Source organism: Oreochromis niloticus, linkage group LG19 (assembly GCF_001858045.2).
Source record: "Oreochromis niloticus isolate F11D_XX linkage group LG19, O_niloticus_UMD_NMBU, whole genome shotgun sequence".
Lineage (NCBI taxonomy): Eukaryota > Metazoa > Chordata > Actinopteri > Cichliformes > Cichlidae > Oreochromis > Oreochromis niloticus.
In genome coordinates this window covers 15,632,358-15,704,446 of record NC_031983.2, presented here as the reverse complement: position 1 = coordinate 15,704,446, position 72,089 = coordinate 15,632,358, and the positions used below count along the sequence as shown (strand labels likewise).

The window sequence follows — 72,089 nt, the reverse complement described above, 5'->3', positions numbered from 1 at the left end:
GTGTGACTGTGATTTAAAAAAAATAGATACCAAGATTACGATAGCAAAGCGAACAATAAATGAAGAAGCAATTCATGCCTTCAATTTCGATTTAGCACAACAAGATTGGAGTTCGGTGTATGAAGAGTCAGATGTGAACAAGGCTTATGACAATTTCCTAGATATTTTCACTATGTTGTACAATAAACATTGTCCTGTAAACGAACACAAGATAAAGAAAAAAAAGATAAAAAGTCCTTGGCTCACAAAAGGAATTATCAATGCTTGCAAAAAGAAAAACAATCTGTATAAACAGTTCATCAAAGTAAAAACAAAAGAAGTGGAACAAAGATATAAAGCATATAGAAATAAATTGACTGATATTATAAGAACGAGTAAACAACTTTATTATAGAAGAAGATTATATGAAAATAAAAACAATATAAAAGGAACTTGGGATGTGTTAAATAACTTAATCAAACAAGGATCTTCTGGAACATCATATCCTGAATGTTTCATTGATGCAAATGGTGAAAATCACAACATGAGTAACATTGTTGATGGGTTCAATAAATTATTTATAAATGTTGGCCCTGAACTAGCAGCGGACATCCCGTGTCAAAAAATGAAAATATCAGTAATATAAAATCAAATCCCTTTTCACTGTTCCTCTCAGCTACAAATGAGCAAGAAGTAATAAATATCACATTAAAATGTAAAAGTAAGTCTTCAATGGATTATCATGACATAAATGTGTCTGTAGTTAAACAGGTTATTCTGAATATTGCTAGTCCCTTAACATATGTCTGTAATTTATCATTTCAGTCCGGTTGTTTTCCAAAAAAAATGAAAATTGCGAAAGTAATACCACTATACAAAAGTAATGACAAACACAGCTTTACCAATTATAGGCCTATTTCTCTACTGCCTCAATTCTCAAAAATTTTAGAAAAACTTTTTAATTCAAGATTAGAAAATTCCTTGAAAAACATCAAATAATAAATGTTGGTCAGTATGGTTTCAGAACGCCAAGAACCACTTCTATGGCGATAATTGAGGCAGTAGAAGAAATTACTAAAGCACTGGATAAAAATAAATATGCAGTTGGTATTTTTGTTGATCTCAAAAAGGCCTTCGACACAATCAATCACTCAATTTTATTGGATAAATTGGAAAGATATGGTGTTCGAGGGAAAGCTGGTAACTGGTTAAAAAGTTACCTAACGGGTCGGGAACAATATGTTAGCATAGGGCATTACCATTCAGAGAAACTTGGTATTACATGTGGTGTTCCCCGAGGGTCAGTGTTGGGACCAAAACTTTTCAATGTATACATAAATGATATTTTGATGTTTCTCAAGTACTTAAATTCATACTGTTCGCAGATGACACCAACATATTTTTCAGTAGCGATGATTATACTGATCTTGTAATGACCGTAAACAGGGAGCTAAAATTAATTAAAAAAATGGATGGATATAAATAAATTATCATTAAATATAAATAAAACTAAAGCAATGTTTTTGGTAATTTAAAATATAATATAGAATTACCAATTATCATTGAAGGTGTACCAATTGATAATGTGAGTGAAAACAAATTTTTGGGAGTCGTAATTGATAACAAAATTTCATGGAAACCCCACGTCAGACACATAAAAACCAAAATTTCCAGAAGCCTCGCAGTTTTGAACAAAGTGAAACCATACCTTGATAAAGATGCACTTCGTACTCTGTACTGTACCCTGGTTCTTCCATATTTTACATATTGTGTGGAAGTGTGGGGAAACATATAAAAATACAACTAATCCATTAGTCACAGTACAGAAACGAGCACTGCATATTATTCACAAGGCTGGTTATCTAGATCATACTCACAAACTCTTTCTTCAGGCAAAGTTACTTAAATTCCAGGATCTGGTTAATTACAATACATCCATAATTTTATACAAAGCCTTTAATAAACTTCTACCTGCAAATTTACAAACTATATTTGAAATTTGAGAAAGGGTTTATAATGTGAGAGGCTTCGGGGAATTCAAATTACCCAGAACTCGAACAATCCGTCAAGGTTTTTGTGTGTCTGTATGTGGTGTGAAAATCTGGAACAGTCTGAGTTACAACTGAAACAATGCAAAAATATTCATAGATTTAAATTCCTCTACAAACAGTTGGTCTGGTCACAGTATAATCAATGATGGTTTTAGTGTGCTCTGTAATGTCTGTTCTCTTACCATTGCTGGTATGGATTCCAAAAAAAAAAAAAAAAGTGTGTGCGTATGTATGTACATGTATGTACATGTGTGTGTAGATATATATGTATGTATGTATGTATGTATAATGTATGTGTGTTTCTTACTATGTAATTATTATTGCCTGTTACCTAATGCAATTTGTAATTAATATATTCTTTATTCTGTTATGAAGGTTCTATTTGTTGTTTGCGAGCTGCAGTTGAGATGCTTGCAGGTGCCCGGGGCTGTTGATGGGTTTGTTTGGTTTGCAACGATGGGCGTAGCTGCGGGAAGCTTATTGTTTTTTTTATTGATGAGTGAGTATAGGGGTGAGATTTAATAAGTTTTTTTTGTCCCACTCCTTTTCAGGTAATTTTTGTTTTTTGTTTTGTGCACTTTATGTTCAATATATGTATTTTGTTGTGCCTGAAATGAACAAATTAAAAACAAAAAAACAAAACAGATGTTTCTCCTGAAATTCCTTCTGAAAATTTTGAAAACGACGTGTCCCATCAAACTTCAATTAGTGAAAAAATCCAAACTAAATTTCCTCCGAATGGTTTGTCGATAACCTCACTCTCAATAACGCTCTCAGAAATGGAGTTTGCACAGCAAGGTAAATACCTAGAAAAGAAACCTGCAGAAAACCTAAACAGTGGTAAGAGAAGCAGCCTGAGTGAAACTACTGACTGAGTAACATAATCTATTGAAGGATGATGAGGGCAGTGCTGAGAAAGGCTGTAGTTCTCATGGAGCTTCATTTTTATGAATACATACAAGTACACTGTTTGTGTATCACTCACATGGGATTTACAAAAAACCAAAAGTTTGACAAAAGTATTGATATTGGTGATGTTTTTCCAATGGGACTGACTCACAGATGTATAAACTTGCAGGTGACAATCTTGCTTTGATATTTTTTGATACCAAACTAATATGGAAGTAAATGAAAGCTACCAACTGATGCACACCGAATACTTCAACCACACCTGTGAAAAATCTGGAGTGGCTGGTTCTGCCTATCTGCAGAACAGCCATAGGCATGTTTGCTTGGAACATTCGGAGTTCTTCCTTGCCAACATTTGGCTGTGGTAAGAACATGCTGTTCTTGTTAACAACTAGTGGTGTACCCTGCTCACATATCAAAGAGCAGACATTGAACTGTGGTTTGTATGAACACTGAAACTGTGTTCATACAGTAAATGGGCGGGTTCTGATATTACACGTTTCTACTCTCCCAGATTACTCAAAGTGCTCTGTATAACATGCCACACTCACACATTTTCTCTAAACTGGGTGCTTTCTAACTACATTCTTTACATGCAGACTGGAGCAGCCAGGGATCGAACCGCTAACCTTCCAATCAGTAGGTGATCTGCTCTACGGCCTGAGCTACAGCCACTCACTGGCAAGGATATGTAAACCGTCACTAGCTCAAGTGAGCCTGTACACTTGATAAAGTGCACACTCACAAACCTGTCAAACCTGCAATTGAAACATTGGCTACTATAGTGGATTTTCACAGTGCGTTATTGCCGTGTCATCAAACCAGAAGTCGCCATATTGGAGATACTGGACGTAAACAAAGCACACGCACTTAAATAGATTTCAAATGTCGAACGAAAGGAAATGGTGAATTATTGCCGTGTTTTCGGCTGTACCAATCGGTCAGACCGTGAAAAACATTTGCAGCTTTATAGACTGTCACAAGTTATTACAAATCAGGGAGAACAATGCCGAAAGTTATCAGAGGAAAGGAGTGTGTGGTTGTTGTTGTGGTTAGCGAAACTGAAGCAGGATCTACAAGGCAAAAAACTGGACAACATCCAAATTTGTTTGGCTTATTTCTTATCAGGTAGTGTAATGATAATATAATTCATATCAAGCTTTTGACTTGTATTACAGGTAAAAGGTCTGAACTTTACCAAAATGATGACCCAGATTGGTTGCCATCTGTTGGAATGACAGGTCAGCAAAGAAACACAGACATCACGCTACAAACGTCGTTTGAATAGAACCCAACAGAGACTGAAGGATGAAGCTGCTGCTGCTGCTCCTGCTGCTGGGACTGACGATAACCCTTTGACAAGTGATTACATCAGCAGTAATTTGTGCAATATAGGGACTCAAATTGATATGACTGGTGATTTCATTGAGACTAAGTGAACTTCAAAGTCTTAGAACTGAAAACATTCATTTGCAAATTCATTTACAAATACATAACCGAAAAATGTGGCTTTTTGGACAACATAGTTCCTGGTGATCTTGTTCCTGCTGATTGTTGCTTTAATATTCAGGCCACTTTAGGTTGTAGAATGGCTCATGTAAAAATTCCAGCCTTCGCTTCATCAGAACAGATTTATTAAAGGAAACCCGCACAGTTATCAGAACACTTAGCTTATAAACTATACAGTACTATAAATTATGGTATATACTATAGTACAATTAAATAACTGTGTCAAGAGATGTATTCTAAAGCACTTCTTCAGTTGAGAATCAGAGAGGAGAAACACACAGTTTTTAACTTGCAGCAAGGGCAGCCACAGAGTACTCGCACAGAAGTGAGGGCTCTGAGACTCGCGCTCTGAGACTGCCCTGCCCAGATAGCAAGGAAACATTGAAACAATGTTGAGTCAATATCAGGCAACGCCATTGAAGCAACGTTGAAGTGTGACGTTGACCCAACGTCACTCTTGCACCCATTTTTAACGTTGAAACAACGTCAGGTTTTGATGTTGAATCAATGTTGAAACCTGACATTGATTCGACGTTATATTTTCTAACACTGTTGACATTGAAACAATGTCAGATTCTGATATTGAAACACTGTTGAGCTATGGTATTGATTTTACACCTCTTTCGCACAGTTGCTTTTTATTGAAAAAAAACAAAAAAACAAAAAAAGGTCAATAGACATGTATCATTTGCAAAATACTTTATTAAAAGACAAAGTTTCCTATTTACATTTCTATGTTTCACATCACTTTTTATTATTTACTCCGGGATGGGGATGGATGATGTGCGTCCTGTGCGCCACCCGTACGATCTGGAGCATATCTGAGCCATTTCTGGACTGCTTGAGCAAAGACCAACTCAGACATAGAGTTCGCCCCTACCTGCTGCAAAAAACAAAGACAAAAAAAAAGGGAATTAGAGCACATGAATAAGCTCTTGTTAATTGTCTTCAGCAGGGAGAAAGTATGTAAACTCCTAGGCTGATAAACATGAAAGTCACCAGGCGGAAATCAGCAAACTGCCGCATTTGATTCCCAAAGAGCTATAAGCTGAAAATGTGATATGTCTTAGCATGGTGTGCCGTGTATCCTTTAAAAAAAAAAAGAAAAAAGAAAACATGGGGTCCTCGGGCTGTACAAAGTGTACAACCCGAGGACAAAACAAGCCAAAGACCAAAGACTCCATCTCCAGATTAACCGGACTTGAAAGTCTTGTTATTAAGAAAGACAAAGTAATATAGCAAAAACCAGACATAGGAAATGTGAAACGCACCCAGCACATCAATTGATCCCTTTATTGTTCACTTTAGGCTCATAAAACTACAATAAATGTTAAAACTTACCAAATATGCATCTGCACAGCGCTGTCTCTTTAAATGCCCTTTTTTGCTTTGTCTGGTCCTTGGTTTTTTTTTACCCTGCCCAGTTGAGTACAGAGGCCAGCTCCTTTGCAGTGTTGGGCAAGTTACTTTCAAATAGTAATTCAATTATAGTTACTAGTTACTTCTTCAAAAAAGTAACTGAGTTAGTAACTGAGTTACAATATTCTAAAAGTAATTAATTACTTGGAAAAGTAACTATTGCGTTACTTAAAAAAAAAAAACAAAGAACGTTTAACCCTCTGGCGTCCAGGGTATAACTGGCCATTTTTTTACTACTCTTGATTTTCTCTCCACATTTTACCTTTAAAAACTATTTGCTTTGCCTTGTTTGGTATCATTCTTTTTAGCGCAACCTCACGTGCCTGAATTTACAGTTATGTTCTCATTTTGTCATACTGTATAACCAGAATTGATCTAAAATCAGACAAAAAACATAAAATCAGAGTAGAAAAAGTTATATTTTTACTGTAACAACCATAAACATGTTTAATGAATCATATTTTATAACTTCAAATGCAAATATTAATTGTCAATTTTAAAATCCTATGCACAAGTTTTGCAAACAACAAAGTTATTTGCAGCCATTTACCTTTTACCCTTTTTTTAAATAACCATTTCAAACTATTTACAGAACAATCAGCTGTTCTTCAATAAGATGCCACAAATTATTTGTGCCACTCCAAAAAAATCATTTCTGTCCACTATAAAGGAGAACATCACAGCCTGATACCTGCAGGTCTGACAGCAGCAGGTGTATCACTGCTGTTTCTACCTGGAGACAGCAGTCGCCTCATTGTTCTAACACACAACACAAGACTATCCACAACACTCCACACTAACTACACAAGACAACACATTAACTACACACTCCAAACATGCTAAACGTCACAAATCTCACATCTCAAAACTCGCTCTCTCTTTCTCTCTCTCTCTTTTCCTGCTCTCTCTCCCTCTCTCTTTCTCTCTCCCTCTTTCTCTCTCTCCCTCTCTCTTTCTCTCTCCGTCACTCCTAAAACTTCCCCTGTTTTGTTTTGTTTTTTTGCTCATAAGCAGAGAGTGCTTGCTAGCGCTAACGTGGCGAAACTATTGAGGAAAAAACGCCGCGTATATATCGTTTATCATGACTCTGGTTTTACGTGGCCTATCGACACAATTTATAAACTAGCACCTTGTTGCTTTGTCTTTAAGTGGTCATGTGATCGGCTTACCACGACTACTTTATTCTTCCTCAGTCAAACAGGGATCCAGGCTGGATCCAGGCAACTAACCACTCTTACTAGATTGTATGATGTCATCGCAACAAGAACAAATTACGTTGCTGAATTTCATGTAGATGCTACATGATTCAATTACATTCACCATAGAAACATGGAATTATTTAGTTCATATTACAAGTTTGGATCTTGTGCATGTAACAACCACCCAATTTCATTTTTTTGAGTGTATCAAAAATAAAAAGGCCTCGTTAAGTCATGACACACGCTCCTCATCTCAGGAGGGTAAATCATACCATTAGCATGATTTATCAAACCATCATACTAATTGGCAGGCTCAACTTCACAACAAAAGAAAAATCATCAGCTAGATAAACTCCAAACCAACCATCAGCCACACAACATACAACATAAGCCTCATGTCTTATTAGCTATGAATTTAATCTGTAATTTTTACTCATTTAGGCCACAGATTTTATTTAGTTTTCCTTTTTCCCCTTCATCATAAAACATGTGACATGTCATCAGGTATTTCACAAAAAACGTTTGTTCTTATGTATTCAGAGGTGTGTATCTGGGTGCAGGATTCACTCACACATCACAACAGGAAACTCAGTGTTTTAGAGTCTCCACTCTAACAAACTCCAACACATCCCATTCACTCATGCTAGAATTCAGTCACCTTTCATTAATCTAAGAACGATCAACTACTTTGCATATCAGCTATTAACCCACTAAGTTGACAGGACAACAGAAATGCATGTTCAAAATATTATCACAAAAATAGAATTTCCACATGCACACTCACTCACGTGCACTCACATAGACACGCGGATACGCGCACACACAGGCACTCACGTGCTCGTGCATACACACAGAGACAGAGTTTGGAGCACACCATGGGGGTTTTATGATGCGGCCGCTTCTATAAAGCCGGCTGTGACTAACAAAGGGGTGAAGATTGTTTCAGAGGGACACCGGCCTCGTCTTCCCTTCTAGAAGTGCATGCTTAAATGAAGATGAATAAAGATTTTGTAAAAATAACTACTGAGTTCCGGTGCCGTCTCTGGATCCCTCGACGAATAAAAGAACCGGGGCAAAACTGATTTCGCAACAGTTTTGGTGCCGAAACCCTGGGATTTGCTCGAGGCCCAGAGAGGATGAATTGGCAGAGCTGAGATTGTGAAACGAGAGCAGAGAGCTAGCTCATGATTAAAAGGTAAGCACGACCTGTTTATTTTCGAACCGTGCATATTGTTTAAAGCCTAAATTATCTGTTCGCTAAGTTCAGCGTGTCTCAGTGTAAATTCACTCAGTATGTTAAAGAAACGGTGTTTGATCCGTCTTAGTTAGTAATTAATAGAATCGGTGTTTCATCCGTGGCGGTGTGTGATCCGTCTTAGTTATTAGGAAAAAAGTGGCGGTGTTGTGATCCGTCCCCGTGCGTTAAAGCAGGAAACGTGTGTTACTATTAGTTAGAAAGCGGGGCTGAAAGGCCTCGTCACCGGTGAGGGCCGTGTGTGTCACGGGTTTGGTTACCCCACCTAGTCTCGGACGCGGGCTAGGACCTGTGAGGGCAGGAGATCCAGGGTGGTGACCTGGGGATTCGTGGCTCCTCAAATAACTAAGTCGGGGAGAGGTCCCTGTCACAGTCTGAAGTATGCATAAAACCAGGATCGGTTGCTTTTGCTGGTTAGATTCCGAGCTGAGTTGAACCAGTGCCTGATGCAGAAGGAGGGCTGTGTAGTGTGTTTGAAAGCGCAGTTCTGTGTCTCGTCTGAAGTACGGGAGTCAACTAAAGTAACAAAAAGAATTTGGGTCTAAAAGTGTGTGTTTGTGGTGTGCAGAAATCGCGGCAGGAGGCCGTGTCACGAATTGTTGCAAACTGTGAAGTCAATTGGGGGGTTTAATTTGGTTTTATTTTTTATGGGGAAGAGAAACTGCAGTATCCAGTCCGTGTCGCAGTTTGAATAATTCGTGAGGCAAATGTGGCGCGATCTGAAGATCGTGAGCCTAATTGTCCTAGTTAGGTTGAGGTGTATAAGAGCGGACGGCACGCGCTCTTTGTGCTGATCAGGGCGTTGTCCTGAATCAGCAGAGAAGGTGTCTCGCAGAAAGTTTGAATAGGACTGTGAGAAGCATGAGGTGTGTGTGAGCCAGCCTCAGGGGGCGGGTTCACAGGTGGAACAAAGGAGGAGTAAAATGTGTGTGTGTGTGTGAGTGAGAGAGAAAGAAAGGTGGGGGCGAGTGACCAGCCTGTGAGTGTGTGTGAATTCCTTGATGACAAAAAGGGAGAAAAAGTACATTAGTTTATTTCCTGTGAAATAATGATAGTTAAGAAATCAAAGTGATCAAATAGGAGAAAATGAACTAAAGTAACTAAAGAAAAACTAAACAGTGGATTAAGTTAAGTTAAGGATAAATAAATTGATAAAATTAATAGTGACATTTAAAGGTGACCAAGTACTCAAGGATGAATGGAGAATTTGTTTGCTGACTGTATGAGAGCTGTTGGGGTGAAAGGAAAATGAGCTTGGAGGAGTGAGTTAACAGGTTTATGTGTGGGTGTTAAAAAAAAAAGAGAGAGAGAAAGAAAATAATGAAAACAAAGAAAATAAAAAGTGTGGAAGTGTGAGTGGGAAATTGTCTCCAACTGGGGAAAGCAGTGACACTACAGGTCATCTTCTTCCCCTGCTGGACACAAAAGAAAACATAATTTGCAGTATTGTGGGTGAAAATAATTAACAACAACATCAAGAAGATTTTTTGTGTTTGCGGTTAAGAACAAATAAAAAATTTTATTTTCGGGTTTAAAGTCAGAGTTTAAAACAAAATAAGTGGAGATGTGTTGCTTTAGGAGTGATGAAAACATATGCAGTCACAGTGAATAATGAAAGTCTCTCAGTCTGTCGATTACAGGTGGGGAACGGACCTGGATCAATTCTCTACGGGCAGCAGTCGGAAGAAAATTATAGGTTAAGATCATTAGAAACAAAAAATAGAAACACCCAGCCAGAATTTTTGGCTGAATTGTTTTGCAGCTTCCCGTCCTCATCCTGAAAAAGCAAGCTCCAAGGAAGCTTATCTCTCCCTGAAGACACAGAGTGCAGTTCCAGAAGCACAAGCATGAACATCAACAGTGGACAGCAGTCCAAGAGACAATACCAGAGACCTGAGCAGTGAGGTCCAGCAGCACTATGGGCAAACGGCATCAGAAAGAGAAGATCCATCATCTTGATTGGATGAATGGAGATGCGTTTCCAGCAAGCTGCGAGTTCACTGTGTGTGAAGGACTTTTGAGAGGATTGTTGGAGTTTGACACTTGCCGTGTTTGGAGCAAGATGGCAATGAAAGAGACAGTGGGAGCATACACCGGACAAAGCTGATGGGAACTGACTGCCATTGGACTGCAAAGTGGAAGAAGAGACCAAAGTGAAAGAAGAGGAATGCTGCTGTTTTAGTGTGGGGAATCAAATTGGGTTAAGGAATCTGAGGAGACAAACGACTGCCTTGAAGTGGAGGATTGACAAAGTGTCCAGACCACCACAAAAGGGGAAGGAAGACAAGCACTGAGGTATGCAAGAGTACTGTTAGAGAAAATAGAAAGACAACACCACACATGCACATGATATGCACTACAGAGAATACAAAATCATACATAAAGTGTTACAGATCAAAAGAGGATATTTGTAGAAGGGGTTAATAACACACAGCGTGGTTGCCAATGGTAACCTGCAAGCACTTGGGGTTTAGCTGTGTCTGACTATGACAGAGATTTTCATTTAGATGTTTCTGAAACAAAACTTGGAGTGAACGGAGTTTTGTTTCAGAAAAAAGGGGGAAGGTACATAAAAGAACGCACAGAAATAGTAAATGTATTAACCCGACTAACACACACACACACACACACACACACACACACACACACACACACACACACACACACACACACACACACACACAATGTGTTTTCACCTATTAGAAAAAGAATATTCTGGGACAAGTCCTAGGACCGGGCTTCTGTATTTTTATTTACTTTTGTTTTTACTTTTGTTTTTCAGTTTTATCTGTTATTTTTATTTTATTTTATTTTTTGTTTTTGAACAAGTGTACTGACTTGTGTTTGTGAATTTCTTTTCTTTAAGCAGATCTGCACGAGGGGAATTAAAAGCACTATACAACATGTCGAGAAAACCGTTGCAAGTGAGTTTCTCCAAAAATTACAATGGGCTCAGGAGAAAGCTGCTTATTTGGGACAATTAGAAAATGAGAGTCCCTACCCAAAAAGGATTCAGCGAGATAATCCGATCTAAAGTTCTTCTTTTCTTTTTTTTGAAATGACGTCATTTTGCTGTGGGTGGAAATGAAAATGCGACGATAGTTTCCACTACCAGCAAAGAAAGAATGGATGAATGAATGAATGAGTGAAAGAGAAAAAACTGACTGACTGGTAAAAGCTGACAAAAGCTGACAAGACTTGACCACTACTCAAGGTTAACCTCCACCTAGACAGGACAAAAGGGTGGATGAATTTATGTGTGTTTCTTTTTACAGGAGCAGGGAGATGACAGCAGCATAGGTTGCGTGACGATTTAACCTTTGAAATGCCACTTTCTGTGTTTATGAATCTATCAGGGGTGTGTTATTCACTATTATTACAAATTATGGTAATAATAGTGATTTGATGATTTGAGAAAACCTGCACATGATGCTTGTCTCTTATGCTGAATACTTTATTATTCTTATGATCTATAGTTGGTTGAAAATGTGAAGTTTGATTTAACAGACGTTGTCTTCCAGGATACAGGCTCCAGGTGGAGCTGGGAGTTAAATAAGCTAAACATGTAACTGCCGACTAATGTTTTTACACAGGGTTACAGGCTGGAGTATGGCTGCTCCAACTGGGAAACCCTGGAGATTGTTTTAGAGGGACGGTGCAACATTCTTGTACATGTCTCATTGGGGAGTTGACACATGGTGAAAGCCATGTGGCACAAGAGGAGTGTTATTTTTTAATCTGTAGATGTCGTGAGGTGCCATGACGAGAAGCAGTGACTGAGAGGATCGTCCACAAGATGGGAGCTGAGGCCAGGAGAGAGTCTTCAGGAGCGGACATCGCGCAGGAGATCGTCATGAGGAGACTCTGCACAGCAAAATCTTAAATAAAATAAAAGAGTGTCGACGTTGACGTTGAGGAAGACAACTAAGGTGTACGACGTCCTCTGCCTTAAAATCTTCAGCAGCGTTGGAACGTGAGAATCGAGGGATGGAGAGAGCGTGCCAAGCTCCAAAAGTGACAGCGCAGAGGAAGTCCAGCGATGGAATTGTGATTCTGTGAACAGCACAAATGATTTGATGCACTGCAGAGAAGCTTTCTGGGTGGGAGAAGATGTAAACAGACAAGCCTTTCATCTACATTTACATCAGGTCAACTTCTCTAGGCTGGTTGAGGGGGAATTGGAGAGAAACGGTAGTGTTAGGTGTGATAACTGTTGCTATTGTAACTGTGATTTTTCTTCTAAGTGAGTTGCCCATAGACAGACCCGAATCCACTCCGGCGACTCCACCATCACAGGCCACGGCGAAGCGAACCAAACGTAGTGAAACAGGTAAATCAGATGAGTGTTTTGATTATTATGGCGGTATAGAGTTGGACCACGTTAAAGGGTCTACAGTCTCGTATACATTTGATTTTCGTGCTGTCATTAAATGTAAGGGCTTAAACAGTTCATGGCGGGGATATGATGTCTGGGTAGGTTACAATCCAATGATAGATATAGAGGGTAATAATCAGACGCTTGGCTACCCCTATCACACTTATTGGAAGGGCCCGTGTGACTATTGGTTTGCCATAGTGGAGTATTCTGGCACGTGGCGCCCCTAAAAGGACACCACGTGGCAAAGTAGTATACTAGTAAACTGCCAGTATATTTCTATCAGTGTACTTGGAGAATAGAAGTATACTTGGGGAAATATACTTTTCTATAATTAAGCGTACTTAATAAAATATACTTGAAGTATGCTACTTTTTGGTAAGGGATGATATCATACAGTTAAGGTTTGGTTGATTAAAGATGTTATTGCATTGCTTACTTTGGCATTCACAACACATCTGTCGCTGATGACTTGATACTGCATCTCTCTCACCCATCCACACACCATCTGGTTATAGGCCTCCAAACTTTTAAAAGATTTAAGGTCCTCCGCTGTGTATGGGCTTGGCGAGAAAACCAGGTAGTTGACGATATCAGGATGTGCAATAGACACAAGACTCTCCGGGTTGTCATTGATCCAAGACGAAGGAGCCAACTCGTATGGATCTGCACCACCAATAAACCTTAACTTTTCCAAATATCGTGGCCTTTCCTGTGGACCAAGTCCTTCCCTGTATGTCTTTGCGTCTATAACGCATTTTGAGGAGCTTTTCTGTGGTTTCAGACATTGATCCATTGCAGTGTTTACCTTCGAGTGCCTCCAATATGGCCGCTCATCCAGGTTACTGCCCAGAACATGACGTAGGTGAAAACCCTCTATAGCAGTATAGTATTGCAACATGGCATTTGGGTCTTCTAACTAAAATAGGAAAATAGGAACATAAACAGTGCCATCATTACCAGACCTGGCCCACATCTGGTTGACATACACTCTGCCATGACACCAGTCAGTCAGAAGTGCCAGCTTGATGCCGGATCCAGGCTAGACCTGTTTTCTATGAGCCTGGGCCACATAAACCAAACCACAATCGAGCTAGATATGGTACGCCATCACATAAACAGTGCCATCTATGCCAGGCCTGGTCCATGTCTGGATGGCATACGTCTTATCATGCCAGAACTCAGGCAGCAGTGCCGGCTTGATACCAGATCGGGGCCAGACCTGCTTGCTATGTGGGTGGTCACATCTGTATTGGTGGTGATGTCATGAGCTGCTAACCTGTTAAGCTGATGTTTGCAGACTGCGGTCCAAATCCTCCTGCGCCTCTAAACTGAGTTTTAAGGCAGTACTGTCAGTTTATTATTGCTCATCACGACACAAAAACACTCCTCTGCAATCAAAGTATTTTTATTTGATTTGTTATACTGTGAATTATCAGACAGGGCTCAGGTGTGAGAGGGAGGCACACACACTTCCCGTGCTTTTCACAAATGGAAGAACATTAGAACATGTTCTGTTATTAGTGTGAATGCAGGTGAGCGTGTGACTTTAAAATGTCTTATTCCTCTGCCATGGGCAGATAAATATTTTCTGTATTTAACATTTACTAAAAACAGTCCCATAACAGACGTTTTTCCTCAGTTCCTGGTCTTTGTCTTAGTCGCCTCCTCTTGGGTTTATGTGTTCAGGGTGTTTTTCACACCTGTGCTGTTTAATCTGTTTAAGCGTGATCAAACACACACATCCACACATGTGCAATAACACTAATGTGCAATAATGTGCAATAATCTTTTCTGGCATCGTTGTATTTTTACTCAGTTGTATAAAGCATTTGTATTTTATTTTTATCTTATTGTATATTTTATTCTATTTTATTCTACTGTATATAGTATTGTATTTTATTTTATTCTATTCTGTACAGTTGTGTACTGTATTTATTCTTATTTTATTTTATTCTAATTTTTGCTTCATAACTTTTGCACTGTCCACTTCCTGCTGTGACAAAACAAATTTCCCACGTGTGGGACTAATAAAGGTTATCTTATCTTATCTTATCTTAAATCAAACTCCAATTCATTTTCGACAGTTCATTTACAGACCTGCAGTAACTGCAGTGAGACTCTTTGGAGAAGGTGGTTTTTGTCAAGCTCCAAATGAACTCCAGAGCAGTTTGTTTTGTAGTCACAACCATTGAATGTACCAGTAAATCCTCCATGTTATCCACTGATCCTGAATATGGCACTGTACTAATGTTGCTGCTGCCACAAACACATGTGACCAATAATAGGACTGAATGTGTCTCTGTGTCGAAACAAACCAAAACATTGAAAAAGCTCCAAGTTTATGAACTCATTAGCTGATTCAGTCCAGAGTAAATAAACTGCAGGTGTAAAAAGATGCATCAGCAGGTCGACTCTAAACTTTCACCTGGTCTCTTTCTCATTTTGTCTCAGCACCTGGTACAAAAATCACAAAATGTCCTCAGGTTCCCAGCATGCCTCAGGGATGGAGATGTATGTGGGGGCAGAGTCTGTCCTGCTGCCCTGTGAGGTGCTCAGTATTCCCTGTGAAACCACAGCAGCAATGTGGGACCACAATAACCTCAGCATCCAAACAGTACCCGCGCATCTACGGAGCAGTGACAGATTTGAAGATCAGAACATTTATTACGCTAACTGAACATCAATGAGAGCCGATGCTCTGCAGACTGGAAACCTCAGCCTCACTCTCAGAGGTGACAGCTGGAATAGAGTCCAGCCGCACTGTGATTCGTAACTGGATGGATGGATCAACTGAGTCATGTCTTCAGGAACATCAGCTGCTGAGAACGACTCACTGACTTACCTGAGCTCTGCTGCTGTTTCTGCTTCTACATGTTTCTGAGGACAGGAAGTGGAAGCAGCAGTCGTCACCTCCACCTTTAACTCTGTAACATCACACAGAACACTGAGCAACCTTTAAGCTCCATGTCATCATAAAATCACCCCAAACAAAGCCTGTATTTTATCCTGTGTCTTGGTCTCGTCTTTCGCACTGTAGTGTGTGCGGACTTGGACCATGTGGGCTTCTCGGAGCTGACGTATATTTCCCAGTGGATCAGCCCGTCAGGCCCCAAGCTTTACAGGGTTGAGGCTGATCGTTTCAATCGCAGCCCTGACGACTTTATTTTTGTCAGTGTATGTGATGACAGGGATAGTCTTATTGCTACCAGAGGGCTTGAAAACTGGAAGTTAAGACTGCATGTGTCTGTTCTCTGTCAACTTTCCTCATAAAAATGAAAGTGGTGCTAAAACATAATAACAGTAATAAGCTTAATATGTCAAAGAGATTTGACTCAGGGCACAGGTGGGCAGGCCCGCATTAATCCTGTTCAAAGGGCAACTCCCTCATAAATCCTCTTCTCTTTCAAATGATGTTTTCTGTGAGACCAATGTCAGGCAGAGACAGATATTTCTCTTTCTATCTGTCCTCCTGTGTCATAGAACAGTGGGTGAGAGAGGCAGAGACCCAGCTATCCACTCAACAGCAATGTTAAATCAAAAGAAAAGGGCTTCTGCCTTTTGGGTGACTGGTGATGCCGAGCTCCCATCATGGAGTAGCAGTAATGAAGCATTTTCACTGAGGCTGTGGCAGCGTCAGGGGGTGGTGGAGTCCCCAGGATTGCATTAAGACTCTCTGTTCCCTGTCACACTTGGAACACTATTTACCATCCCAAGTGACTGGAGGTGGAAAAGGAAAGCTTAATGCAGAAGTGGATTATTATTTTTTTCTACTTCTGTGTCCTAACAAACAGCAGGAACACTAAATGACTCAGTGAGAAAGCTTTCAATTATGACTATGACTTGATGTTAAATTACCAAAAGGAATTTTATTGACGGTGCACATCATCAGTTATCTACAATGTGTCAATTTTTGCGGGGTTGTTAACACTATTCCATTAAGAGCGATTCTGCTTACAGGGCTTATCATCTTGTTTAATCAAGCTGCACTGTGCGCTCCTCATCAGAGGATATTAGCTGGATTGATAACCATCTGTAATGAACAGCATCATTAGAGTGCATGTTTGTGGGGTGTTTGTGTGTGAGAAACAAGTGGCAACCTTCAGAACTGAAAAAATAAAGCCAAGTCCTAAAAACTGCAGTTCCTCAAAAAGCCACTTAATGATGGCTCCAAAGGCAAATCCCACAGTTTCCATGTTTAAGACCAAATTTTACAACAGAAGTAGTTCTATTACTTGGCGATTTGACGGTCTCAAAGATTGGTTGGTTTTTAGTTTTGGTTCCCATTTTGATTTTAATATTTTTGTTGTCCCAGTTTTTTCTTTTGCGTTTCATTTGTCTTGTTTTTTGTCTAAATGTTTTTGCTTTCATCTCCCTGCTTTATCTTGGTAAATACCTATCTTAGTGTGCCTCTTGTGCGTTTACTTTATTGGTTTTCCTCTGATTGTTTTTATTTGCTCTTAATTGTTTCCTGCTGTGCTCTGCCCTCACCTGTGTCCTGTTCTGTAATTAGTGTTTCCATAGTTGTCATGTGGCTGTGTGATGCAGAAAGGTTTAGGGCCCAAAATGCAGGGCTCTCAAGCAGGACTAAACCCAAAGACAGCTTTATTGCAGAATTTAAACATAACTTTAATTTAACATAACTAAACTAGTAAGGCACTAGGAATCTAAATTGGGGAAATATGAAGCAGGCACACAAGGGATGAGGGAGATCGCTGCTGTCCTCTACTGACAGAAAGAGACTCAGACAATACATACACAAGAGGGAATCAGGGCAGAGAGGAAACACCTTGGGAACACAGCTGGACATAATCTAACTGACTAGACAAGGGAACCAAAACTGAACATGATGCACACAGAAGAAGTGACTATCCGAATAAAACAGAAAGTACGTGAAACACACTGTAACTCTGACTAAATACAGACAGAGAGGGCGAGGGGCACAGAGAGACCACATAGGCACAATGGGGGAAAACAAACATGGAGACAAGACTGACTTCACAGGGGGACACAAATAACTAACACAGGAAACTAGACACAAGAGGATGGGGAACACAGAGGAAGGAATGATAACAGAACCCTGAAGGCTAGATATCAAACTAAGACCTGGGGATATAAACAGCAGAGTGAATACAAGGATGAAACCCTAAAAAACTGAAACATAATAACTTCATAAACCCAAAGTCAGTCATTATTCCTACTCAAAACATTTGGTCAAAACTCAGGACCATGACAATAGTTCTGTTTTCCAGTTTGTTCAGCCAGTTTGATGCTGCCACATGGGTTGTTTTAGATTACCTTATTTGTTTGTTTGTTACTTCTCTGGGCTTGTTTGTTGCCGTGCCTTACACTTGACTTTTCTGTCTGAAACTTGTTAAGGACCAATAAGGAAGTATCTGTCTGCACAAGCCCATAGCCCATTCAGTCTGCGTGTTACCAATCAAATTTGAAATGATATTTACTTTGGGCAATATTTGCATTTTCTTTCTCAAAATAACAAAAAGGAAGTTAAATAAATAAAGAATTAAATTCAATGGGAAGAACATAAATTATTGACTGAAAAACTGTAGGCTGAAGCTTATGACACTGCATATTTTAAAAAGCAAAGATTTTTCTGACTAGATGTCACCAAAACAAAGACGCTCAACTAAATTGTAACATTTTAAGATGTGTAGTTTATTGAATATTCACTTTGTTGATTTATAATAATCCATTCCATTTATAATTCTCAGAGCTTCGTGTGTAGCATATACAGTAGTTTAGTGTTGGTGTTGCATAAGTTGAACAATACTTCCACAGAGTAGATCACGTATGGAACTGAGCTTGTTATTTGGAAGCTATGAAATATATGAAATATGGAATCACACAATGCCAGTAAATTAGATCTCTGTAATATCTCAAAATGATGACGGCTCTCATTCATTTACTTGCATAGTCATTGGATAGGGCATAAAATATTATCTTAAATGTCCTACTCAAGACATAAATCATTCTCATGCTAGAGTCAATTACAGATGATGCAAAAACAACATAACTCATGTCATGCTCTGATACTTGCACCATATTAGTGTCTCTTTTCATCAGAGCCAAACAAATACAGTGTGATATGGAGCGAAAGCAGGATGGTGATCTGATAGAAAGAAGCAATTTTTTTCGTGTTTTGAAAGTGACTGCAAGTTGAAACCTGTGAGCAAAATCCCAGTATCGATTCCGGTAACAACCTAATCTCAAGTCAGAAAACCCATTAAAATGAACCTGCAGCAAACCAATGCATCTCCATTAGGCTCCTTCTATTGTGGTGTGCCGCAACAAATTCATTCATTTGAACTCCCTGCTGCACAGCCAAGCCCATGACTCAAGACATGGTGCTGACAACATCACTGTAACCAACAGACACTTTTTTTTCAATCTGGGGAGTAAAACATCTTTATGTTTCCAAATGATCAAACCTGTGGACAGGTGATGGAGTGGAACAGAAATTTCTACTGTATACTATATCATAGCAGTAGCAAAAAATAATACCCTGAAAATAAATCAAATCTAATCAAAACAAAATACGTAATGCACACACAGTTTTCTTGCCAAACATGAGCAACAGTGGAAAGTATTAGGATGCATGATGCTAACCAACTAACAAGCATGATCTACTTAATATTTGAGAATGTATATGAATAAATGTTTCGAGCCTTGGGGCTCCAGAGTTTTTCAGGATTCTTCGGTGTATGAGCTACAGTTATGCATGTATGAGAACACTGGGGGCAGTGAGTGGAGTATTCAGGTTTGTAGTGCTAAATGTTGCTCGCAGGACTCAGCAGTGAGCGCACTTAACTACATAAGCCCTGAAGGAAAAACAAGATTCAGTCAGTCAGTAGCACTGCCAACATTTTTACAACGAAGTAGAGCGAGTGGCAGCATATACCAGTGCAGACCTGGAATAAATCAAACCAGTCGATCAATACATATAATTATAGCGTTTTTTTGTATTTTTTACACAGTATATAAATAGACAATAATTATTTGGTGGTTCTGGCACAATCTCACCTAGATGAATATAATTATGGTCAAACCTTAATCTGGTTACATAGTATCCTTATTACTGTTATGCAAAACACAGATGTATTTGATTGCCTGTAACAAACCTGATCTCCTTCAAACGCCCACATATATACAAACACTAGCAAGCTCTGGCAGGTATCTTGCCTTGCCTCTGCTCTTGGAGTTGCAATGCTTTCTCACACATAACAATTTGCTGTTATGAGGTTTTTATAAGACCATAGATGATAATGTTTCCTCTTTGTTGAGACAGGTAAAATGTTGTGATACAATGTATCATTTTAAAATGAAGGAAATTTCCAAATTTGCAGATATTTTTACATATCTCTAACTATGCATTAAATATGATTTATGGAAATGCCAATTAACTTTTCTTTAAGAAGAAAAAAAGTTATATGGTGGCAGAAAGCTGCAGACATTGTCTTTGTTTATATTTGGTATTTAATTATTTATTTCTTATTACAGTGTACTGTGTGTCCCCATGTGTCTCTAAAGTGACAGTTTGATAAGATGTGTCTAATTAGCTTGGCATACATTAGCATATCCAGCAACTCGTCACCAACCTTTCACTCTCAACTGGATGCGATTCAAGCTGAAGCGTTACATCCTGTGAGATTCTGGGCCAACAGTGGAGGAGTGAGACAACCTCTCCCCACATACTACTTCACAACATTTTTTTTTTCCAGCTAGGTTGAAACAAACATTTATTATTCACAGGCAAAGTCAGTGTCATTTCACTTTCTCCGTATGAGAGCTGAAGCCTCAACTAATGTGCATTTCACAAAGCCATCACCTAAAAGTGTAATGATTACCCCACATTAGCATAAATGATCCCAGGCAAGGTCAATAGTTATTTATTTTCTTTGATGGAGTTAAGAATAGAGGACGCCGGCTGCTGTGAAAAGCCTTCTGAGGCATGTTTGTGATTTGTGATTTGGGGCTTTATAAATAAAACTGGCCTTACTTCCCTCTTAGAGTCAGCGGCTGTTGTGAGACCCTAGGGATTTTTTTTCTCCCAACTGAGTCGTTTGATCGGATTTGGAGGATAGAAGGCGCAACGCTGCGGAAGCAATGTGAAGGTTGTTCGAAGATCATGTGCATTCAGTTTTGCTTCCATCTGTATCTCATCTGCTGGTGGGGGATCAGAAATGCTCAAGGCAAATCTGAAAGGAGCTGATCCACATATTACCAAGTCTGGCTGGCATTTCAATTGGGAAAGGACTTACTAAGTTTTTAGGGTGAGGTAAAGTTTGATCACTGCATTTACATGGAATTATGAATGTGATCCCTCATTGCTTTTGACATCAGGATGGCTGTTTGTTTGCTTTAATCTCAATTATTCTAAATTATTCTGGGATTAAATGTTCTAAAAAAACACCTTTCAGTTCTAAAGTTTTGTATATCAAACATAATTGTAAAAGTTCTTATTTCTACTTTAAAATTAGGAAAATGCACCTCAGATAAACAACTTATTACACAATGTTATCAAATATTTAACTAAAACTGAACCAATGAGCAGAAAAAAGTACAACCTTACTGCTTCCTTATGAGATGAGGATACGTATCAGCTATATCCATCAGCCATCATACTACAGGACAATGGTAAAAAGCAAAAGAGCATATCTGCAACAGAATGGCTGAGAAAGAAAACAATCAAAGTGTTGCAATGGCCCAGTCAATGTCCAGCCGTTAACCTGACTGAACTAAAGCAACGTTACAAAGACAATTCCTCCACATCAAATAGAGACACTGATAAAATCAGAAAACAATTACTTCAAGTTATTGCTGCTAAAGGTGATTCTACAAGCTGGGTCATGGGATGTGCTTACTTTTCCCCTCACACTGCTGCTGCGTTTAGGCTTAGTTTGTTAATTTTTCGTCATCTGAGGTTAAATTTTTACTAATTTCAGAAGGGTGATATGACCAGATTATTTTATTTTTATTTTATTCCTGATACATAAAACCTTTAGACTAAAAAGGTACTTTTTCCACATGACTGTACATTAGTTACATTAAGTCACTTAACTATTAATCCAGCTAAAGTGACTCATGTCTATAAATATCCAAAAACATTTCACATTGTTTTAGTTTTGTCTATTTGTTTGATGTCTATTCATGATAGCGACCATGTCTATACATCTCAAAATACATCTAGGTCAAAGGTTTCTCATCTATCTGTTGTTGCATTGATTTGCTGAAAATACACCGATTTCCCTGTTACTTATTTTGCAGTATACAGATGCACTTTCTATGTACACCCATTCATGTTTTTTAAAGGGCTTGCTTTTTGCAGTCTTCCTGTTTGTTCAGCAAAACAAGTATGAGATCAGAGAGTCAGAGTAGCTAAGTGCTGCAGAGAACAAAATCCAGGTAATTTTTAAACAAGTGGTGCTTGTGTCAAAATGACAGATGGCATGATTTGAGCTTAGAATCAATCTCACCTGATGGCTAAGCAGCAAACAGCACTGATGTCTGCCAGAGAACTGGCTTCACTGAGAACAAAACCAGGTGATTCAGCTGAAGATGAAACTGAAACAAATTCTTGTTTCTGCAGTCGGCATACAAAGCCACAAATTTTGCATTTTAATCCATCTTTGTGACATTTCAGTAAATGTAAGTCTGTCCTTCTTGAGTCAACACAGAAAACCAATTTTGCATTAGTACATAAATTTTAATAGTAGCATATGTCTTTACAAAAGGAGCATTGTGTATGTGGTTTACAACATTTCTAAATATTTCTACATCAACACTTTATTAAAAATAACAGGCTTGAAAAGTCCTCTTATAGTAATTGAGTGTCTAAATTTTACTTTACATAGTACAATACATACAGTAAGCCAGTTTTTTTTCTTTCTAGTGTATGAACATTTGAACAGTTATGGTGTTTACAAGACTGGATTATATACTGGTAATGTCTAATTCCCAGGAAAACCTGACTTACTTGTCTGAGCAAAGAGCTATCAACCTTCTAAGGCCTTGATTATACTTTCGACGTGGGTCCACTTGGGTCCAAATGATGTCAAATTTGTCAGCAGACAGTGAGCTTGAGGATTCATGTGGCTATCCACATGCCTGCCAGGTTTTGCGACCCGCACAGACTAATTTGGAGAACTTTACATTACAATACACCAACTTTGCACGCGCCCCAGGCGGCAATCTTCAGATAAGTATAACAAGAATGACTATTCAGCTGTACTGTCTCCAGCTGTCTGTGTTCATATCCACAAAGGAGTATAATCAAGGCTTATGGAAAACAGTCAGTTTATCACACTAAAAAAATAGAACAGTTGACAGATAGAACAACTTGCCGACTTTAGTTGGCCCATATTTGTATAATTTTCCATTGCAGCTTATAAGGGACATTTAACCAAAGCACAAACATCAACTAGAAAAATTTGCATTTCCTGCGAAAATGCAGTGTGGATGCTTTAAAGCTGAAGCTTTCTGCTGAAACTAGCTGAAAAAGCTGAAAAGTTGCAGAAATTGTAAAATCTTTGCAGAAGCAAAGGAACTTTGCTAAAATGTAATGACTTAGCAGAACTGCAATACCTTAGAGGAAACATAATACTTGGCAGAAATACAATAGCATAGCAGAACTTAGCAGAAATATTGTAACTTACCAGAAACACGATAACTTCTCAAAAATACAAGAATTTAGGAGAAATAGTATAAGATAACAGAAAGAATATATTTAGCCAAACATTCTTAAACATTACAGAAATACTATGATTTAGAGAAACAGTACAACATAGCAGAAATGCTGTAATTTGACAGAAATACTATATTTAGCACAAATCTTATAAAATAGCAGAAATGCTGTATTTAGCACAAATACTGAAAAGCAGCAGAAATGCCATGACTTAGCACAATAGTAATAAGTTAAATAGAAAAATTGGAAAAGCAAAATGGACAGCTGAAAAAATCCTGAACATGCTAAGGGTCCCTCAAATGTAATTGTTAAATGAAAAGAAAATCAGCAAAAAAAAAGTATAACAGTCACACAATCACAAATATGGACACATATTGAAACACACATGCACAGAGAGACACACACAGGACCAAATTCAGTCAACCAGTCTAAATATATTGAATTAAAATCATACAATAAGATGCTCCCATAAAAACTCTCTCTCGCCCTCCCTTTCTCTCTCTCTCTGTCTCACACACACACACACACACACACACACACACACAGCAGCAGCAGCAGCAGCAGAAAGTGAACAGGGGCTGTTTCTAGGTCAGTCAAACAGCTGTGACCTTCTCAATTTGAATCCACCAATCAGAAAGGCTGTGTGCTTTTTCCCGCCAAAACTTGTGCACCAAGTGCAGGCTTTTACACATGCAGCACAGAGAGAGACAGGATTTTTGCAGTCTATTTCTCATAGTGAGAATTCCCCTCAAACAAACAGCCATAAATGTCTAACCGTAGGGGCTAAAACAGTCATTCTTAGACCATTTTATTCAGAAGACATAGGGGAATCTTGAAATGCTGACCATTTAAAATAAAAATATGAAATATTAGAGATATATGACATAGATGATTGGTGGGCTTAGAAGCCACGAAGGTCCCAATATGCAAATTTAAATGTGCCAGGACTCAGATATGATTGGCTGGCTGGGAAGCCATGAAGGTCCCAATATGCAAATTTGAATGTGCCAGGACTCAGATATGATTGGCTGGCTGGGAAGCCATGAAGGCAACAATATGCAAATTTGAATGTGCCAGGACTCAGATATGATTGGCTGGCTGAGAAGCCATGAAGGTCCCAATATGCAAATTTGAATGTGCCAGGAATCAGATATGATTGGCTGGCTGGGAAGCCATGAAGGTCCCAATATGCAAATTTGAATGTGCCAGGACTCAGATATGATTGGCTGGCTGGGAAGCCATGAAGGCAACAATATGCAAATTTGAATGTGCCAGGACTCAGATATGATTGGCTGGCTGAGAAGCCATGAAGGTCCCAATATGCAAATTTGAATGTGCCAGGAATCAGATATGATTGGCTGGCTGGGAAGCCATGAAGGTCCCAATATGCAAATTTGAATGTGCCAGGACTCAGATATGATTGGCTGGCTGGGAAGCCATGAAGGCAACAATATGCAAATTTGAATGTGCCAGGACTCAGATATGATTGGCTGGCTGAGAAGCCATGAAGGTCCCAATATGCAAATTTGAATGTGCCAGGAATCAGATATGATTGGCTGGCTGGGAAGCCATGAAGGTCCCAATATGCAAATTTGAATGTGCCAGGACTCAGATATGATTGGCTGGCTGGGAAGCCATGAAGGCAACAATATGCAAATTTGAATGTGCCAGGACTCAGATATGATTGGCTGGCTGAGAAGCCATGAAGGTCCCAATATGCAAATTTGAATGTGCCAGGAATCAGATATGATTGGCTGGCTGGGAAGCCATGAAGGTCCCAATATGCAAATTTGAATGTGCCAGGACTCAGATATGATTGGCTGGCTGGGAAGCCATGAAGGCAACAATATGCAAATTTGAATGTGCCAGGACTCAGATATGATTGGCTGGCTGGGAAGCCGTCCAGGTCCTGATATGTAAATTTGAATATTAGGACTGACTCCCTGGGGACCTGGCAGAAATATATAGAAATACAATGATTACCCAGAAATACTGCATTTAGTAGAAATACTATGTTTTAGCACAAATACTATAAAATGGCAGAAATACTATAATTAAGCAGAAATATTATATTAAGTACAAATCCTATAAAATAGCAGAAATAGTATGATTTAGCACAAATGCTGTATTTAGCACAAATCTTATAAAATAGCAGAAATAGTATGATTTAGCAGAAATGCTGTATTTAGCACAAATACTGAAAAGCAGCACAAATGCTATGACTTAGCACAATAGTAATAACTTAAATAGAAAAATTGGAAAAGCAAAATGGACAGCTGCAAAAAGTCCCACAAGCACAGAGAGACACACACAGGATCAAATTCAGTCAACCAGTCTAAATATATTGAATTTAAATCATACAATAAGATGCACCCATAAAAACTCTCTCTCGCCCTCTCTCTCTCTCTCTCTGTCTCTCTCTCTCACACACACACACACACACACACACACACACAGGGAGAGAAAATCAAGTTTCTAGCTCAGTCAAGCAGCCTGGGAGCTGCTAAATTTGAATCCACCAATCAGAGAGGCTGTGTACTTTTTCCCGCCAAAACAGGTGCAGCCGTTTTTACACACACAGAGCACAGAGACAGGATTTCTGCAGTGAATTTCTCATAGTGAGGATTCCTCTCAAACAAATGGCCATAATTTCCTAACCGTAGGGGCTAGAATGGTCATTCTTACACCGTTTTGTTCAGAAGAGATGGGGGAATCTTAAAGTGTTGACAATTTATCATTAAAATATGAATTATTGAAGATATTTGACTTCTAATGCACCATAACTGAGTAGAGGCAAGTGAAATCTGCCTTGACTTGCCCTCAAACAACGCTTTCTAACTCTAAATCTATTTGGAGTATAGATATCATTCTTTCACCGTAAGAGACAGCAGGCTTTGGTGAACAGTCATGGAAATTTTCAGGTCTCTGTGGAAATCCAACAAAAAGTTATGACTCCTCCGGAGTGAGAGGAGTAGGAATATTTTACTGCTATTATTTGCTGCTATTTTTATAATCATCATTACCATTTCATGTTAATAGTGATGTTGCATTCAGGGGCATTCAGATGTTCAAATATATGGGTATTATATTAGTCTTTATTACAGGTCCAAGAAGAACCACTTTAAACGGTTGAGTTGAATCTATAATTTTAAATGTTTTTAATGCTTCTATGATCTCAGTGTTTCTGTGTAGAGGGCAGAGACAGGAAGTTATAGGCTTTTGAAGTTGCAGGCTTTTGCAGAAGTGAAACTGAAAGCAAAGAGAGCATTTAAGGGCGAGACACACATACAGACACATATAGTACGAGAGGTCATGACACGTACGCAGTACACAGCATGCACGCGCCCCCGCACGTGCACACACACACAGATAGACTCAGTTAGTAGGTAAGAGTTTATAACTGCAAAGTTGTGCCTGTATGAGTGACATTTTGTGCAGAACATGGACTTGATGTTCCAGGAAGATAAGCCTGGGCAGGATGGAGACAGGAAGCACCTGCCGTCGACGCGACGACGATGTTGTTTTAGACTATGTTAAGAGTCATTGTGGTTTTGGAGTGACGTATGCTTTGTTTAAGTCTGCCTGGTAACAGGAAGACTGCAAACCCTATAAAGCCTTTGTCTAATGATTGTAAGTTCAGTTCGACGCTGAAATCTGCACAGCGGTCGGACTCACACATGTGTTTATTAAAATGCTGTCTAATTGCACACCGGACCGGATCTGTGGTTATTTTTGGATTCCTCTCTCAACATTGAACCTTAACACCAAACATTCTTAAACATTACAGAAATACTATGATTTAGAGAAACAGTACAACATAGCAGAAATGCTGTAATTTGACAGAAATACTATATTTGGCAGAAATACTATATTTAGCACAAATCTTATAAAATAGCAGAAATGCTGTATTTAGCACAAATACTGAAAAGCAGCAGAAATGCTATGACTTAGCACAATAGTAATAACTTAAATAGAAAAATTGGAAAAGCAAAATGGACAGCTGAAAAAATCCTGAACATGCTAAGTGTCCCTCAAATGTAATTGTTAAATGAAAAGAAAATCAGCAAAAAAAAGTATAACAGTCACACAATCACAAATATGGACACATATTGAAACACACATGCACAGAGAGACACACACAGGACCAAATTCAGTCAACCAGTCTAAATATATTGAATTAAAATCATACAATAAGATGCTCCCATAAAAACTCTCTCTCGCCCTCCCTTTCTCTCTCTCTCTCTGTCTCACACACACACACACACACACACACACACACACACACACACACACAAGATCCAATTCAGTCAACCAGTCTAAATATATTGAATTTGAATCTTACAATGAGATCATCCCATAAAAAGGCTTTCTCTCTCTCTCTCTCTCTCTCTCTCTCTCTCTCTCCCTCTCTCTCTCTGTCACACACACACACACACACACACACACAGGGAGAGAGAAGTAAGTTTCTAGCTCAGTCAAGCAGCCTGGGAGCTGCTGAATTTGAATCCACCAATCAGAGAGCCTGTGCACTTTTTCCCGCCAAAACAGGTGCACGCAGCACAGAGAGACACAGGACTTTTGCAGTCTATTTCTCATAATGACGACTCCCCTCAAACAAATGACCATAATTTCCTAACCGTAGGGGCTAGAACGGTCATTCTTACACCGTTTTGTTCAGAAGAGATGGGGGAATCTTAAAGTGTTGACACTTTATCATTAAAATATGAATTATTAAAGATATTTGACTTCTAATGCACCATAACTGAGTAGAGCAAAGCAAAAACTGCCTTGACTTGCCCTCAAACAACGCTTTCTAACTCTAAATCTATTTGGAGTATCAATATCATTCTTTTACCGTAAGAGACAGCAGGCTTTGGTGAACAATCATGGAAATTTTCAGGTCTCTGTGGAAATCCATTAAAAAGATATGACGAGAGAAAAAAGTGGTTCATTTCCAGAGTTTGAAATCTGAAGAAATCTGAGCGAGGAACAAATTTCCTACCCTCAAACAAACCCAATTCATGGCGAAATGGTAATAGATGAGAAAAAAATTCTTGAATTGTGAGCGTCAGGAGTGTCTGAAGATATATTGGCACAAGCCTCATGTCTTAACTTCGCTTCGTTCGGGAGATATGACGATTCGAAAATGCCTCTCATTACAGAAATCAAGCGGTGATTTTAAACGAACTCTCCATTGACTTTCTATGGGGATTTTTGGGACTTTGTGTTGCTCTGAGGAGATTTGCCAAAATTCTATAAATCCCACAACAATGATAGTGACATTTTCTGAAAGCCAGCAAAAATACCTACGTTTTGATGTATAATTTGTGTGGGTTGAGTGAAAATTGAGCGAGTAGCAAGAAGTTGTTCGGATATGAAGAGAAGATTGAAAAAGGAAGAGTGGCTCACTTAGAACCAACTGCATAGCAACCATAACAACGCATGTATTTTCTGAAAAATCAGAAAAATGACTCTCAGAACTTAAAGAGGGATAAGATGAAAATGGTAACAGATATGAAAAAGCTGAATCACACAGGAATAGCCCAATAATTTGTGAACATTTTAAAGTTTAAATGGTTGTTCTAGGTGAAAGTATGAGTAAATAGTTAAGTTTCAAAAACAAGCAAGTTTTAGCAGAATTTTGGAAGTTTTCCATTCATTTCAATGGGACAAAAAATTGCATAAAAAGCTTAATATTTTAAAAAGTATAACAGCAAAAAATACCAAAAGTCATAGCGATCATTAGCAGAAATAGCAGAATAGTTTAAAATTTGAACGGTGAAAATCGGCTGAAAATTGTGGAAGTAGAAAAGTGCCAAAAAAAGTACAAAAAAGTGGCAACTAGAATAATAATAATAACTAGAAAAATTTGCATTTCCTGCGAAAATGCAGTGTGGATGCTGTAAAGCTGAAGCTGTCAGCTGAAACTAGCTGAAAAAGCTGAAAAGTTGCAGAAGTTGTAAAACCTTTGCAAAAAATTGTAATAACTTTGCAGAAGCATAAGAACTTAGCAAAAATGTAATTACTTAGCAGAACTGCAATAACGTAAAGAAAACATAATACTTGGCAGAAATACGATAACATAGCAGAACTTAGCAGCAGAAATTAGAATAAATATTGTAACTTAGCAGAAACAAGATAACTTTTCAGAAATACAGGATTTTAGCAAACATGGTACAAGATTACATAGATACTTTATTTAAACAAAAATACCTAAACATTGCACAAATACTGTGATTTAGGACAAATACTACAACATAGCAGAAATGCTGTAATTCAGCAAATATATTATGCTATGGCACAAATAGAAAGAATATGCTCAAATACTATGATTTTGCTCAAATAATATGATTAAGCAATAATACTAAGATTTAGTAGAAATACTATATTTAGCACAAACACCGAAAAGTAGCAGAAATACTGTAAATTAGCATAATAGTAATAACTTGCACAATTACAAATATGGACATGGTAAATGGCCTGTATTTATATAGTGCTTTTATGGTCCCTAAGGACCCCAAAGCTCTTTACATATCCAGTCATTCACCCATTCACACACTGGTGATGGCAAGCTACGTTGTAGCCACAGCCACCCTGGGGCGCACTGACAGAGGCGAGGCCGCTGGACACTGGCGCCACCGGGCCCTCTGACCACCACCAGTAGACAACGAGTGAAGTGTCTTGTCCAAAGACACAACGACCGAGACTGTCCGAGCCGGGCCTCGAACCGGTAACCTTCCGATTACAAGGCGAACTCCCAACTTTTGAGCCACGATCGCCCCCATATATGGAAACAAACATGCACAGAGACACACACAGGATCCAATTCAATCAACCAGTGTAAATATATTGATTTTAAATCACACAATAAGATACACCCATAAAAAGGCTCTCTCTCTCTCTCTCTCTCTGTCATACACACACACACACACACACACACACACACACACACACACACACACACACACACACACACACAGCAGCAGCAGCAGCAGCAGAAGCAAGTGAACAAACAGGGGCTGTACATACAGTGTTTCCTGTATGTTTCTAGGTGGGTCAAAAAGCCTGGAGCTGCTTAATTTGAATCCACCAATCAGAAAGGCTATGTACTTTTTCCCGCCAAAACAGGTGCACCTGTTTTTACACACGCAGCACAGAGACAGGATTTGTGCAGTCTATTTTCCATAGTGAGGACTCCTCTCAAACAAATGGCTATAATTTCCTTACCAGCTGCCCCACTGGGAAAGACAGTGAGCTCTTGGGAAACGGGGTGACGAGCAGTCAGAATTAGATCGCCGTTTTTTGGAGTTACAAAACGTCGTGTAACTACAAAACTAGGTGGACTAGAAGCATAATTCTTGTACTGGGTGAATCAGCGGACTTTGGTGTACTTTGACTGCGATTTTCATTACTCTTTGTACATCCGTCGCTGAGATATGACGAGAGAAGAAACGGCAGACCTCAGATATGATTGGCTGGCTGGGAAGCTGGCAGAAATATATAGTAATAGTGTGATTAAGCATAAATACTACATTTAGCAGAAATACTGTATTAAGCACAAATCCTATAAAAAGCAGAAATACTATATTAAGCACAAATCCTATAAAAAGCAGAAATACTATATTAAGCAATATAAAAATCCTATAAAAATGGTATAAAAAGCAAAAATACTGTAATATGATTTGGTAGAAAAACTATAATTAATCAGAAATACTATATTTGGCAGAAATACTGTAATCAGCACATATACTGTAACATGACAGAAATTCCTCCACTTAGTAGTAATACTATAACATAACACAAATGTTATGATGAGTTGAGCGGCTGGTACTCTGGTGCAGTCAGCACAATCTGGAGCTGAACACTCTTAAAACTGTAGAGATGACAGTGGACTTCAGGAGACATCCCTCAACTCTGCCCCCCCTCATCATATCAGACAGCCCTGTGTCGACTGTGGAGATCTTCAAGTTGCTGGGTACCACCATCTCCCAGGACCTGAAGTGGGAGACCAACATCAACTCCATCCTCAAAAAGACCCAGCAGAGGATGTACTTCCTGAGACAACTGGGGAAGTACAGTCTTCCACAGGAGCTGCTGATCCAGTTCTACACTGCAGTCATTGAGTCTGTCCTGTGCTCCTCCATCACAGTCTGGTATGGTGCAGCCACTAAACAGGACAGGTGCAGACTGCAGCGGACTGTACGGGCAGCAGAAAGGATCATCGGCGCCCCCCTGCCCTCCATCCAGGATCTGTACCTCTCAAGAACCAGGAAACGGGCAGGGAAAATCATCACAGACCCCTCACACCCTGGACACAGACTTTTTGATCTGCTGCCCTCTGGCAGACGGTACAGAAGCCTGCAGACCAGGACCACCCGACACAGGAACAGTTTCTTTCCCCTCACCATCTCCCTTCTAAACAGTTGAACTGTCACACTGCTCCCACTGCCAGACTGCAACTGCACCTTATGTACATTCTGTAGTATTCATTCCACCTCATTTCATTTCTGTATTTTATGTATATACGTTTAGATTAGTTATTTGTAGTTGGGTTACACAGCTTTGTGTTTGTATGTGTATGCATGTGTAATGTATATATAGATACGTGTGTGTGTGTGTGTGTGTGTGTGTGTGTGTGTGTGTGTGCGTGTGTGTGTGTGTGTGTGTGTGAGAGATTTACATTGCTGTGCTCGAGAGCCACCATCTACTGGAACCAAATTCCTTGTATTTGTCTGCACATATACTTGGCCAATAAACACGATTCTGATGATTTGGCACAAAAACCATGATTTGGCAAAAATACTATAATTTAGCAGAAATACTATGATTGAGCAGAAGTACTAAGATGTAGTAAAAGTACTTTGATTTAAGAGAAATACAATTATGGAGGAGTAATACTTTAAAATGGGAGAAATATTGATACACACACACATTCACAGAGCCTAAAGGGAAGAGTATTTGTGCCATGGAGTGTTAAGAAGAATGTGAGGTCCATATTAGAAAAGCTGGTAAAAAGTTTTCATAATTGTAATAAATGATGAATATAAATTAGTGGTCTGTGATAGTGTATTAATTTGTAGGGCAAAAAAGATGTTGTCCAAGGTGGAGTTGAACCCACGACCTTCGGGTTGCAGACCTGTGTCATTACCAGCTGCGCCAGTGGGAAAGACAGTAAACACTTGGGAAACAGGGTGATGAGCATATAGTTAGGGCTGGACCAGGTGACCCTGAATCCTCCCTTAGTTATGCTGCAATAGACGTAGGCTGCCGGGGATTCCCATGATGCATTGAGTTTTTCCCTTCCAGTCACCTTTCTCACTCACTATGTGCTAATAGACCTCTCTGCATCGAATCATATCTGTTATTAATCTCTGTCTCTCTTCCACAGCATGTCTTTCATCCTGTTTTCCTTCTTTCACCCCAACCGGTCGCAGCAGATGGCCGCCCCTCCCTGAGCCTGGTTCTGCCGGAGGTTTCTTCCTGTTAAAAGGGAGTTTTTCCTTCCCACTGTCGCCAAAGTGCTTGCTCATAGGGGGTCATATGATTGTTGGGTTTTTCTCTGTATTTATTATTGTGCTATCTACTGTACAATATAAAGCGCCTTGAGGCGACTTTTGTTGTGATTTGGCGCTATATAAATAAAATTGAATTGAATTGAATTGAATTGAATTGAATTGAATTGAATGAGCAGTCAGAATTAGATCGCGGTGTGAGGCAAAGAGCGCCGTTTTTTGGAGTTACAAAACGTCGTGTAACTCCAAAACTAGGTGGACTAGAAGCATAATTCTTGTACTGGGTGAATCAGCGGACTTTGGTGTACTTTGACTGCGATTTTCATTACTCTTTGTACATCCGTCGCTGAGATATGACGAGAGAAGAAACTGCAGACCTCAGATATGATTGGCTGGCTGGGAAGCTGGCACAAATATATAGTAATAGTGTGATTAAGCATAAATACTACATTTAGCAGAAATACTGTATTAAGCACAAATCCTATAAAAAGCAGAAATACTATATTAAGCACAAATCCTATAAAAAGCAGAAATACTATATTAAGCAATATAAATATCCTATAAAAATGGTATAAAAAGCAAAAATTCTGTAATATGATTTGGTAGAAAAACTATAATTAATCAGAAATACTATATTTGGCAGAAATACTATATTTAGCACAAATCTTATAAAATAGCAGAAATAGTATGATTCAGCACAATAGTAATAACTTAAACAGAAAAATTGGAAAAGCAAAATGGACAGCTGAAAAAATGCTGAACATGCTAAGGGTCCTTCAAATGTACTTGCTAAATGAAAAAAAAACTCAGCAAAAAAGTGTAACAGTCACACAATCACAAATATGGAAACATATGGAAACACACATGCACAGAGGGACACACACAGGATCAAATTCAGTCAACCAGTCTAAATATATTGAATTTAAATCATACAATAAGATGCTCCCATAAAAACTCTGTCTCGCCCTCTCTTTCCCTCTCTGTCACACACACACACACACACACACACACACACACACACACACACACACACACAGGGAGAGAGGAGCAACTTGCTAGGTCATTCAAGCAGCCTGGGAGCTGCTAAATTTGAATCCACCAATCAGAGAGGCTGTGTACTTTTTCCCGCCAAAACAGGTGCAGCCGTTTTTACACACACTCAGAACAGAGAGAGGCAGGATTTTTGCAGTCTATTTCTCATAGTGAGGATTCCTCTCAAACAAATGGCTATAATTTCCTAACCGTAGGGGCTAGAACGGTCATTCTTACACCGTTTTGTTCAGAAGAGATGGGGGAATCTTACAGTATTAACAATTTATCATTAAAATATGAATTATTAAAGATATTTGACTTCTAATGCACCATAACTGTGTAGAGGCGAAGCAAAAACTGCCTTGACTTGCCCTCAAACAACGCTTTCTAACTCTAAATCTATTTGGAGTATCGATATCATTCTTTCACCGTAAGAGACAGCAGGCTTTGGTGAACAGTCATGGAAATTTTCAGGTCTCTGTGGAAATCCAAAAAAAAGATATGACGAGAGAAAAAAGTGGTTCATTTCCAGAGTTTGAAATCTGAAGAAATCTGAGCGAAGGATGAATTTCCTACCCTCAAACAAGTCTAACTCATCTCAGAACGGTAATAGGTAAGAAAAAAATTCTTGAATTGTGAGCGTCAGGAGTGTCTGAAGATATACTGGGACAAGCCTCATGTTTTAACTTCGCTTCGTTACGGAGATATGACGATTCGAATATGCCTCTCATTGCAGAAATCAAGCAGTGATTTTGAACAAACTCTCCATTGACTTTCTATGGAGAGTTTTCAGACTTTGTGTTGGTCTGAGGAGATTTGCCAAAATTCTATAAATCTCACAACAATGATAGTAACATTTTCTGAAAGCCAGCAAAAATACCTACGTTTTGATGTTTAATTTGTGGAAGTGGAGTGAAGATTGAGCAAGTAGCAAGAAGTTGTTTGGACATGAAGAGAAGACTGCAAAACCTTCAGTGGCACACTGAAAGCCAAGTGCATAGCAACCATAACAACGCATGTATTTTGTGAAAAATCACAAAAATGAAACTCAAAACTTAAAGAGGGATAAGATTAAAATGGTAACAGATATGAAAAAGCTGAATCATTCATGAATAGCCCAATAATTTGTGAACATTTTAAAATTTGAATGGTTGTTCTAGGCGAAAGTATGAAAAAGTAGTTAAGTTTCAAAAACAAGCAAGTTTTAGCAGAATTTTGGAAGTTTTCCATTCATTTCAATGGGACAAATTAAAGGAAAAAAGCTTAATATTTTAAAAAGTATAATAGCATAAAATACCAAAAGTCATAGCCATCATTAGCAGAAATAGCAGAATAGTTTAAAATTTGAACGGTGAAAATCGGCTGAAAATTGTTAAAGTAGTTAAGTGCCAAAAAACATACAAAAAGTGGCAACTAGAATAATAATAAAGTATAAAGAATAAAGAGAAACAGGAACTCAATAGTGTGGATGCATAAAGCATCCACACAATAATAATAATAATAAAGTATAAAGAATAAAGAGAAACAGGAACTCAATAGTGTGGATGCCTAAAGCATCCACACAATTAGCAGATCAAAGCCTACTAGCTACATTTTCAGTGTAAGTGCAGTGCATCGTATGGTATGTTTCATGTGAAAACCAATTCATATCTTTGGGTCTTAAGGTAAAGTTACTGTAACCCCTGTAGGACAAGAACTACTTGCCACTGAAAAGCTGGCACTACCATCCACACTAACACAGAACAAATGACCTCCAGTAGTGAAAATTTTTAAAGACAACTATATATGAGATTTCATACATAGTTGAACATATTTATAACAAGGTTTACCACAGTTCTGCTTAGTGTTACATCATTTTGGGATACATACATTTACTGTTTTCACCATGTCTGCCAGTATAACTGTAATATCAGAAACTTCCACCTTCTGCTGCTGGGTGATGAAATACATCAGTTATAGGTGAAAAAACAACTATGGAAAAAGTTGAGCAGGGAAAAAAAAGCTGTGTCTGTTTAATTTGATTTGTGCTTCTAATTACATTTTGTTCACATCTATCTAGTCCTATCTAAGCAGACTATGACAATATGATTAGATTTTGTAATAGCCACTCTTACTGAAGGAATTTGACATTAAGGGCATGACGACAACAAGTCATTACTCCTAACTCACTATTATGAGAATCTGGTCAGCTAACCAGATGCCTTTCTCACACATAAAGCATAATATGAGATGGTCAAGTTCAGATGCATTCTCACAACTGGAAATACCCAGTTTGTTTTGGGTAAGGAGAGTAATCAGGATAGAGCATGCAAAAAGCAGACAAATCATGCCCACTCACTCGCTGTGAATTCACAGGTCAGTTAGCTCCTCTATTCTCAGTGGTGCTATACGTACTGGGGAGCTGGCTGGTTTTGATCTGACTCTGCTGAACATTTGCACATACACTTCCATGGGGTAATGTCTAGAAAAATGACTTTTGTGTAATCGACATGCCACTGCCGTAACAGTCAATTTAAGTGTCTTTAATGAATGCAGTTTCCTGTTCTCTTTCACCTTAGAAAGACACTAAATACACTAATGATCATTATAACCATATGTTCCGTTTCATCAGCATATACGAGAATCTCAGTGCTGCTTATCTTGCAGATATTTTAACACTTTCTAAATATTTTAACAAGCACCATCTCTGTTCAGTTGTATAATTAAGCTGCTTTGTCCTAAATTGCTTAGCAACTATCTGGTGGTTGTTGTCAGATGGCCCAGTTCAACCTGAATCTTAAGCCCCATTTAATCTCCATCCTCCCTCCTACATAATAAGTGAGTGTCGTATGAGCAGAAACACGAAAACAAACTTAAGCTAAAAAAAAATCCTTTTGATTAATGGTTGAGAGCAAAGATTTCTTTCTGTTTTTAACTAAAGAGTTGCTGTGCACATAACCTTATTCTCAAGTTCTCAAGCTGTAGCATTCAAAAGTGCTTGTTGCTGATAAATGCTGCCAAATTTCAGTCTTTCCCCTCAACGAAGAAGTATAGCAGTGTATATGTCACTGTCAAGTATCACTACTTTTACACCCTCAGGTCCGTCCCTCCCCTTCCCTGCCAAAAAGTGTGAGGGATAAAAAGAAAGACAGCGAGAGACACAGAGAGCGAGAGATTGTCTACAAAGCCTCCTTCGGGGGTCCAGAGACTGAGAAAAAGCAGGATGTGTGAGTGTGCGGGTTGTCTTTGTCAGCATGTGTTCATCAGAAAGTGCAGGCATAGACAACGCCCACCACCACAATGTTTCCAATAGTGGCAATGATGGCAATCCAGAGCCAGATGGCATCGCTGGACATGGACTGCGGCTCATCCTGCTGGCCGTGTACCGAGGCGGCCGAGGCGGCGGCATGGACGCTGGCCGAGGAGTTAAAGAGCGAGTGCTCGCCGCTGTAGTCGTCATTGGGCGAGGAGTCCATGAAGGCTCCTGTCATTACAGGGATCTAGGAAGGGAGAGGGGAAAGTGAGGAGGAAGTACAAAATAAGTTTTGCTCTCAAGGAAGATGCAGAGAAAATTATTTTCACATGACAAAATTGTAGGTATATTCTTACATTTCATGCAGAAATGAAGTAGGTAAATAGGTAATTACTATCTAAATCTAAACTCCCATATAGACACTGAATAAAAAAGGTCACAAATTCATAAATTATTTAAAAAGAAGTTTTTCAGAGGGACTTTGGTTGTTTATCTGACAACATAAACAATCATCTTTTTTTGCTTTTAGGAATAAACTGTTGCTTTTTGTATATCAAGGTATGGACAAAATCTTTTGTCAAAATGTAAATATAAACTGGAATAAAACTAAAAATGTTGATGTAAAGGTGCAATTACTGTCTTTGAATAGTAAAGTAATTTTAAGTGTCTGTACTGTAATATTTTGCCTGTGTTTCTACTGTAAAACACAATTTATTTGTATAAATTCACCAACAGGCATCAGTGTGAAAATTACTTGATTTCATAACAATCATTATTTTTATTGCTAATGTTCCTGAAAATCTGTCATTAAAAATTCACTAACACACTAACCTCACAACTTTCGACATGACTAAAAGAAAACATGTCTTAGAAGGTCAAGAAAATTAGCCAATCAGAACTGACCCTGAATTATCTCTGTCTCCCTTTAGCAGTTGCACAAAATCTGTCTGAAAAATGATGTTAGACAAATGTCACGTTAGAGTCTCCTCTTCCAAAGAGTTCATATTAACTGCACTGACATTATCGCTTCAGACCTTTTTCAGAAAGTTAAAATTTTATTTAATTTATTACCGAGCTCCCAGCATTGCCTGTAGTCTCTCATCTAATTCAAGTGAATATTAATGTTTTAAAGTGACTTTGTCTTTTGATGAGAGAATATAATCTGACATAGACAAAACACAAATCCCCACTTTACTATGAGTGCAGCACATCAAACCTCCAAGACGAATATGCCCTTTGCCTCCAAACCCAGCATGCCAGATTGTAAGGTGATTGGTTAAAAGTTTCCTAAACAGGCATGGAGTGTCCTTTCAGTTTTAGATACTACTGGATACGTTTTTAAAACACAGCATGTGTGTATGCTTGATAAATATGAAAATTATATTTCAAACGTGACAACTGAAAATGACTCATTGCTTAGGAGTCCGAGTCCTATAAATGTTGACGCTCTGGCTATAGCAACGTGCATGATTGAGAAATGCATGACAGACCATTACATTGTCTGACTGGAAAACTAACTCTGCAGAGGATGTTGGGGGGGAAAAGAGGAAAAAACAAAGCAAAAAAACAATTCTAAAAATACCTCGGAGGCATGTTGAGTGCTCGCATACACAGACATTCTCTCTTGCTCATTTGCTTACCTTCACTCTCTCTCACATTCCCTCTCTCTCTCTCCCGAACACGGGCTAATGCACAAAGACGTTAGCACACACACACACACACACGCACACTTCTGGTCTTTCCCTCGCACAAGGGAAAACACTGTTTAGAAAGCATTCTGCCGCTCTCCATTCATTGGCCCCTGGTGGTGAATAATGACATGACACATCCTGTAAAGCGCCTGCTGTTCACATGAGCATGATGGGGGTAGACAGGCATGCATGAGGTCCAGCAACCTGTGTTTTCCGCCCCCCATTCTGTTACTGTAAGTGCTGACTCGTCCCACTGTGGCATCTCAAATCAACCTTTTCCATTTTAACGTTTCTTTTTATATTAAAAGTTTGCACGAACAACATGTAAATGCAAATCAGAATGAGTGGGAGCCACACTACACAAGGCTGCACCTAAAATTGACATACTATATATCTAAGCATGTCTCTAAAACGAACCTACAATTGTAACACAACTGACAGTAATAACATTTGAATGCACAGTGATCTGTGTGATTTGTCTTTTAAATACTGTCCAAAAGGTTTATTTGATGTTTACCTTGTACCTTTACAAGCCACCTCCAACCTTTCTCCTCAAAAAGTGACTGATTTGATTATTTCACTCTAACCTCTAGACACTACCTTAATTGTAACCTTATCCTGCATTCAGAGCTCCATCTCCATCTTCCCTAATTTAACGTTCAGTCAGACAATAACTGAAGCGTGCCACCCTGTCTGCATTCTTTACATTTATGTTTTATTTATTAGTAACTCATTGTCCACAGTAGCAATCTGTCTGCATCAGTGGGTATTCACACTAAATAAAATGAAGTGGATAATGGAAGTGTGTGAAATACTAGTTCAGTAATATGTCTTAATATAAATATTTGATCCCCTAGGTTTGGCCCCCTTGTTCAGATGATAAATGGGACTGCTTCTATAACTACTTTAAGTCCACAATTACTCTGTGGCTCATTCATGAGAGTAGAGCATCAAGCGGTTAAAAACTAATGGATCACTAGAAATTAGAACCTTCAAGGTCACATGCATCCCACAGCATTTGAACATTTAGGCAGGAAATGGAGGCCGTCCCCTAAGAATTACTGCTAGGATAAAGCTATAGTACTGACCAAAGTTTCCTGACAAGTGTAAACATTCATCTCCTCAACATAACAGTGAACAAGTGGCTAAATGGCTTCAATAACCACATTCAGCCACTTTCAGACCAGCTTGGTACCAAATTGAAACCTTATAAATGACCTCAGCACTCAAGAGTATCCCACTGGGAAAGGTGAAAAGAGTCTAATTTCTCTGGTTGTTTTGTAACTTGTGGATATTTGTGTTTCAACTACAAAGTAAACAGAGTAAAAACAAAGGATGATTTTCAAAAAAGCTATTACTTGTATAATTACTGTAATATTTTTTCTATACTCTTGAAGGCCTTGTGGTACAAGACTTTGTCTTGATACAATTATGACTGTATAAAATCAGCCACGGGATGGGTATGTTCATAGCATTGTGGTTGATATCATCCCATCGTAAATGGTCATATATTTATTAAATCAATTGTTTTGTGCGCAGTGCTTTTTTGTAGCTGACAAAAGCAGTGGACTAGGAAAGCTAACTTATTCCACTAAAGGCCTCACTCAGCATTGTTGGAGTAAAATGCAATCATTAGGAGAGATTGTCTGTTTGTTATTTGCAAGTAATCAGATTTGTCTGTTAAGATTTTCCAACCTATTGCTATGGTTGCTTTAAAAAAAAAGCAGTCTAAGAAATGAAGTTGATGTGGAAATGCCTTAAACTTGTAATTTGTAATATTATTTTCTACCACAGCTGATATCACATAGCATTTTTTTGTAATGCAGTGCTATAAAACATTACTAAATTCAATAATCACTTTACAGATACTTTTTTTTAAATCTATCATTACTTGCATTTCAAAAGTTTGACAGTATGATGGTTGGATACAATCTAACTTGTATTTTTTACCATGCACACTTATGAATATTATTTTCATTTTCATTCTACCTTAAAGTCTAATCAATGAAGCACTCTTTGCCCTGGTTTCCCACTATCGAACAGTAAAATAAAGATACTCTGTGTCCTCATTTGGATTGAGATTTATGTTGGTGTGCAAGACTATAGCCTGAGGTTTAGGTTTTAATTGGTAGTTATGTGACATTGCACCCCAGGCCGATGTTGTACAGTAATGCAAAAGTAATATAACAAGTAGTGTAACAAATTACTTTCTCCTGGGAATAAACAAGTAAGACACTGCATTACTTTTTGCGAAAATGATGCAAAACAAGAAGCCTGATTTTACAGAAGTCTATTAGAAATTGACTTCTCACTTGATTTATGACCTCAGTAAACACATTCCTATTAAGGTTATGGCTTATGGCATACTTTATGGCTATCCTACCAGAATCATACTCTCTGTTTCCCCCTCTAATAATGTCTGTTTTCAAAAATGACAAATACGAGGTATGAAAATGAGAGAAACACAAAATATAATGTCATATGGCTACATTTTCATACATGCATGTATCAAATTCATGGAGTAGTTAACTTGACTTTTCGATGATTCACTTCCTTGAGTCAGCTAAACAAATACATTTGCCTGACATCTGTGCCTCCTGGATACATTTACACGCTTTCCCAATTTCCAGTAGCTATCGAAAAGTGCAAATAGCTTCTTTTCCTTCAATTCAAAGGACCAGCTGTGCAGATAATACATATGATAGTGTAGTATTTTGTGTAATGTTATGCAGATGTTTATCCTCTATTTGAACACAAAGGGCAAAGATTCAAAAGCTATGGAATAGAAGAAGAGAGAAAATGAAGTGGTTAAAATTAAAGCTATTGAGAGTGGGGTCTGGATTATTCAAAGCCAACACGACCTTGTTTTGGAAAAGACATGCAGTCACTAAATTTTTCAAGTGTAACTTTCCATCCTTGGAGTGGCATGGAGTTAGTTTACGCCACTCAAATGGGTTTGTTGCAGGCACCTCAGGAAAAAAATACTCACACATTTGCACGTATATACATATATCAGTACAAGAGTGCGGATAACAAACCAAAAACTATGAGCAACAATATATAAAAAATGAATTTGAGAAAGAAAACTGTAAAAACGCAACTTAATGTTCATCTTTAATCAACTGAATCTGTGTTTTTTATATTAAATGAAATCAACACACACACACAAACTAAAACAGTAAAAAGTTGGGACACAACTTCACTCCAATAACAGCGGAGAAATTGCCCGACTTGCATATTTCACACCTTCTTGGCTTTGAGTGATGGCTACACCTGTGCAACACACCATGCAGCAAAACTACAATCTACAGCAGATGATACAGTGAAAATGTACAATTCCACCTGCTCAGCTCTCACAGCTTTGATTTATTCGTCCCAGCTGTTCCTAGAGCTGTGCCCTCCTACATGGATGATCACAGTAATTGTGAAATAGAATGGTCTGTAATTGCCTCCTGGGAGATATACCACCAGTAAGTGTTGAACTGAAATGGTTTTTATTCCAGACGAGAAAAGCCCAAATAAATGTCTTTGAAGAGTGGAGAAACCAACACATATACCTAACCACAAAAGCACTCACGCATGACCATTAAAACAAAATCAGACAGAACTAGGTGGTTTTCGGCACTAATCCACTGGTCTACAGCCAAAATACTTCTGAAATAAATGTAGTCAAACTTTAGCATTCACCCAACCATTTACTTCCACTTATCCAATACCTTCTTGCAATGAAGCAACAGTGCCCCTTCTGTACTGTTGTTTATTATTTTCCCAAATTTTGAGTCACTTGAATTGAACACGATGCTTTACATTGCAGTAAAAATATAGTTCTAAGAACAGAAGTTCTCAAGTCAAGCCACAAATGACTAAAACATTATTTAATACCTAAATTTTAGCCTAAATAGCTGAAATGTTGGTAAAAAGTTTTAACAAATTAATATAATTTTGTTGAAATTGGGCTTTTATGATTTGGAATTGCATAGACTATGAAATCCAGTTACACAATTTTTCTATTTGACCTTTTGACCTCCCCTATGACCTTGAATTTGACCTTACAATTTGCCGTAAATCTGTGGCTACATCCACACATACACGGGTATTTTTGTAAACAGAGATTGTAGGGTTTCCATTTTGAAAAAAAAAAGAATCCGATCCACACATGCAGTTTTGAAAAAATATTTCTAAAAACAAAAAACGAAGTCAAACGCTGTCAAGAGCATGCCAAAGCAACAGCTGGCGATATAACCATCTAGAAATGCTGGCCAATCAGAAGTCTAGAAGCCTGGGAGGGAAAGCATAAACCAAGTCTTTCAAAAATGGAGGAACAGTAACTGCGTGTGTATATGTAAGCGTGTAAAAACTCTATCCGCCATTGTAGAAATTCATCTCACGTAAACAATAACATGGCGCACAGCGTGACGTCAAAAAAGGAGCACACCTTTGACACTGCGTGACTAAATCTCCGTTTTCCTCGTCCACATGTAAACGCAAAAACTGAGTGTCCGAAAATCTCCAGCCTGGCAGGAGTTCTTAAACATTTTTGTTTTCAGTGATCGAAAACGCTGTTTAAGTGTGGACGAAAGGCCCAAACGCATAGAAAAAGCTGCATTTCAAAAATCCCCGTGTAGGTGTGGACATAGCCTGTGCAAAGTAAAGTTAGACTGAAATATCCCACAAATAATATTGTAGCGGGCCAGGGCTGTTCGGGGATTTGTTATTGACATTTATGTTCTGTTGTCATGTTGCCATGGTTACAGGTGACGCTCTCTCTCCGACTGTGTGTTTCCGGTGAGAGAGCGCCCTTTTTGTTGTTGTTCTGGGGTTGCCGCGCTGAGCAGTGAGGTAGCGACAGTGTTCTGGCGCAGAGAGAAATAAACGGCTGTGCTCCCAAGAAACCTCTGTCTCCTCCGTGTCTGAGCTCGCCACATTGGTGTCAGAAGTGGGATAGCTCACCCTCGCCGGAATGGAGAGAGACACTCAGAGGCTGGAGCAAGCCATCGAGGAGAGCATTCGCTGCTTGGGAAGTGGGCAATTGAAGAGAGAGCAAGCGAGCGGCCATGTAAGTTCCCCGACGGGTCCCGACGGCGCGAGCGCACCGCGGCAGCGGCCCGTCGCGACCGACGCTGGGACAGTGCTTCATGGGCTGCCTCTGTCGACCGACACGCCGGGCCCCCAACAGCGAGCAGTGATGCCTGCAACGCCAGCTAAGGTACCGAAATACAACGGGCTAACCCCGCTAGAGCCCTACCTCTCACAAGTACGGCTAGCCTCGAGGCATAATGGCTGGAGCGACGAAGAGGCTGCTACACACCTAGCGCTGGCATTGGAAGGAGATGCACTGCAGGTACTCCTTGACCTAGCCCCGTCAGAGCAGCATGAGCTCCAGGCCCTCACCATAGCACTCGAGAGGCGATTTGGGCAGCGGCACTCCACTGATCAGAGCAGGGAGCAGCTGACCAACTGGAGCCGTAGGCCGGGGGAGAGCCTGGGCACCTTTGCAGCGGATGTGTTGCTGTATGCTCGTCGTGGCTACCCAGAGTTCCCAGCCGCAGCCCGTGAGGAGCTTAGCCTGCATGCATTCCTGCGAGGACTTTTCCCAGAGCGACTATGCCAACACGTCCGCCTGGCCATGCCTCAGACTCTCCGTGAGGTGCTCCTTGAGGCTGAAAGGGCCGAACTCGTGCTCACCTCGCGACCTGACCAGCAGTTGCGCCCCACAAACTACCCTCAAATCAGAGCTGCAGACTGCGACAGTGAGGGGGAGGTCGTGGGGATATGCCAGCCGCAGCCCTCGGTGCCCTGGAGGTGTCCCCGTCGACCGACCGACCGACCGCTGCTACCGGTGCGATGAGCCTGGCCACGTGGCGCGCGACTGCCTGGCGCCCTCCCCGAAGGCCAGAACTATGTGGCCTCAGGGGGTGAGAGGGGGAGCGGTACAGCGAGGGGACCACCGCTCCAGCTTCCTGCCCCCCTCCAAGAATGATGCACCTCAAGGGACTCTACCTGAGCTGCTGTGTTGAGGACCAACCCTGCCAGGCCCTGGTGGACACGGGGTCCACCATTTCCCTAATACGACCTGGTGTGTTTCCTGGAACATCCGGGCCGCTTGTGATGGGTTGGTCGCCCACCGACACCCAGCTGATGACAGTGACGGGGGAGAGAACTGACATGCGGGGGAAGAAACCGTTGCGGATCCGAGTGAAGGATTTGGAGCTGATGCACGACTTCTGGCTTGCTGACATCCAAGATCAGTGCATCATCCGCCTTGATCTGCTGACCCGCTGAGACGCCTGCGTTGACACCGCGAAGCTGGCTATCACTCTTGGTACAGAGACTCTGGCCCTCCAGTGCGGTCAAAAGCAGGGAACCAGAGACTGCAGGCAGACGCGGCTGGTTCAGCACACCATCGACACCGGCTCTGCTCAACCCATCTGTCTGCGCCCACGCCAGCTGCCCCTCGCCAAACGGCAGGGAGACCGGGCCCAGGAGGCACGGGGTGTGGCTACTGCTCGGGCCACAGCCGGCGGAGGGGATGGCTCTCGTTGACCACGCAGCAGCTGAAGCAGGAGCAGGAGGCTGATGCGACGTTGGTTCACGTGGGGGCCTGGCTGGAGGCAGCACGACGCCCAGGCTGGACAGGGATGTCGGGACAGGGGCCCGAAGTGAAGGCCTACTACTCCCAGTACAACAATCTGGAGACCCACGACGGCCTCCTGTACCGGAGATGGCGGGCCCCTGAACAGGGCAAGGATCTCCCGCAGCTGTTGGTGCCTCGTTCGCTGCGGTCGCAGGTGCTCGAGCTTGTCCACGGCTCGGTGGGGGCCAGCCACTATGGGAATGCTAAAACTCTCCGCCGTCTCAGGGGAGAGTTCTACTGGCCTGGTTGTCGACGGGATGTGGAACTTCATGTGCACTGCTGTGACACCTGTACGGCACGGAAGGGCCCCACTCAACGCCCCACTGCCCCCCTGCAGCAGCATTGGGTGGGGGCCCCGATGGAGAGATTGGGAGGAGACGTCCTAGGGCCTTTCCCTGTCCCCGAGGCAGGGAACCGGCGCGTGTCGGTGGCCAGGGACTGCTACAGGAGGCTGAGGGAGCGGCCACGAGTGGTTCATGACTACACCCGCCAGGCCCAGGTCAGTGCCGGAGTACGACAGAAGACAGCCTGCGACACCAGGTGCCGAGGGGGAACTTTCGTGCCTGGCGACAAGGTTTGGGTCTACTGCCCGGTTCGCAACAGAGGGGTGTCCCCCAGGCTGTGCGGTCACTGGCGAGGGCCGGCGAAAGTCGTGGGGCGGCTAACAGAAGTGGTGTACCGGATCCGCATGCCGGGCCCAGGGCGCGTGGCGGTGTTGCACCAGGACAGGCTCTCACCGTACCGTCCGCCCGCTCCAGCAGCCGCCGGGGCAGGGGATGCTGGTGGCACCCCAGGTTCTCATCCAAGTGACTCTTCCCCTGCTGGTCGAGATCGGCCTGCGCGCCGAAGGAAGACACATGGACATTTGTAGGACTTTGTGTTGGGTAATGGGGTTGTCGGGGACGACTGACCCCTTAGGTGGGGGCTATGTAGCGGGCCAGGGCTGTTCGGGGATTTGTTATTGACATTTATGTTCTGTTGTCATGTTGCCATGGTTACAGGTGACGCTCTCTCTGCGACTGTGTGTTTCCGGTGAGAGAGCGCCCTTTTTGTTGTTGTTCTGGGGTTGCCGTGCTGAGCAGTGAGGTAGCGGCAGTGTTCTGGCGCAGAGAGAAATAAACGGCTGTGCTCCCAAGAAACCTCTGTCCCAACAAACCTCTGTCTCCTCCGTGCCTGAGCTCGCCACAATATTATTTTCTTCACAATGTAATGCTGAAAAGGCATATAGAACTTGCACAGGTGAAATATAATCCTTTATTTCTTGTATTGGTGTCCTACATTGTTAAATAATAAAAAAAGTTTGGTTCTGGAGACATCCAAAAAATGTCATAATACTGTGAGTAAATGATGAAATCACACCTAGACAGAACATTTTGACCTGGCCCACCAGGCTGGGGCTCTAAGTAAATTCAGTACAGGGCTGTGAACAGAGTCCTGCCACACTTTCTAATATGTTTTATATTCAGTCTTCTATTTATCATCTTTGTTTTATTTTATTTTTATTCTTATTTAATGAAAAAAGATGAAAAATTACCATATATATGGACAGATGGGATGGTTTATGATGAATAAAATGCGTCTAAAAAAGTGGACATGGGTCCATAAAGTAAATAAGTTAAAAATAAAAAAAAATAAAAGTACATAAAAACTACATACATCTTTTAAAAAGTATCCAGTTCTTTTTCATCACATAAAAGTCCATAAGAAGCAGCACATTTTATCTCAGAAGCAGACATTTTCTGAAAAACTGTTGACCGGTGTAGTGACGCTAGACTGAAATCACACTCAATACTTGTACTCTTGAAGAAAAACAAAAAGCAAAAAACCAAGTACTTTAGAGAACAAACAGGCACAGAAGTGGATCCCTGCTGTGTTCAGAATTGACTTTGTGCTTGACTTTGTGTTTTCATTGATTGTGCTTGCAAAGTTGTTGATTTTCTCAGCCGTCATAGCCGTCTTGGCTTTGGTTTCAACATTTTCACAATTAAGTTATTTTGTTGCTTGAAGACAGAACGCTCTTCTGCTTTGAAATCATGATTTAGTTAAACATGTCTATGGAGAATATCACACACCAAACAAAACCTGCAGAAAGATGGGTTTTTTCTCCTGAAGGGTGTTTTTATTTATTTATTTTTTACAATGTCCAAAATTGATGTCCAAAACCCAGAGCTCCTGTAATAAATTTTTAATAAACTGTTTATTTGAAGGAGCATAACTAAATATTTATGGATCAGAATGTCAGCATGATGCTCGACATTGAGCTGGTGTGATTTCAAACAGTTATTTTAGTTACTAAACTATGATTTTTATTGAAAGTGACATTTATTTCTTCAGAATTATTTATTATTGGTTCACCCATGTGCAAAGACATTAGGATGTCAATCAACCACACCCCAAAATAGTTGCTGAAAGCATGTCTAATCTGGAAGCTACAGTGAAACCACCTTTGTGGTGAGATGACTTAAAACTGATCCACTATACATGTATTACTACACTTAAATCTAATCCTGTCTAATCAGTGCTCTTCTCAGAGAAGTGAAACAGGTGGAACAGTGAGATCATCCAGCAACAGATACTAAATGTAACTGCTCACAGATGTGACTTGCTCTAAAAGGCTGGCGGGTTTCTCAAATCGCCACCCTGCTGGTTTCATTAGCAATGAATATGAGCAGCAGTAAAGAGTCTACTGAGAGAACGAATTTTACACTCAGAATGCCACAGTACCAGTGATGATGGCAGGCTACAATATCTGCACAACATCAAAATGTATATATAGTTAGGTACATCATTTGTTGGATAGACACAGCAGACAGTGATTCTGGACACAGCCCTACTAAAAATCAGCTTGTTAGCAATGTAATTGTTAGCATATTGGCATGCTGATGTTAGCGTTTATCTGAAACACTGCTGTGCCTAAATACTCTTTCTCAGAGCTCATAACACAGCTGTGGACTCATTCTTGTTGATGTATTTCAGATTTATAGCATAAATCTGCTGAACTCCTAAAAATGAAGAAGTTCTTTTTATGTTGGTCCATACTTTGTTGGAAACAGACCAAATTTTTTGTCATTTTGTCTCTGTACACCACCTCTGTGGGTTTGAAATCAAATAATAAATGTTAACTGTAGTAATTAAAGCTATTTTATGCATATTACCTCATTTTCAGAGGCCTAAATTTAATTGGGCAACTGACTAATGAGTCATTTCATGACCAGTTGAGGTTTTTTTCCATGTTGTTTCACGACAAATGACGCAGATATAACATCTGAAGAAAACTTTTGAAGTTACCAAATGAACAATCTTTTACTTTCTTTAGCAGAAGGAAAGCACTGATAGCTCAGCCACTTCCAAACGCCTGAAAGACCACAGTAGACATATAGAGTGTAGGATGACAGAATTATTTCTATGTTACAAACAACTTTGCAACATCTACCACTGACCTGGTTAGAACACTCTCAAAAGCAGGCAGATGTATCACTGTTAAAGTCTGCAATCAAGAGATTCGTGAGTTCGTGAAAGCACCAGATTGCAGACAAATAGCCTGCAAAGAGCCAGCACAGATCTCATAGAAAGAAAGAAAGCTTTGGGCACTATTAAAATGTATTACATTGAATACATTGAAAGAGTATTACGTTACATTTTAATTTCAGCATATTTTTTGTTTTCTTATCTGACAACAAAAAGTTGCAGATTGTGGAGGCGTGCTTTGCAGAACTATATTGACTTTGGGCTTTGGTAACATTAGCCCTCTACAGATGCAACTGAAAAACATTACTAATCAGGGAAGTAAATAAATATACTACTTTGACCACTCTTCTCTATAGGGCTGTAGGCACCAAGAAAAAACTTGGGATTTAGCATATTACTTAGTAAACTATAGCATGTTGAGGTAGTCATACCATAAATCTTAAGGGTTTTTAAAAGGTTTCTTCACCAGCACGGTAGTGTTAAACCCCTTTGGTTCCTACTGGTCAGATTTACACCTCTGCTTTCATTGATTTTCCCTGTCTCAGCAGCCCAGCAGCATTTTTTAATAAATCTTATAACTCAGTAGAACAAGTGTAGCCCAAGTGATCCTCACTTGACGCCTCGATCAATCTGTCAGGTCAGTGGAAATTCAGCAGGACTGAAGAAAGTTTAATATACTTCTTAGATATTATAAATGATCAGCGTTCATGGTTTTGTCTCTGACCTCGACTTTATACCTAATAGAATATTCTTTTCCCCCATTATTGCTATTCACAATGCATTAAAAGCAGGACGGCTAAAGAAAAAGGCCACATTTATTTGAAGCACAATATCTGTAATAATGCATGTTCACATCTGGGGGTAATTACTCAGTGTCTCTTACTCGCACATTTGTAATTAGCAGTAGTGTGAAAACTTATAATGTGAGATTAAACTAAATCCATCAGCTTATAAAACATTAAATTGCACCAAAACAAAGACTGATTTCTTATTCCAACTAGATCACACCAAAGAGCAGACAGAAAAGGATTTTATAGCAACAAGAAATAGTGAAAGACAGACAATTATTCAGAGACACTGAGATGAATTGGCTGATTATACATCAAATATCAAGGGGTGTCTTAAAGTCGAGGTATATTTAGTGCCTATCTAGGTCTGTTATACTTTCATCCATTACTCACAAGGTTCACACAGGTACAAAAAAAGGAGAAATCCTAAAGCTAAAAATGGCATCAGTCAGCAGCACCTAAAAAACACCAGGAATAAGGGAAAATGGAGCTGAAAAGTTAAAAGATGACTCAGGATTTCACTTCTATATCTCCAAAACAAGTCTTAACGAACTGAAGAGATCAGATCAGAGACTGGCAGTCTAGAAAATCTATTTTTTTTCTGCTCTATTATTTAGATGATTAATGTGCTGAGTACCTCTTTAGGCTCTATTCGTGATACACTTAATTGTTATTGATGCAAGCATTCAGACTTTTCAAATCATCCCATTATTCCTCAAAGTCTAAAACTGCCTGAGATGCTGTGTTCCTGCCTTTACACAAAGAATTGTGAGCTGGATCATTAACTTCATTTTACAAACAAAGCGGACAAGTCTTTCAAAAGTGTTTTGCTTTTTAGATTTATTTTCTTAAATAAATTAATCAATATCCATGTGTCTGTGTAAAAAATTTAGCCACTGCTGCCTTTGTTTTGGAGGTACAAGTAATCCAATTCTGCAGATGTGGTATACTAATTACTGACACACCCACTATGTGCACAATGTCCATTGTGCACTGAATGCGGGCAGATACTTGCTAATTTGTAACACACAAATAAAATACTCACTCATTAAAATTTGTTAGCTTTGTTATGTTTGTATGAGCTGCGTAAGCCGACAAATATCTGGAACGTTATTATATTTCTTTGTATAATTCAGATTATGAATCATGTGGAGCCGTTGCATCTGCATTAGGCAGGCACTTGTCTTTGTTCTACCTCAAGCAAGGTTGTCACAATATATGGACACAATAAATGCTGATTAACTTGCTACCCTTTTCTATAAACCCATATGAGGCAAATGAAGGCAGTAGCATCATAAAAGTGAACTGATAACTCAAATCTCAAAGCAAATCTACTTTCATGACTTTTTACAGGGTTTTTATTTGTGCCTTAAGTCATTTCAGTCATATTTTCAGTCTTCTAAAAAAAGATGCAAACCATAAGCCCATCTCAGAGACACTCTTTAGCAAACAAAGAGTAGAGACCTGCACCCTCATAATTCTGGAGCAATATTTTGTATAAATAACTACATGGTGAAGTTTCTTCTTTTTGCAGACTAAAAAAAGTGTATGTGTTAAAAAAAAAAAAAAACATCTGGGCTCATTTACAGGATTAAACAATCTTTTAATCTAGAAATACACTACTAGAAGAGTTCAACTGAATTTGCATTTGAGATTTTAAGGACAGAGTTTATTCTATTTCCCACTCTCAGTAAAATCTATAAAGTTCAGTACATAGAGTGATCTGATTGTCATTCTCAAACTTTACTGGTTGGTATCAGGGCAAACAGGTTGAATGTGCATATAAGGAACACTTGTGTGAGATTAGAAAAGACCATGCACTTGCTGTATATGTTGCTGCTGTCAGCCACAGCTACATCTCCATCCATGTCTGCTCATTCACTGTAGCTTCTCATTCACTACAGAGAAACCAAGCACAGAGACGAAAGTGCTGAATTGAGTGTCCGCTCATGTAAGACTAAGGCTTGAGGTGATGTGCTGCAGGGCAGGCTCTTCTTTGCTCTTACTCTTAATATACAGGCCAAGCAGAAAGACCCACATCTACTTCATTATCTGAAGTACAAAGCAGTTGGCAATAAGATGAAGAATCATCTTTTCAGCTACTGAAATGATGAGTAGCTCTCCTTTAGGCCATCTCAGGGTCAGTGATTCAAGGGACCACATTCTCCTCCACATGCCTACATATCTTAAGACTACTGCATTTGTAAATTATATCAAAGTAGATATCATTGTAATTATCAATAATGATGCGCAAATTGCAGTATTAAAAAAAAAATCTTGTATTTCCTATCATGTACACTACTGTATCCTGTCTGTGTTACCTACACACACATGCATTGTACTACAAATGCAAGTCTTACCAAAGAGAGGTTTCCTGTTTAAGGAGACTAATCTAATGTCTGATGTTACACAAACAATGAGGTGAACTTATCCAGCAGTGGTTACAATGACAATATTGTCATTTTCCCTGCAGGCTAATTTGAGAATCTCACTTCCTCTGCTTGAGCTTGTAAAAGATTCTCATTACAACTAAATTTTACTTGCGACAGTGTACAGCGTCAACAATATTACCAGAATTACAGCAAGAGTTTGTGAGGATTCATGAATAATTCATCTTCAATTTCACCTCATGTCACTTTTCTCACTTCAAAATCCTAAAAAGCTGAGAATCTGTGCACACCTGCACACTCAACGCCTCCAGGTCATGGTTCAATGAGGTCTGGATGCCAGAGCTCTTCCTGACATCTTTTTCCCCCCTCAGTCACTGACTGCTCTGACCTTGTCATTGCTGGTCTCATATCTTCTTCCTCCTGAATCCCAGAGGCTTCAGTGACATGGGAATGGGAGTCACTCATCTTATATAGGCGGAAAAGTTATCTGCTCAAGGATTCTACTGACTCGCACTCTACACTATCATCTCACTGTATTTACAAATCTTTATGTACATATAGTGCTTAATTTATTAGATCACCACCCAATGAAAGATTTGAGCCACAGCTGCACTAAATTAGCAGTGCTGGTAATTACCAAAATCACTTTCTGTTGAGGCTAATCCACCTGTGGATGCGAGCTCCTCCATAATCATTGACTTTCCTGCTTTTTTGTAAATCGGCAAACCTCATTATTTTTTTTGTTTAAGCTGGCAAATTACAGATATTTATTCCTTAACAGAAAAAATTGTTTTGGTGGTTAAATATTATGCCAGCTTCAACTTGTGGTATAAAAATGAAACATGAATTCATTCAGTAATTTGTAGTTTTAACCAATTTTTTAAAAGATTTCTTAAATATATTTGTGTTTAGCTCTATAGCACATTTAAAACAACACTATATTGAACATCAGAGTAACTAAATATACAACAAATTTACACAAAAAAATCATCAAATTAAACAAAGTAAATAAGATTGTGCATAATAAAAGCCAGGCTCAGCTAGAACTGAAAGCAAGCAAGAATAAGTAGGTTTTTAATAGTGCTTTACAATGGTTGAAAGGTTGGGTATCTCTTCTGTGAATTGTTCCAGAGGAGCTGCTACTGTAAAGGCTTTCTCTTCATTGCTTTTGAGCCTAGCAATGTACAAAAGCAGTTGGCTTGCAGACCTCAGTGCTCTGTAAGAGTGTAAGGTTGCTAAAGTTCAATTAAATAAGGTTGGGCCAAAACCACTGAGACTCTTAAAAACAAGTAATAAAATTTTAAACTGGACCCTGAAATGAGCTGGAATGTAGGTGTAATGTGATCCCGCAGTTCCTTTTCTGTCAAAAGGTGAGCTGCTGCATTTTCTACAGCCTGAAGGTGACAAAGTAACAACTGATCAGAGCCAACATAAAGAATTACTATAGTCTAAGGAAGAGGTAATACAAGTGTGAGTCTCTGGAAGTCATGTGGCGGGAGGTACTCCTTCACCTTACTGAGGAGACTTTGTTGAAAGAAGCTCGTCTTCTTTCGTAATCTGCTTTTCACATTTTAATGCACAGTCAGAAAACACGAGGTGACGGTAAGAAGCTAAAAGACAAATGGCACTGTTGTACAAATTTGGCTTCCCCAAACAAAATTATTTCTGTTTTCGTGAGTTCACCAGTGCCTGAATAGAAGCATGGCTATTGGCTTGTATGTTTGTCTATACTTTATTTGTCAGTAGTCACATTTGAATTCTGCAGCCTCATATGGTATTCATGCAATTTGTGTCTGTGTGCTACGTGTATCGCTGTATATCCCAAAGAGAAATGAATGCATTTTGAAACATCTCTGGATAATTTGTATGCACTGTGCACCGCTCTACTTAATGACCTGTCTTATTAATTTCTGTAATTCACAGCTAAGATGATTTATTTTCATCCCACACCATGATATATATTTGTTTAAAATGTAAAATTATATATATTTATGATAACAGCAACTTGATTTGTTTATTCTTACTGTAAGGTAAAGCTACTGGGATATGTGACTAAAAGGCAGTAGGATTTTTTTTTTTAAAGCCAGATTGAAAGAACTTCTCTCTTTGTTTATGAATATGCAGTATTAATATAAATCAACATCCACATGGCTGCTGGCATAAATACTGCTTGTGTATGTGTATGACATAATAATGTGATTTAAACGTGGGTTATCAGAGCAAACATCCCCTACCTTACCATTACAGTAATCCACTTATGTGCACACGTGTTGCGTCAGAGCAGCCCTCAGGTCTGCAGAGCATTAAGAACCAACACTTCCTGTCAAATGTAAACTGCAACTGAAAAGTGATCTCTGTGTTTTTCAAATCTTTTCAAATATTCTTTTCATATATGTATGAATTTAAGAACATAATCAGGCATAGTAAAAAGTCAGCTAAGCTAGAAAAGGATTTCCCGCATCCCCCAACACGATAAAAAAAGAACTGATGAGGTGATGTAAGAGGTACGAAAGGTTGTCAAAAAGCACTAGAAAAGTGATCCATCTGTTACACAATAAATAGTACTTTGACTTCCTCAACATTAACTGCAAACATAGTACACAAGTCAAGAGCAATAAACACTTGTTTTTTGATCAAATTGATTTGACTTTAGTGGTTAGCATTGCTGCCACCTAGGAAGAAGGCGCTAGGTTCAAAGCCAGGCTAGAGCCTTCCTGTGCAGAGTTTGTGTGTTTTTCTTCTGCCTGTAAGAGTTCTCTCCGGGTACTCCAGCTTCTCTGCCTTTTGCCCTGTTATGGCTGGGATAGACTACAGCCTCCCCCTGTGACCGTGTAGCGGGTGGAGGGAAATGATGCTGTAGAAGAAGAAGATGGATGGATGGTTTAGTTTCCTTTTTCCTGCTGGGAAGGCATTTTTGTATTGTATTGCTAAAGTAATGGATGCTTTCCAGCAAAATATCCCTAACCTCTGAATCAGGGTTGGCAGCAGACCATATGAAGTGGACGGGGAACCAACTTTGACAGGGGGCACTTGCCTATTTTACAATTATTCATTTACTTGTCAATTCTTTTCCAGTAATTACAACCATACACATGTAGCACACTGATAGAAAATTGTAGTTACAAAACTGCAAAACTACCTGTCTTCAAGGCAAAGCAGGAAAGAAGCACATTAGGATAGCTGACTGTGAGCGCTCAACACATTTCCATTTGTTTTGCAATTTTCAACTAGGGTCGTGCTTTAAAACTAGCAACATGGGTGTTTACGTTTTTCATTACCAATATTGTATGAATTAGTGTAACTTATAGTCAAATTGTATTCATAGAATTCAGCCTCGGGGGATACAATTACAGGATACAGAGGCCCATTCATAATGCAAGTGCTGCTCTGAACACAGCTAATCTGGTTATGCTGCTCGTATTAACAGGGATGTGCTTTTGTGGTGTTAACTGTCATTTATAAATGCTGTTTGCTTTGGTGATCAGGAGCTCTTTGGTGAGGTTAAGGCATCAATACTTCTTAAGGTGTAAAAAGGATTCAAACATGCCTATTTACAACATTAACCCTACACATTAAAAACAAGAAAAGCATCTTAATAATATCCAGTCCATTTAAATGTATCCATGGGTGGCTACTGAAGCCAAAAGACATTTTATGCTTTTCTCTGCAATGACAGTCTCAGTATTATGCTTTTTTCTAAAAAGAAACAAAACAAAAAAAAAACAAACCATAAACCTGCCAGCTGATATTGATATTTTTATATATTTAATCAAAATAGATTATGTGGGTGTAAAAAAGAGTGGCCACAGGGGTTCTGTGAACAAACACAAGAATAAACACAGAAGGCTCCACAAAGTGCTGCAGGACTTGCTGTAAAGTCTCCAAAATTAGATTTCCCTGTTTATGTCAGTGTGGCCTCATGGCGCATAATGATCTGCAAAGTGAATGAGTTTTGGTTGACCTTTACTTAAGTGGATCTGAAGTACAAAGTGAAAATGTATTTTTTATTATCATTATTTTGTCCTTGGGGCTTGGTGTTGGTAGAGCAAAAAGTGGTCAGTCATATTTATTTGACGCCTCTCCCTTTTTAGTTTGCTGTATATTGTAGTAAACAACAAAAAGCAAGCATTATTTCATTATCCATGCAAATTTGAAAAAAAAACACAAAGCCTGTTTTAAGCTACGAGGACAATGTTTCTTCAGTGTGTATGTTGTCGGCAACACAGTGGATAAATCCAGTGAGAACACTTATGCCTACACTGGTATAGTACAGTGTATAACCTATAGACTGCTCTAGGTTGGCATCAGCATTTATGAATGGTTATTTTCCCTGTGGGTGGATGTCATAGATTTGTCATGTGTGTGCCATGTTGGCCTAGTTACATTACAGTGGTGCCTCTCCGTTTGTTCTTATTAAAATTCTCGCAGTATGAGTTTATTTAAATGTTTGCACGAACAATGCATCATGAAAACACATTAGTTTCTGAATAATTTGACAGAACAAATCTGGACAAGCCTACATTAATTGTTGCATGGCAAAAGAAGGGGAAAAATGAGCACGAAAGATATACACGAAAGCCCACGTGTGCACACGAAAGCCTTGCATTTATGTCTCTGGACCTTCTACCCATCAGTCATCATTATAAATAAATAATTTTTGACTTTCGCACTCTGAGATGTATACAAATGACAGGGAGCAATAGAGTGTGGGCGGTGAGATACACAATGTGTACAAGCTGCAAGTGAACAGGACCCAGGTGTGAAATCAGTAACTGCAGCAACAAACAATATCATCGCTTTTTAATGACAAGTATGAGTGACAGTAAAGACTAAGCCTGCACAGCTTTGACCCTGCAGGGGCTATGCTATGCTTAAAGCATAGCCGTAAGCCTAACTTGATATGGCGTATGCACTACATGTTCCAGTATGAATATCCTCACTATCCATTTACCTATTTTGGCTAGAGTAAAACACCCTGAGTAAAATATTGTGATACTTCTTAGTTTGGTGTAAGCTTAGGTCTGAAACTGGCGATTCCAACACAGAGGTATGAAGTTCAAATGCATCAAAACACCTGCTAAGTGAAGGCTGAAGCACTTGCCACAAACTGATTCACAACTCCTTGAAGGCGTCATAAAAAATTCAATATTAAAAGGGAAAAAAATACAAACTTAGTGTACATCTCCACAAATCAAGCATACCAGCAGAGATGCCAAATGACTTCCATATGTAATACAGCTTACATACTGTAAGTGCCTGATTCATTACCTGGGCATTAAAGTTGCATGTGCCCAGAAAGGGAAGGTCGCAGCCAGATTTACTTTATATAAAACATCACAAGGACAGTGGAGGCCCTGCTAGTACTAAAATACAACCAGGGTTGTAATGGGAGAGGTATCATATATTTTCATATGAAATACAGTCAGCAGCCTGTTCTTGAGTTGTGGCTAGAGCTACAACAGAGACTGTCAGCTGTTGCCTTAGAAGCCAATCTAAAGGAAGACTTTTCTCCTAAGGCAGCAGTATTCGTGAGCAGCGAAGTAATATTGTGTGCTATACAACCTAAACTCCTTTGCAGATTGAAGAGGAGTTGAATGAGAGGGAAATGGAGGGAGGGGAAGGCCTCTTTGTACACTTTGTCACTCGCCTCAGGGCTGCTTTCTTTGAACAAACCCAAGGTCACACTCAAAGAGTAAGGCCCAGTGAAAGAGATCAAATCAAGAAGCAGGTTTTTGCTGTTGGTATTATTATGGAGGCATTGTTTGAAGCCAGTAAGGTTTTAAAGTTTGGAAAGAGTAACAGCTGACATCAGTTGTGGAAAAGCTGCAAGCGGGTAATTAACTTAAACTGTGGAGATGTAAACAATTTTACTGGCTTCTCCTGGAAAACTACAGACGCCATGTTGGAGACTCATGACACACTTATACCGCCTTTAGCATACTAATGATTCCAAAAATGCATAATGATACTGATATATTACAGCAGCCGTGGCGATGTTTAACTACAATCATAATTCATCACTGCTTCCTCACTAATAGTGTGTAATCAGCTTCTGCCATTCACCATTCACCAAAGCAGAACAACCACTCACTGTTTAACTCTCCACAATTTCCAATCGTGTTTCCTTTTCATCAAAAAAAACTGCTCATGAGCTGAATTCAGATGTGCACTTTATGTGCGCTTTAATGGCTGGAGCATCAGCTTGGAGCTCATTTTCAAACAGCAGGCCAAGGCATTACTCTTCAAAGTTTTACCCTAAATTGTAGCTCAATTTTATTTAAAAACACATCAATACAGGCTGATGAAGCTACTTTGCAATTATCTAGGGAGAATAGATTATTTATGCCAAAATGTATAATTGATGCTTGCAGAATATCAAAAGCACCACACTATAGGAAACATCATGCAGACATTGGTATAGGTCTATCAGGGAAAGATGTTATTACTTCATACTTGGCTGTCACAGTCCATCAAGTCTCCCTTTCATTCACCCCAGGACTTCTTTCAATATGCAGCCACTCATTTTAGGTGCAAAACAGCTGGGAGACATTTGCTATTGCAGTGCAAACACGCTGTAAAATAAGATGGCAAGGTGAAATTGAGAAATTATGTGTTGTAATACGACAGTTATTGACAGTTCATTTAGCCCTGGCTCCCTTGGTTACTGTTGCTACATCCATCAATTATCTGGTCTCACTTGGCTAAATTTTGTGTAATAACATTGAGAGACTTATTAATCAAAATCTGAGGAATTTTCAAGATGGTAAGCCTTCCGTAAGCTGTAGCCAAATACATGTTTGTCCTTCTGGTGACAAGAATTTAGAAGATCCCATTAAAAATCTCTAATTTGACTGTAATTTCCATTTACTGAAAGAGATCTTTTACGAGAGAATTTCAACCACTGGATGCATTTTACTGCTGACTCATATGCTTTTGGCTATAGCTAAGCCAAATTTATAACTTAAAAACAAATGGCATTACTTGAAATAGAAAGACCCACACCCTGGTTTTCAAAGTGATTTCAGGCTTCTAAAGTTAACTTTTGCAGGGTCAAACATGTATGAGTTGGCACTAAGATCATTCAGAAAGTCAAGTCTAGATAAAGAAAACTTTATGTGAAAAAATACACTAATGTGCATTTGTTTCTTATTTTGATTTTGACTTCATCTGAAAAGTCCAGATGAACAAAGCCAACTTTCTGGGACTATGGGATATGATACGACCCTAATCCTCAGCAACTCAAGTTCAATTTAAGATCAGTTGAACATGATCTTTCCCTCTTACAGCCCGTTCTCACTCCCGACGCGTAATATACTGACGATTTGTCACGTCCCGAAGCATTCCATGGGAACGCAAAAGGTGACCGTCTGCCTTCCTATGCCATGCGCCGCATTGTGCTTGAAATCGAATAGAATGACGCTCCCGTGGTAACACACATTCCAGCCCTGTATTCCAGCCCAAACCCTAACCATAACCTTATCCCTAACGTTAACCACCACCTTAATCGGGTTAGATAGTGTTTCCCAAAACAATCTAAGTAAAATAAATGTACAGGTGTAGATTCATTCCAAACGGTTCTCATGTTTCCTCATTTTTCCGAACTCGTAATATAGGGACTTGCTGGGGGGCCAAAGGCGTAACATACCGACAATTTGTCACCTAGTTTAAAATGTTACGCTTTGGGAGTGAGAACGTGTTGCCTCTTAATGTATTACAATATTAAATCCACTAGCTAAATAATTTTTGATCCCACCTGTGACACCAAAACAGCTCTAAGTTGTATGTCAGATTATTATTATCGTTTGAGTGTCACACAATAAAAAAAGCTTTGAGCATATGGACTAACCACAATGTGCTGGCAGGTATTGCTATTCCATCTCCTCTTCCCGACTTTTCCTCAGTGGTCAATAAATCACACCTGCTCCAGTGAAGATTGAGCACACAAAAGGGGATGAAGAACCATTGCTCTTTCTCCTGACCGTATTTTACCTTAAGGCTTCTTTCCTAAAAGGGCAGAGATTCATGATCAGGGAAAAACAAGAGGAACTGGACTCCAGTAAGCAGTAAAAATGCTGGTTTGTTTTGAAATGTTGCTGTTCTAAAATGCTTGAAATGTTAGTTACTGCATCTGCAGTAGATAGGCTGTGTTCTAGCATCCTTTCTTGTTAAATTTAGAGCTCAGCAGAATTTAAGGCACTATTCATCCATTTTCATCCACTCCTTCCAATTTAGGCTCACAGGGGGATTGGAGCTAGCATCCTCGAATTAACCATGTGTAGCCACAGAGATTTCTGCAGGCACTGCTCGCTTAACAAATGCTACATACTCCTGGTTTAGAGTCCCAAAGGCTAAAGTCACTAACAAAAGTCTAAAGTTTCATAACATCCATGGTCAGCTTTCATCCAAGAGAGAAATACTACACCTGTGGATAACTTCCCTGCAGTGAGCTCCTACTAATCAGGATACAAGAGAGACTTAGTGACTAATAAGCAGATGTTTTTTTTTTTTTTATTGCACAAATACATGATTACAGATGTACTAGTCGTACCACTGGGTGGAGGTGCTTTACTGTTGCCTAGCTTAAAGAATTCTAGCTAGAAGGCAGTTTCATGCTTCATTCCAAGAATAATGAGAGCCAAAAACAGAGATTTGCAATTTCCTGTTAGTCAGGAACTTGATGGTCCCATTTGCATGCTTTCTTTTAATATTATTTTGGCACTTTTTATGGCTTTATTTGATATTTGATAAAGATGGTGGAGATAAAGAGAGAGAGCAGGGGAATGAACATGCAACAAAGTGCCAGCCAGCTGGGAACTGAATTGGAAACTCGTGGCATTTTTGCTAGTGTGGGTTATGCCCAAATCACAAGCTGGTCATTTAACCACCTGCTGCAGCATTACTGACTTTTCCATTGACCCTTAGAACTGAAGAAGCTTCTCGGATGAGAGGTGAAACGTCTTCAAGCAACTCAAAGAAGTCCAGACGCTTTTCTTTCCAAGCTCCTTAAACTACTGACTTTTCAGCATTTTCTGTCTTAAATATGAGATAATTAATGTATCTATGGTCTGATTCTAGGAAAGACTGCATAAAAAGCAGTCAACAAAACCAACCCACAGTACTACTGAATGCTCGTCTCTCCCCGCTATTCTGTATTACATGCATCCATCAAGTGGGAGTAAACTATGAAGTAGCCCCGCATTGAAGAGCATGACCTCTCCTTCAACTCATCTGTTAATGGAGACGTTTCAAGCAGGGCAACATCTCTTAAGGGTTTGTATAAGAGTTCGTCATTAGCAACTTTTTAATGTTTTTTACTGCCTTCTCACTCTCTCTTTGTCCTTGAATTTATCAAATTTGTATACTCAGAGACATGAGAAATGACTGCATGTACAGACATAAAAGACAATAAAGGAAAATAAATCATTGACCTGCCTTCAAATTGCTTTTCTTGGTAAGCTACCAGAATAGAAAACAGACCTATCAAAGCACCATTACCTGCTTTTCAACTATTTAAAGCACTGATTGTGTCCCCCCCCCCCCCCCCCCCTGCAAACAGCTCCATGTAATTTGTTTAAGCTGACTGTTTGCATTCAACCTGTGTGCCTCTAAATATGAAGACACATGAAAATCTGGGTCTGCTGCAAGTTTTCACTATCTCAGGACTACAGCTTTCATGTAAAAGCAATTGCTGAAAAAGCAGACAAAAGAAGACCAGAGGGGAAATAAATTCCTCAAGATGAAAAGGCTGCCGTGACATTATTACACTCTTCAAATTAGCCACGACTATAGAAAGCAGGAGATTTTTAATAGGGGCAGTCAGTTCGTGGAGAATTCACAGTGAGATAATATCATTATGTAACTAGATTTTTTTATGAAGTTGGGTTTTTAAAAAAAAGAAAAGAGAAAAAATGGCCTAGATTTACACTTTGTGTCTATCTCCAAAATTGTGTTTAGTGAAAAATAATCTAGTTTGTGAATTAGTCAACTTGAATTTCTATATCTGGCTCAATATCCAGGGGTGGTGGTGCGCAAACATGTCTTGCTATATCTCCAGCATGTCTTTCTAATTCTAAATTATCAGCTTGTGCTCATTTTAAAACACTTGCTTTTTATGTCATCTGGCAAGTAAACTAAAGTGGTTTTGTGTCTATATACATAGGTCTGCTTGTTGCTGCTGTCAACAACGCTTTACTTCATCATCCTGTCACTCTCATCTGTACTCTTTAACACGAGAAGAGATGTACAAAGCCTGTCAGGTAGAATGACTTGGGGCCATAATTTCACTGCATAAGTGAATGAGTAACGAGAAATCATGATGGCTTGCCATGAAGAGACAAATCAGCCCCAGAGAGAATGTGGAAACAAACCAGTACTCATCCTTAAATATGAATTTGGCCAGGTAATGAAAATATTTTAAAGCAAAAGAAATAGACATGACAGGGGATTAAATATAACCCTATATGACAGAGATGGTTATAGTGCACGTGTGACGAGCCAAAAAATGAATAAAAGGCCAAGGCCACTGGGACACCCTCCAGTGGATAGGCAGAGCCTTAAGGGTTTTGCTGCCCTGTGTGGCAGATCTGTCAGCTGAAGCACGTTTGAGACTGGCAGAATGCCCAGGATGTCTGCGAAGCTTGTCTTGGGCTGACCTCAACATCAGTTACTAACACAATGATTCATTTTCTTAAGCCTTAACATCTGCCAGTTAAATAACCTAACAGTGACAGCCTCAACAAGATGCTAAGATATACACAATATAATTAACATCAAAGTAGCAGGATAGGGGAAAAAAGAAATTCATAAGTATGTGGATGTCAAAAATTAATCTTGATATCCACAGGGATCTAGGGAAGCTGTGTGAAACATTTCCCAGTTCAGTCTAATTGAATAGATAAAACGCAAACTGCCGAATCGCACTCAGCTTAGCATTCAAAAGCTTTGCTGTGATTGTCGCCTATTAATCCATGTTTCACAATGCTCGAGGATGCCACCACTTTAAAGCTAATGCTGTATACCCTTTTTCCATTTCAAACCAGCGAAGCATTGCTGCCAAATGCAAATCATTCACCAAACGCAAGAGTGCACACATTGTTCTGTCAAGAGCTATTTAGCAATGTTTCTCGGACAACATACAAAACCATTTTAACAAAAACAGGAGTGAGAAATGCTGAAAAACAATAGCCAGTAATGCTACCAGTTTGTGTGTAATGGTACACGTCATGCATGTTATTGGTTCTTCTGAATGACAAGCAAGCTACTCAGTTTCTATGGTCAATTTCCCCTTTTCAAATACTACAACAATAATGAGCAGTGCATCCTCAAGCCCACCCATTTTCTACATAGAGAAAATCAGAAACCTGCTCATCTGAGTTAAAGTTCTTTAAAAACTTTCCAATCTTTAGGCCAGAACAGCTTTAGCAGCATCCGTCATCTTTTAGAGACAAAGTGGTGGTGAAGGTCCAGTGATTTGCAGGCAGCAGAGCTACACTGAGATGGATGGGCAAAAAATCATCCATTGTGAAGTCAGTCTTCAAAACTCCAGGGACATTTGCCTGACTTCATTCACAGTCACCATTACAGAGTGACTCAGGGCACAGGAATGAATTTCACTTCAGTTAAATTAGCCATTACCGATCTGAGAGAGCTGCATTCTTTGGGGGGAAGGTACGTGAATGTTGAAAAAGGTGAACTTCAAAAATGGCAAGTGTGAGGTAAAGAGTCAAGAGGGAGTGGTAAGCCACCTTTCTAGTACCAAATACAAAATTCCCTTTAAAGCATTTGTCATCTGTTTACGGTTGTTTTAGGGCTGAAATTAGTTAAAGGGGAATAGTCTGGTGTGGGGCTAGTAATACACAGCTGTCTTAACTACTAAGCATCAACTATAAAATACAAGATTTCTCACCATGTCATTTCATTCAATTCATTCATTCAAAATGAAATAAACACAGAAGTGCCGAAAACTGCAGTTCCTTTATCGGCCATTTGAGGCTGGTTCTCACATCTTAATTTAACTGAAGGTGTTACAGACACATGCCAGATGTGCGATCAAGCAAATGTTGAAAAACAAGTTTTATCTACTTACCAGACATCTTTGGAGCATTGTCTACTGGTGCACTGTAAAAGCTGTTTTGCTAACTGAGTTTAGGTCGCTAGGATAAATACATATGATAAAACATATTAACGTTCTGTTAGTCTTTTGTTGGATTAATTGCTTTGCCTACAGTGTAAGTATTTCACACTTTTGTCCTTTACTCTTTAAAAAAAACATGTTTCCTTTGTCCATAACAGATTACTAACAGACAATGGACAATATACACTCACTTCGCAACTTACTTAGATAAACCCATTCAGCTGCTCATTAAAGCAAGTATCTAATCGGCCAATCATATGGCAGCAGCTCAGTGTATGTAGCCATGGTTAAATGACGTGTGGAAGTTCAAACCAAGAACGGGATGGCGAAGGAGGCTGATTTAACTTGGTGTGGTTGTTGGTGCCAGACACTGGTAGTATGAGTATTTCAGAAAAGCTGATCTACTGGGAACTTCACACTCAGTCATCTCTAGGAGTTACAGAAAATGGTCTGAAAAAGAGAAAATATCCTGTGAGCAGCAGTTCTCTGTGCCTTGTTGATTCCAGAGGTCAGAGGAGAATGGCCAGACTGCTTCAAGCTGATAGGAAGGCAACAATAACTCAAATAACCCCCCATTACAGCCAAAGTAGGAAGAGCATCTCTGAATGCATAAAATACTGAATCTTAAAGAAGATGGAACAGCAGCAGAGTCTGTAGTTTACATGGGCTCATCAAAATTAAACAACAGAAGATTCATGTTGTCATCTCAGAATTTGGCTTAAACAACATGAATCCATCCTGCTTTGTATGAAGAGTTCAGGCTGGTGGTGGTGCTCTGATGGCGTGGGGGATCTTTTCCTGGTTAATTCTGGCTTCCTTCCAACAAAACATTTTTAAATGCCACAGCCTAGCTGAGTATTTTTGCTGACCGTGTCCATCCATTTATAACTACGGCGTCCCCATCCTCTCGTGGCTGTTTCCAGAAGGATAAACACAAAGCTGAGATCATCTCGAACTGGTTTCTTGCACATGACATAGAGATTACTTTTCTCAAATGGCTTCCACAGTGATCAGGTCTCAATGCAATAAAGCACCTGTGGGATGGGGTAGAACGGCAGATCCACACTATGGCTGTTCAGCCAGCAAATCTGCAGCAACTGTGTGAAGCCATCATGTCAATATTGATGAAAATCTCTCAGGAATGTTTCAAGCACCTTGTTGAATCTATACCGAGAAGGATTGAAGCAGTTCTGAAAACAACCGAAGGTCCAACCAGGTACTAGAATGGTGTTTGTAATTAAGTGTCCTGTGACTGTATATTTCTCAAATATTCACATATTTTTCACTCTTTTTTCCTTCTAGACAGCTATATTATGTACTGAAAAGGTTGCTGTCTAATGCTAGTTGTCTAGTATTCATCTCATAAATTAATCAGTTGATCCATCTCTAAACATTACTTGTATCTATTACCCATTTTGGGGACCTTTGCCCAAGAATTTCATTTGTGACACATTGTTTTTCTTCCTGGCATGAAACAATACAAAACTAATTCCAGCATCTGCACTTTTGTGACTTGTGAGGTTTCCATGCTCTCCATAATGTATTACTTTGCTTCTCTTTAAATCAGGTAATAGTGAACAACAACGTATTCTCAGATGGGTCCATGCTCCAATGCATTTCCATTTAGAGGTCCTTGATTTAAAAAGATTTGGGAGCATTTGGCTTCATCTTGCCTCAAAGAACAGCCCTTGGCAGAAAAAAATAATGCAATGAACCCTTTAATAGTAGTTGTGCGATGAATGGCAAAGTAGATGGCACCAGATAAACCAGAAGCTGCCAGACACTGAGAGAGAGACGACAAGGAGGAGGAGGAGGGCAGGGAGAATATCAAAACAAACCCCATGTTCTAAACAGATGCACAATAGCACATGTCCTCCATGGAGCCAAAATCACTTCAGCACGTATTATGCAAAGCAGTGCAATACCATATTTGCATGAATTACAAAAATGATTTGGGCCAGTGAAGCTGGTGCAATTCAAATGCCAAACATAAAACGAAATGAAGAAGAGTATCACATCCACGATGTGGTTAAAGCTTAAAATATACATTTGGAGCTCTCATTATTTTGAATTCTCTGACGCAAAAGCATACAGAAGTGCAGCAACTCAACGACATTCAACGCCTAATGGTGACACATGAAGCAAAGAAAACCTGCGAGCTATAAACTTTGAAAGGATAAGGAAGGAAACTAAACTATTTACTTCAAGACTGTTAGAGTGATGATGGAGTGCAACAACGTCCCACTGGCCCTCACACAATGTTAACGGGGTATGCGCGCATAAAGACGCGATGGTATCCATGAACCATGTTTAAACATTGCAATTATTGGAAACTGCCAAAGCGTGATATGAACTTCCTCGGCCACGCCCTTGAAATCCACGGGCAAAATACATTCATAATAATTTTTAAAAAGTTCAGACAAGCTAAATATATTTGAGCAGTTTGGAGACGAAGCGTCTCACCTGTGCAGCCATGAATGAGAGATCCATACTGTTGCTCCGTTCAAGCCAAGGCACTCAACGAAAGATGTAAGCCTGCGTGTTTTCTTTCTTTAATTCCCCGTCAGAGCATTTGCCTGCTTTTGTTTACTCGACATCTACCGACTCCGCAAGTTGGTAGGTGGACTTCACGTGAAGCGCATGTCGAATATGAAGAGTGAAAAAGAATATGAGGAGGAGAAATGAAGGGGGATAACGAGGAAGGAGGAAAAGGGGAGGGGGCGAAGCAGACGGGGTAATGAAGAGATGTGGCTGCGAGAGAGACAGCGCGAGTGAGAGGGAGAGCGTGGAGGAGGCAGGGGAGCCGGACTGCCACATAAAACGGAGGCGGTGCAAGTCCTCCCTCGCTATCCTCTGTCTCTGTCGCTCTGTCGCTCTCCCTTCGTGTGTGTGTGTGTGTGTCATGCTTCTTTCTCTTTGTGCCTCCCTGCTGTTTCTTTGTCTCTTCAAGCTGCGTTGTACGTCATTTTCTCATATTTTACCTTTTAATCATTTTTTTTTAACTCATTTTCTTCTGTTTTATTTTATAAATCCAAAAATGAATGGAAATGAGGAAAGTATTTTAATCTTTTCCCACAATGAGACTGTATTTCCTAACAAAGATTGCATTCAGTGCTATCATTTTTCATGGAGATTGTTCCAGTCTTTGATTGTGGAGAACAATTGAAAATGTTTTCTTGTTTTTTCAACCACTGAATCTAAAACCAGGAAACTATAGCTATTTATTCTTTTGGTTTATTTGCACTGTTTTTTTTAAGAACTGAAGAGTTCTTTAATGATGCAATGCATGTATAAAACATATTTACTCTTCAATTCAGAGAAATCTGGATTTCAACATAACAATAGCACCTTTCCCAGAGCTGGGCCTTTTAATACCCCTTTACCATCTCTGTGTTTGCAAACAAAATCTAGAGCAGGGATGTGAAACTCATTCTAAATTGGGCCAAACCGGTGAAACTGCCTTTTCTATATTTGACTGAAAAGTCTTAATTTGAGGAAAACAAGTGCAATTTCTACAGTGCATCTCGGTTTTTCTACATGATAACTGTGTAAAATTACAGACAAGTAGATATTTCTATAGTAGTTAAAAACAGGAATTTGTCCTTAATTTAACTGTTTAGCTATTGCTTTACTTTGGCGTTGTATAAATGGCAAAATACTCTTAGAAGTTAAAAATCTATGCAGGTCTTCGCAATTTCCAGATTGTGGGCCAGACTGGAGTCTTTGCTGGGCCGATTCTGGACCCCTGGCCTTATGTTTGACACTTCGATCTAGAGTCTGTTCTGAGAATTTCCACCAACCAAGACTGGTGCCACTGACAAACCGCTGATACTGGCACATCACCACAAAATTTCTGGGCCCAGAGTGATATCATGGCTTCAGGAGCAGCTCTGAGAAATTCAGATGCAGCTCACGGATTTTGCCCATCATAATTTCCTTCCTGCCTTCTGCTAATAACACTGCATAACACTCGGAGTTCGTCTAAATGTGGGCAAGTTTTTATAAGATTGAACTGGCTGTTTGTCCAATTTTGTGTGTGACCTTATGGGGAGAAAAATGCAGTTTTTGAACAAGAGCAACAAAAGTAACATAACTAAACTAACAGAAAGCCTTCCTGATAAGAGCCTGAACTTTTGTAGCAGAAAGTTTTAACTCCATGATTTTAAATTAGATACAACATGCATGTGATGATAGCAAAGTGCATTACACTCTTAAGCTATATGGTATAAATGTTGCAGCCCTGGTCTGTCAGGAGCAACAACAGGTGTGTAGCTGTGGTGCTGAATCTGTGGACGAACAGGTAGAGATGCTGCAAATATGTGCGACTGTGTCACCTCTCTCCAGAGCTCCCCTCCAAGGCTGTGGTGAAAAATTCCAACCTAAAAACTAATGACATGCTGCTGAATTAACTAGGCCTGCAGAATAAAAGATGCTGCTATTATTCATTGGAGAGGCTCGTCAAAGATCCAATTAGCACGCTCTGCTTTGGGTATTGGGACTGATTAATTTAATGGTGACCCCGCTCTTCAGTGTGCATACTAAGACTCTTTCTGTGTTTGATTAACACTAAAGTGCAAGTGCATCTAACAGTATTTTGACAACCCAGACTTTATCTGTTGTTTTTCTGAAGTTGATAATTAATCATCCAAGGACAGAGACGTGCCCTTTCTAAGAGAAATACAGCAATGGACACGAATGGACTGATGATAGTCTCTTAGGTTAGTGGAAAATATTGATGGCGCTTGGCTTGTGCTAGCACGATTACAGTAGCTTGATCCCATGTTGTGATTTTTCTAGTTTACCATAACCTCTGCCATGGAGGGGATGAAGCAGATCTCCTAGATCAGCAGTTCACTCTCCTTCCTCCTGTTTGTTTTTGCTGAGCACGCATACAGAACATCCAAATCCTCCAGTGTAGAAGATTTGACTCCCCCACCCTCAGTTTCCAGCTTCACTTATACTTTTCAGACTAATCCAGGCCTTATTTTGTAATGTCTGTTGCCTCACCGGGAAAATAAAGAACTACTAAAACCAGAAGTCATAACAATACATTAGTTAAAATACAGTTTCCCACTCATATTAAATAATTTCACAAGGAAATCACTGAAGATCTGTAATAATTCTGCTTTAAATGTTTTTCCCAGTGACATCAAAGTTGCCCTGTTTTCTATCCGATTTGACGTTGGCAAAGAAGCTTCAGTGGAGTGAATTTCTCAAAATAAACTTATGGCTGTACCATACGCATTACAAAAAAATGGAAATGAATATTTCAGTAACCCCCATAATGAAAAGAAACTGTGAATTTATGCTTTGATGTGAAATCAAGGTTTCCACTAACAAATGTTGAATTCTTTAGTACGATCGTGGCTTTGAAGACTGTAATATTTCTTAAAACCAGACAGTGGAACACTCTGCCTCAAGTGGCTCACTGATCCGGTTAGAAAAGCAGCACATATCCATTTCCATACTGACGCTGTGTTTTATTCCTGAAGACACAAGCGTACTGACAGATCTAGCTGCTGAAGACTGGTTAATGATGCCATGCTGCTGTAATGAATTACTGTTTTATGGCGATGTATGAAACCATTACCTGAACATAATTTTTTGAAAGAATCTTGGCCTTTTCCATGAACACAATAAACTTTTTCCATCCCCATTTTTGATATATGCACTTAATATTCCTTTTCTAATAATAACAATCAAAGCATTAAAAGAAGCATATTTGTCTCAGCACTTACATGAAAATACATCGATTGTTTTTAACAGCCTTAAAAATGATCACATTGTAAGGTTTGATAATATCAATTGACTTTGACGTGTGCTTCTCTGTCCTATGCTGTTCTCTTTCATGTTAATGTGGACATGCTAGTGGGCATCACTGGCCTTGATTCACAACTTGGTAAAAATAGATTATTAATGAGCATCAGTTTGGGTCTTGTCATGTAACAATAGTCCTGGTTGATAGTTATAGGTTGGAATAATGTCATGCCACCTACAGCACTTGGCTGGCCTGCTCAACATTTATTAAAGCCTGTGATGTGACTGATGTGATCTGTCGGCCAGGCCTTCATTTCTCGCAGAGCACATGTTTGCACTAGTGTGACTTCATGTATTTATGTACACAGCGTGTGCGTGTATGGGTGGACACTTGGATGATCAGTCACCCTTAATCTTGGGGAGAGAGCTTGTTGTTGTTATAATTTGGGTTTTGACAGCTGCGTGTCAGAACCTATGAATATCATTACTCCCACTGAAAATCTATGCATAATCAACCAAAAAAGAGCAAGGCATCAAAAGTCAAACATGGGAATATCTGAGCCCGAACCACCAGAGAAACGATATGTAATGAGAACCATCCACACAGTCCTCCCACACATGCTGGTTTATTATTTATCAAAGGAGTAAATTTATGCTCCTCCTCCCACACTTGTGTGCACAAACGCATTATCCATGCAACATGCAGGCGCACAGATTTTTCATGTGCTGGATAAGGTTTTTTCTCACCTTCGAGCAGTACAGTACGTCTTGGTTTGCCTCTTCACAACTGATGCAGAGCCAACGAGGCAGCTGATTCATTATTAATACTCAGCTGTATATACTGGAGTTCTTCATGTGTGTTTGACCATGGGAAATCCGCAGGGATGTAGTCTTGACTTTGCTTTACAAACAGCACCTGCTTCTCACAGTTCTTATGTGAGCCACATAAAAGTTCATTTCTGAGATATTCAGTCGCATTTCAGGCAGCCTTTTGAAACTGATAGCTTCTAAGTTGGTTACTTTCCTTGCTGTACCACTAGAGTTCTCTTTTTTTAAAGTTTCCACTCGGTTTGCTTTTTATCAACCAACACTACAGAGAGAGAAGCTGCTGTTATAAGCCAGGGTGCATCTGCACACTACATCTGTCCTGGCTAAATTAATGCATTTCAGCTCTATCACAGCCCAAAACTGCAATAACCTCTGGCTTTGTTTCTCTGACAGTGGGTGTTATTGTCCAGCCAGATTTGATAAAGCACATTGGCATCAGACTCACAGCAGGAGGTATTGTTCTGAATAGAAATGCACAGTCCACGGCCACACCTTTCTCTGCTCACTGTGTATTTTCTTCTGTTAGTCTGAATTCTTGGCATGAATGAGCTACTTTTTTGATTTGTTGCTTTGGAGCTTTTTCCTCAGTTTACCCCCATTTATTTTTAAATAGCCAATGTACTTTTTTCCAAAAAAAGCAAACAAACAGCTAGGATGCTACAGCATTTGACTTAGTCCGGCTAAATGTACGTGCAAGTATCATCAGATTGTATGTAGAATCCTAATAATGCAGGAACAATTTGTGACATTTTCAAATGCCTTCCTGTCAAAAGGGCACAAAGAAAATAAATCTCCGTAACACAATGAGCTAAGTGCCTTGTGTGCCCCAGCTGCTTTGTTGTACTTTAATGCCACAAGGCAACTTGTCAAGCACTGGGAAGATTACCAGTCACATCAAAAGCCCCAGCTGCCAATCTCAATATAATGAAAACTGATGAGTTTCTCCTTTAGTTTTCCTCTCCTTTTCACAAGGCACCGGAAAAACTTTAGCTTGTGATCAGAGTGACCCATGTCTGATCAAAATGTCAGCAAATTTCTTTCTAAAATGACAATTTTATTCTCATTTTTCAATAAAATATCAATTACTACCCCCTCTTAAGCTCTTAATCTTAAGTCAGTGTATAAACAATGACCACTTTATTAGGTACTAAGTTGCAGCTACTTAGGCTATATCCGTTTTGCCTGCAGAATTTCCTTCTTCATTCTTCATGGCACAGATTCAATGA

At 39.6% G+C, this 72,089-nt stretch overlaps 1 protein-coding gene across 1 annotated transcript; it reads right to left on the bottom strand.

Moving 5' to 3' along the window:
* Positions 1-36,895: 36,895 nt before the first annotated feature.
* On the bottom strand, positions 36,896-67,164 carry LOC102079577 (uncharacterized protein C14orf132). Its single transcript, XM_013267171.3, has 2 exons — positions 66,742-67,164; positions 36,896-37,421 (listed from the first exon to the last, which is right to left on the bottom strand). Exons 1-2 carry the CDS (start codon positions 66,766-66,768, stop codon positions 37,185-37,187), a joined length of 264 nt encoding a protein of 87 aa, XP_013122625.1. The 5' UTR covers positions 66,769-67,164; the 3' UTR covers positions 36,896-37,184.
* Between the last annotated feature and the right edge of the window lie 4,925 nt (positions 67,165-72,089).

Excerpts from the sequence above, each read along its gene's own strand:
- LOC102079577 (XM_013267171.3), bottom strand. The coding sequence starts at position 66,768 with ATGGATCTCTCATTCATGGCTGCACAG. Across the intron at positions 37,422-66,741 it reads TCTCATTCATGGCTGCACAG|ATCCCTGTAATGACAGGAGC; the intron begins GTGAGACGCTTC and ends CTCCCTTCCTAG.